The following is a 70,961-nucleotide window of genomic DNA, read 5'->3' on the forward strand; positions in this document are numbered from 1 at the left end:
TGGGCTATCCCTGCTGCAGCCTTCCTGCCAGGGGAGAGCCTGGTTTGCAGCTCGAGCAGACACAGGGAGTCAGAGCAGATCGATGATGGCAGCGGGGACAGCCCACCAGAGGTGGGGGCAGCCACACAGCACCCACACTGTGCCTGCAGTGGGGAGGCTTTGGCTGCTGGGGGGTGGTGCAGTCCCACCCTGGCATCCACAGGACATGTTCCAGACTCCTCACTCCATCCACGGCTTGCAGAGGCTCCTTTGTCACCTCTCGGGGTTCTGCTCCCAGTCCCACCTCCCTGCTGGGCACAGCACCAGGCAGGATTCATCTCTCGCATTGGTGAGATGGGGATTGCAATTATTCCTGGCCCTTGCTTGTGCCATCTGTCTGTTCCCTGAACATCCCTGCAGGATCTGTGTCTTAGCAGGTTAATTTAATAAGAGCCTGCTTTATTGTTGCTGGCTGCAGGCACAGCATAGAGCAGCTGAGTCCATCAACAGCACAGAGCTGCTCTGGCAGCAATCGAATCCTGCCCGGATGCTCATTTGGGAAGGTTGTTTTGCTGAGAAAGGGCAAACCCTCCTGGGGCAGCACGGAGGGCTGGGCCCTGCTCCTTTCTCCTTGGCAGGAGCTGTGGAGAAAGTGGCAGCAGAGATTAAATCAGGCCTTTGACCCGGGATGTGCCACACCTCAGGGGAGGGGATGGTGATAGCGTGGGAGTGGCAGAGGTGGTGTTGGCAGGAGGTGCCCTGCATGGCTGGCTCAGGGCTTGGCCATTTATGGCAGAAGCAGCTCTTCCCATCCAGACTTTCAAAACCTTTGACATCACCAGCTATTTTTGTGGCTCGGGATATGTGGTAGGGCACAAGGTGGTGAAAGAGCTGTGCAAACTGTTTAATGAAGGCAATGACTCGTCTTAAGGATAACAAACAACCTGGTGCACTTTGAGATTGGCCCTTTTTTCAGCTATAGGCATATATGCCCAGGTATAAAGTCCTGTGATTTGGGAAATAAATCTTGGCAATCCAAATCAATACTGGAGGAGGGAAAAAAATCCATTTTCCCAATCCTGTGTCCACCTGCTTGGACTTCCCCTCAGCCCAAGAGCGAGACATTGCTGGTTAAAGTCAATTGCACAAAAATATATTTGCCTTTTCTCCCACTGTGCTCTTTGCCCCTTCCTCTCCCGCAGCCATTCCTCCACCCATCACACACATAATGGACCAGCAGTGCCACAAAGACGTGCACATAATGAACCTAAGTGACCGTGTAATCTTATTATTGTCACCCTCATCCTCCCTTGCCCCTTTTCTCCCTCCCCCCATTTGTCACTGTCACCGATTGTGTCACGGTTAAAATTAGATGGGAAGCTCCTCTGGGAGCAACTGCGGCTTTCCTTTATCCCGAGCACCCTGAGTGCATTAAGGTACTTTGCAACAACTCGTGATTTCTAATGGGGTTAAAGTAGGAGGCAGCCTGTTTTAATGCTCACCTTTTTACATTTTCGAGCTGATTCACCAGCCACATGAAAATCTTCCATCCAGGCACGTCTGCCTCCTGCCAGCAATTCACTTGACAACACAATTCTGGAGGCAACAGTGAAGGAAGGAGAGGGCTTTTTACTTACATGTAATAAAGAAGAGTGAATCAAATTTGGTGTAACTTAAGTAAGATTTGTTCTGGAGGATAAAAGTCCTCATTGACCTTTTCCCATAATGGACATGTTCTCTTTATGGAAAGAAAGTGAATAAAATAAAGCTGTTTGTGAAAACAGCCACAAGCAGAGTCACCTCCTCAGTACCTTTGGATGGTTTTAGGCTTGGCCAGGAACTTTTCTATGGCTGCTGGATGCCCAGGAGAAACAAAACGCGGCAGCTGTGTCTGCCCTGGACTTCAATCAAACAGGTGATGCAAAGGGGAAAGGGACAAATCGAGCACTTCACACTGCCTGCTGAAATTCTGCAATAGGCAGGGAACAGCAGAAACAAATGTGTTTATATTGGAGGGGACCTTCTCCTACGGGTGAGAATCATCGAGTCGGGCCTGAAGCTACTGGGGGATTTTATTTTAGAGAGAAAACAGACGCTGATTCTTTTCAGTTGCTTGCTCTTAACAAGGGGGAGTTTCAGTGGCGGGGAAGCGGGGACGTCTCTGGTGCCGTGCTGACACCTGCTGTCAGCACTGCCGCGGGACTGCCGAGCCCGGCCCAGCTCCCCGAGCCCGGCCCGGCCCGCCCGGCCCGGCCCGGCCGGGAATCTCCGGCCGCTTCTGGGGGGATTTTCACGGAACGGGGAAAAGCGCGGGGCAGTGAGGTTTGGGCAGCTGTGGGAGTGTAAAGGCACGGGACGAATCTTGCAGGTGGAGGTAACACCTTTCACAGAATCCCGGAGTGGTTCGGGTTGGGAAGGACCTTAAAGGCGATCTGGTTTCAGCCCTGCCATGGATGGCCTCGGACGCTCCAGGGACTGGGGCAGCTTCTCTGCACAGCTTGTGCTGGGGGCTCACCACCCTGACAGTAAAGATTTTCTTCCTAATATCGAATCTAAACCTGCACTCTCAGTCAGCCCATTCATTCCCCCTTTCCTGTCACTACATGTATTTGGAAACAGCCCCTCGCTGTCTTTCCTGTAAAATCCCTTCAGGCACTGGAAGGGGCAATTAAGTCACACAGAAGCTTTCTCATCTCCAGGCTGAACAATCCCAATTCTCCCAGCCTTTCCTTATATTAGAGGTGCCCCATCCCTGTGATGAACTTGGTGACCCTCCTTGTCCCCTGCCCAGCGGGCTGCCAGGGATAAGAGCCGCGGTGCCGGTGTCCCACTCTCGACACCCGCCGGTGTCATATCCTGGGTCCCCTCTCCCGCGGTTCTCTTCCCGCAGGGGGTTGAGAGGAGTTTGTTATGGAGTTTGTTCAAGTTTGTTCAAGTTATCGAGTGCCGAGCGGGAGCTCGTGGAGGGACAACGCGGCGCTCACAGAGCCGCCCTCTGAGGGGCTGCGGCCGCCATGTCAGGCCGGCCATGTTGGGGGGCCGGGCAGGGACAGTGCCTCGGTGCCTCACCCAAATCTGTCCCCCGTCACAGCGCGGGTGCCTCGGTGCAACACTCAAACCTGTCCCCCATCACAGCGCGGGTGCCTCGGTGCCACACTCAAACCTGCCCCCCCGGGCGCAGTTCGGGCGCGCCGTGACGCAGCACGCCGGAAGTGAGCGGTGACGACGGGCGGGGCCGCCTCCGGTGCCTCAGCAAAACCCTTCCGGGTGGGGGTGGCCCTGGCGGGCGGGTCCCGCGGCCGAGGCGGCGATGGCGGGAGCGCGGCGGTGAAGGAGCGCAGCGGGGCCGGGGCCGCGCCGGGCGCTGACGGGGGTCTCGCTCCCCCCAGGACGGCGCGGGAGCAGTGGGGCCTCGCCCTTCACCTGAGGCGGGCCGGGGCTATGCGAGGGCCGCGGTGCCGCCTGCCCTAGGCCCGGGCCCGGCGGGGAACGGCGAGCGGGGCCCGATGCGGGAGTACAAGGTGGTGGTGCTGGGCAGCGGGGGGGTGGGGAAGTCCGCCCTGACGGTGCAGTTCGTCACCGGGACCTTCATCGAGAAGTACGACCCCACCATTGAGGACTTCTACCGCAAGGAGATCGAGGTGGACTCGTCCCCCTCGGTGCTGGAGATCCTGGACACGGCGGGCACCGAGCAGTTCGCCTCCATGCGCGACCTCTACATCAAGAACGGGCAGGGATTCATCCTCGTCTACAGCCTGGTCAACCAGCAGTCCTTCCAGGTAACCTCGCCCGGGGTCCCGTCCTCGGCTGGGGCCGGCCCTGCCCCGGGGAAGGCGCTGGGCCGAGGAGGAAGTTTTAGGGGTAGCCACGTGTGCGTGGAAAGCGCTTTATCTCCGAAGGGCCAAAAGTGTAAATGCCCAACTTGAAAGCGCGTTTACCAGCCCTGCTTCCTGATGGAAAACTGCTTGCTTTGCAGGTACTTATCAGGGTGCCACCATTGTTAAATCCCACGCAGTGCTGGAGAACAATGACTAGCTCCCACTTCCCCAACAGAAATCTCTTGGCAATCCCCCTTTGTGAAGAAATCACTCGATATTAAACCCGAGACTTCCCCTTCCAACCCCCTCTCCTTCCTAAAAGGCATGTTTCTGCAGTTGCTCTTGAAGAGAGTCTCATTGTTCTGCAGTTGTGACTTGTTAAGTGAGCTGCTATTTTCCGCTCCCTGCCCCCAAAATATATTCCTGTCCAGCACGAGCTCCGTGCTCTCACAGCGTAGGTGGAGTGCTGGAGAGGAGAGCTAGCTATACACGATCGTTTGTGGATCTGGATTTGATTTCTACTATTAAAACGCTTCCAAAAAAAAGGAAATGTCTCAGCTAGTAGTTGCTCTGAGCTGCCTGTAGAAGCGGGGCTTTGTTTTTGGGCAATAGGTGAGTTTAGCAGCACTCCGTGCAGCGCGGGGATTTGCAGCTCCTGCCTTGGCTGGGCTGCTGAGCTGGGTGTGTTCGAGCTGCTTGGCAAGACCGTGCACACCCCCACTGTTTGCTTCTGCTGAAGGCTAAACCTTATCTTAGCAGAGGCCCTGAAACAACCCTGTGCAAGCTGAAGACACGCTTATCTTTGGAAAACAACAGCAGTGACATTGGGATGCTTTTGCTCTCATTTTCACTGATTTTTGGGTTCCAGTGAGCCCTCATTATTCGAGGAATGGATGTGCAGTAATCCACCTTGTTAATATTTAATTATTCCCGTCTGTCTGTAGTGTTTGCTCTGAAGGCTGTAGGTGTAAACCTCTCTGCAGTTCTTTACACAGTGGTAACTTCAAACGCTGGGATTGCTTTGTCTCAGAACTATGCAAGAATTTGTAGTACTGATAGCAACTTAAAACACTCAGGGGGCAGAGCAGGCTGACTCAGACTTTCAAGTGTAAACGCCCCGTGTCGGCTCAGGCTTGAATAAATGCATCTCTAGGTAATAAAATCTCTTTACAACATCTAATTTGGTTACTTACATGTGATTAAATGTCTTCACAATGAATTATTCTAAGCATTCCAGGACTGAGAAGGCTTTATTTAAATTGATGGCTTTCTCAAACTGTAAACTAAGCACAAACTTCCTAAATGGTTGTGTAATGGCATGCCCCTGCTAGGGTTACAGGTCCTTAGACTTGAGACAGCTTCTTCAGAAAGCTGAAACCAGCCTTCAGAGCAGCAATGCCGTGTCCTCCTCTGGCTGAGACTGTCTGAGAGCACAGCAGTCACTTTCTGTTTGTGAAGGCACATAAAATTCTCTAAAGTGTGCATGCTTTTATAGAAAAGAAGAAGTAACTTAGTGGCAGGTAGTAAATTTTCTCTGAATTCTAGATTTGCGTGACTATGAGTTTAAAAAGCCTTCTGATGTGTTTTTAATGTTCAGCTGCATGTGAGGGTTATTAAAGTGTGTTTCTGCAGTGGTTGTGTGGAAGTTCCATGTGATCCCTTGCATGTACTAACCAGCTGGATTGTCTGACCAGGACATCAAGCCCATGAGGGACCAGATTGTCCGGGTGAAGAGATACGAGAAGGTTCCTCTGATCCTGGTGGGGAATAAAGTGGATCTGGAGTCGGAGAGGGAAGTCCCGTCTGCAGAAGGCAGAGCCCTGGCTCAGGAGTGGGGCTGTCCCTTCATGGAGACGTCAGCCAAGAGCAAAACAATGGTGGATGAACTGTTTGCTGAGATCGTCAGGCAAATGAACTATGCCTCCCTGCCTGAAAAACAAGATCAATGTTGTACAACTTGCATCGTCCAGTGAGAGAGATTAAGAAAAACCTCAACCATGGCCATACAGAGCAGGTTGGTGGAACAGTCATAACTAACTGAGGTGCCTAAACGTGGTGTTTCAGTAAAAGATAAAGGGATAAGGAGTCTGAAATGAGGCAGCCTTCCTCCAAAAGAGAAGGGAGCTTGTGCACATGGTTGAGTCAAATGGACTTCTCGTGTTACCTCAGCAGGGTTAGTCAGGGAATGCTGCATTTGCTTGCAGTAATTTTACAATGACACAAATTGAATGATCTCATCTGCACCTATTTTGACTGTTAGTGCTGTATTTGATGCTGTGTTATTCTGCATAAGTGCTTTGTGATGTTGCAGTGAGTTTATTCTTGTAGCTGGTATCTGAATTATTTTCCAGTAATGGGAGTTACCTTGGAGTTCAATGGGATTATTGTGACCAAGTTTCCCGGTAGTTTTATTGAGAAGACTTTGAGCTTGTTTGAAAGAAATAAAGTTCTGTAGTACAGAAACTGACAGTGCCCTTCTGCCTTATCAGTGGAATAAGTTTCTCTTGCAAAAGAACCACCCTGAGTGATGAGAAGTGGCTCAAAGCCCACATGTAATAGTCAAGGGCGTGCACAAAGTGCTCTTCATCTCAAATCTCCAGAGCAGAGAACACACTGTAAAATGGCTTCCCAATGCACAACTCTCCCAGTGGCTCACAAGAGGTGTGATGAGAGTTCAGTGTTCAGAGGGCCCTCTGTAAAGCTTCCCCTGTGTCAGGTGTTGCTTTAATTTTCATTTTTTTCCCTCCAGGACAGCTGCCTTTGGCCTTTCACATGTTTGGTCTTTTTCATCACCTTTTTCCTCCTGACTGTGAACGGGTCTGTCCCTCCCCAGTGTGCATTCCCATGAGGTGGTTCTGAGCCCCCACCACTCCTGTTTCCCCTGTAGCTGTTGCAGGTCTTGTTTCACCTCTGGCTCAGATCCATGTGCCTGCAAAGCACCCTTGGTGTGCTCTGTGTGCAGCCAGCTGGGCCCTCAGACCTCCAGTTGTCTGTTGGACCTTCACAAACAACTCGTGATCTCCGAGAGCAAGTGCAGGAATGAGGGAGGATGTAGAAACTCAGGGGAAGGAACTGCCCCTCCTGACAGCTGCACTGCTTGAGGCTCAGACTCCACTGCCATGGTAGTAACTTGCTTAACTCAAAGGAGCTTTTTGTGTCTGAGTGACAAGAGGGGAAAATAGGTTATTACTGGAAGCTTTGGACCATGTATCCTCTTTAATCTTGAGTGCAAGGTCAGAGTGAAGTCTCAGAGCTTCTCTTTGAGATTGTTATCAAGTGCTTTGTAAATATCAAATTTCAGGTACTCATGGCCCTAGCACTGTCATGCTACAGATAATACATGATGTTTTTATCTCCAGTTCTGTGAAATTAGGAAGGGCTGCTGTCACTGTGTAAGAGGTGTAAGTTTGAGATTTGCTTGTTGAAAGGTGAGCTTGTTGTTTTGGAGCAGAGGAAAATAAAAATCAAGTCTTTCATTGTACATTAATCACACCTGCAGAATCCATGGAGTTCTAGGAAGAAATGAATCTTAAGAAATTACTGCCTTTTTTTAAATTGAGTGCTGCAGGGGTAATATCCTGTATTGTGTATAGTAATGCAATGTTGCAGCTATTTCTAAGGCGGCTTCACTAACAAGATTATGTGGACTAGAAGTATCATGCCAAAGGATATGGCAATCCCCTGGGTTACTAATGGTTTGTCTTGTGCAGATTACTGTATTGAACTCTGACAAAATCGGGGCTTTCATCCTTGAAATTTAGAGTTCTGAAATTGATTCTTCTAAGGGAGGCTTTGAAACCTGCCTGCTTCTGGATTTAGCACTAAGTAGCACATTTAGTCTTACAGGTGAAATGGAAGAAGGGGCAGGGCCACGTTATTCCTTTGAATGATAACTTTTACCTCGATTTGGTGACTTCCTCAACATGTTCTTGCTTCAGAAGAAACATCTGTATTCTTATGTCTTTGTGAGGTCTTGAGACAGGGGATCTAAGCTTTTGTGATAGAGATTTCCTCTCCTTCCTTCTCCCTGGCTTAGACAATCACCCCAAGCCGTTAGCAGCAAACTGCTTCCTTGCTTCTGGGCAGTGCTGCCTCTGCCTAGTGTAGTCTCATCACCTGTGCCAAACAAGTCTTTCCTTCCTGATCCATTTCCTCTTCAGTCCAGTTCTCACCACGTCTGGAACTTTTTATTACTCATTCTGGCTTTTCACAGACTTCATGCTCTGTATATTTCATTTCAGGCTAACACTTTTGGGGTGCTTTCCTCTTCCTGGCTCCCACTCTATCCTTGTTCTTTGATTGAGTAGATGTAGGATCTCATTAACTTTATCATAAGCCTTTGCTGCTTGATAATTTCTGTCTGATGTGCTCTGGTAGGAGAGGTGCTGATGGTGTCTGGTGATAGCTCTAATCAGCTTTGTAATCCTGCTTATCTGTGATCCAGGAAACAATTGCTGCTTGTCAGACCTCTGCTTTAGGAGTGACCCCTCCTAGGTAAATTGAAACTGAGGAGGTAGAACCACCTCTCTGAAAACCTGTGGGCTTGAACTACAGCTGTGTCCTGGGATCATCATCATCTCTGAGTTCTGTCACCTGGCTGTGTCCAGGAAGAGTCTTGGGTGTGTCAGTTCACAGAGCAGTACATACGACAGTTTGTGCTCCTGCAGCTCTGGTGCCAGGAGGGCACCAGAGGGGTGGGGCTGGGTTTCTTTTCTGAGCCTAGCTTTGCCTGAGGCTGTTCCAATGTCAGTTTTAACGCTCAGGTACCACTTAACCTGAGCTCTTTTTGGTGCTGATACTTCTGCCTGTCTGTCAGCTATGATGTGTAGGTTCTTTCATGACACTTTTGAGAAGCATTTGCTAAACTGTTGTTCCAGTCAGCTGCCTTGGCTGAGATGGAGGATGGAACATAACTGCATAGTCAGGATAACCCTTAGTTCCTTTTAAAAATGTGTGTTGTTCTCACATCCTGTTTCCCACCTCCTCTTTTGTGTTTCTGCAGTGGTCTTCTGTAGTTTTGCCTTGTATTCAGAGATGGGAGAGTTCCAGGACTTGCTTTGTGTTCCTTGCTCCTTGAGTTTTCAGTATGACACTGTTTTGTGTTTTGAATTTTCTTTAAAGTGTGGTACTTGGTACAGTGGTTGTGCACTAAAGTCTTTCTGATACTAATAGGATTGGTAACACCTTAAAGGTTGGGATGAAAGACTGATTCTGGTTTCTGTCCCCTGTGTTCATGAGTAATTGATATTGGCAAGGGTGAAAGAAGAGGAATACTCTAGGAATAAAAACTGAAAGTGTTCTCTGTTCTGGTCTGTGTGGCTGTGCAACACAGACTCATTTATTATACTATATTGTCTAACTTCCCCTTCTCTCCTGCCTGCTCACAGAAGAGAGCAGAGAATGGTATAAAATATCACAGGCAAATGAAGCCAGGTGAGGTATCCTGTAGTGTTAATTTTAGTAACTAAACACAAATGGAAAGATGACAAATCTGAACTGGGAGGTCCCTAACCTGCAAATCCAAGGATGCTGAAGGGCCTGTGGAGGAAAATACCATTCATGCATTTTTCTGTTCTTACTATTCCCAGCAATTCTTTGCTGGCCACATTATGGAATGCTGGGTTTAGATGAAGTTTTTGGGGTGGATCTAATTCTGATAGGATGAGGAGCTACACTGTAAATGGTTTCCTCTTCTATGCTCTAAGCAAAGATAAAACATCTATTAAGCAGGTCTAATCCATCCCCGTTAGAAACTAAATGTTGGTTTGCTGCTTCTGACAGTACAGGGACTCTCTCTGTCTAAAACTTGTGGACCAGCAACAGTGTGTGGAGTGGGAGTGATCTTACCAGATTGAGAGAGAGTTGCTGTTAGTTGGAAAACACACAAACCAGCAAGAAAAACCTGGCTGTTGGTTCCTGTCAGGGCAGCAGTGCTGCTCCTGCTGCCAGCTAGGCAAGAGGGGGAACCCTGGCCATGTCAGAGCCCTCTGTGGTGACAGACTGTTAGCTGAGAGCAAATCAACAGCTGGAAAGAAATGGTGCAGTAGGAAACATAAGGTCCTGACTCATTTGGAGAAATTGAAGAATTGAGAAGGCTCCTCAAAATCCCTGAAAAGTCATGGATCAAGCTAGAGTGAAGTACGTGCACATACATATGACAGGTTTCTACAGACTTTGAGCTTCACCTGAGACTTTTAGGATATCTCTGTAGATAAATCCTGGGAGCTGCAAGCAAGTTATCTAAAAAGCAAAGATGGTTTGGTCACATATGTTGGTGTGTTTGATTGAGGATGGTGGTGTACAGCTCTGTCCCTGCTGAGGCTGTCTGAATGCTAAGGGGCTTTTTTTGGAGTCAGTTAGAGGGTCTGATTGCTGAGAGCACAGGTGTCAAAACTGAGTGAGGTGGTTCATCTGCCTGTTCTCAGAACTTGTGCTCAAGGCCCTCGCTGTGTGTTACTGGATATTACACATACACTAGGTCCTGCATTGGTGCATCTGTACAAGAGAACTTAAATTTCCCAGCTTTTTCAGATTTTTAGGTGCAATTTCCTATCCCACAGTAGCAGCTGTTACAAAGTGAATAGCAATAGGTTGTTACCTGCTTGCCTCCTGTATTATCAGAGTTAGTGGAGCATTTGGGAATGCTGCTGTGGAAAACAGTGCTTTGGAGCTCATGATGGAAAACTGGCCATTCCAGGCAGGGGAGGAGCCCTGTTCACTTTGGATATGTATTGAATCTGGCTTTCATTAGGTTTTTGTTTGTTTGTTTGTTTAAATTGCAGATAAAACTCAGAGGAAACTTGCACAGATGCTGCTTTGGAGAACTTTCAGCCCAGGTTGCAGAGCTGAGCCTTGGTAAACCTGTCTCTATTACAGCACATTGCCATACATCTAAGTGCATAAGGTTGGTGGCCTCCAGGATCCACACACCTTAATCAGAATGCTTAGCATGTTTACCATAAGTTTTAAAATCTGTTCTTTATCTATCAGTCCTTTTATAGCTTTCTAAGTTCATATAATGGCTAATATGCAAGAGTTCATTTTTAATATTTTAATTGATTTCTTTAATCAATTCTGAATTTGTATTTATTAAATACTTAAACTCAGTATTACCTACTCAATGCCTTTTAAAAGAAGAGAGTTTTAATGGAGAATAAGTTGAGCCTTAAACAAATGGTTACTTCTGTATATTACCTCGCATCAGTGCTTATTTCTATTTGCAAGGTTTTCTCCTACAATGTAGTTGGTCATTCTTTGAGACTTTTTGTTTACGTGTGACAGTGTCATGGAAAGATACTGAAGGCACTCTGTTGTATGGATGTAGTATCCCTTTTCTTGGCAAATGCAGCTGTGACAATGTGTTTGTAACTGGTCTGATTTGACAGTAGGGATTACTTGGAATGGCATAGAAAGTCTCCAGCTGATGTTTCTGGCAATCTCGGGTTTCTTAATTGAAAATGACAATTGTAGCATTGAAAAACAGCAGCACACTTTTCCTTCTACTGAGTTTCTAAACTTGTTTGTTTACAAATTGCTTCTCTATGCCTTTGAAAAGGGATAATGTATCCTTCAAAATGGGCTCTATGCCTACTCTGTCAGCTCAGCTTTGCCTGGCACAGTAAGAGACATCTAGTAGACCTCTGCATATGTAAATCTAATGCAAATAAGATCACTTTACATTTTATAGTTTCTAATATTTGTCTTTCTGAATAATATTTTAAAGCAATATTTGTTAAAATTTTTCTTGCACTGTCACAAATTGCTTTTTAGTTTGGTTTTTTTTCCCCAATAAACAAGTTTAATATTAGAGACAAGTTGGTGTAACAAGGGGAAAAGCACCAGGTTTCAGTGATACTAACTGCAAGCGTGCTTTAAACAGCCATTGCCTTCCTTATTGTTTACCTGATCAACATTTTCTCTGAATACTTGAAAATTTTAACAATAACACAGGTATAAAGAGCAGAATGAAAATGTACAAAGAACAGATGAAATCTTTTTGTTCACCTCTATTAACATGTTGCATACATGAGAGCTTTTTCTAGCAGTGGTTTAAAATGTGTAATTTTTTTTGCAGAAATTTAATAACTGCAGTTCACCTACTGCACCAAAGTTCTAGGTTTTTAGGAGCCCAGCTTTAGTCATTTGAACATGCTTCTAGAAATGTACATTCTTTCCCTGTAATAGTTAAATATCTATGAGAAAAGCTCCAGTAAAAGCAGTGATGGATATATGAGGTTAAGCAATTGAAAACTCACAAATTGTATTGTGGATGATGGCATTTAAAACAATAAAAGATCACCGGTACAGTATCTCAATATTAATGTGTTTTATTGGTAATAATGCAGGCTGACTACAATATTAGCAGAAATAAAGATGTGTCTACATTCAGTGTTGAATTTGAATCCTGAAAAGAAGAGGACAGGATTTCTGCCTGGTTATTAAAACACCTGATTCTTTTTCTGTGGGGTTACTTGAAATTTTTTTTCCTGTTTGTACAAACTTTATAAACAGGCTGAGGCTAATACTTAGGTTTGCACTTTAATATCAGAATTAAACCAAACCTTGTATTCAAACTAGACTTTTTTTTTAAGTGATGGTTGTTGATCATTTTGGTAGGTTGTAAGGAAGTAATAGGACATGAAAGTATTTCATAAAAATCCTAGTTTTCCTTTGTCTAAGAAGGAAAAAGTTGGTTGCTATTGATCAGTGGTTCATTCCTATGGGTAGTTTTCAAAGCAGTGTTCATTTTCATTGACCTCAGCAAAAAAAGAAAAAAAAAAAAAACCACAAAAAACAAACAAATGAAAAAAAAACCTTAAACTTGAACTAGCTTAGAGTGACAGGACTGGGAAAATGAGATGGTTTCTGCAGCACACTTCGGGGGGAAAAAGGGACCAAAAGTTTATTTAGGCTTCCTCAATAGTTTGCATGTGAAGTTGCTTATTAGAGTAAGAGGCTAATAATAAATGCAATATGTATTGTCTTTACTATGGCATCTGTTTAGGAGTTGTTCAAATCACTGCAGTAGGGCTCTACAAATAAAAATGTAACCTAACATCTTGTATCTAATGTACTGTATCTTTATCAGTGATAGGTGAAATCTGGAATAACAAGTGCAAAAATGGAACAATTACCTATAATGCTTTGTAAAAAGTTTTTTCCAGTAGAATTCATTCTTGTCATTTTGTAAGACAACCCTACAGTCCACCTGTTTGTAACTTTTTTAATAAAATAGATACCTGTATTACCAAACTGGGGTGAGTAGTCTGTGTTCAGTTTCTTCAAGAGTGGGCTGAACTGACAAGTTGCTGCTGCTTTTTATTTTGTGGGTCGTTTTTGAGGTCCTGGTTTTATTCTAAATGCAGTAACCACATCTGAATTGTCTTGAGTGAGTCCTGGTGTGGGGGAGCAGGGTGTACAGCTGTGCCCCAGCTGGGTGTAACAGTGTCGGGTGCTCTGAGGAGAGAGAAGGGGAGCAAGGGCTGTGCACCATCTTCCTGTGCAAGGCAGGCACTCCCTGAGCTGGGGGCCAGTTCAGAGCAGGCCCCTCACAGGCCAGTGTGATGGAGCTTTGGTCAAAAGAAATCTGTGTTTGTCTTGTGTGAGTCTGTAACACTCTTGTTTCCATGCAGGCTTTCTGTTTGTGAAGATGGCCACAAGTCCTGACATCACCTTGCAGTGTCTGTAGCTGCCCTCCAGCCAGAGCTGACATCTTCCCACCACCCTGGCAGAGTGAGTGCTCCTGGAGCTCTGCCACTGGAGAGGCACAAGATTTTTCCAGAAAAAAGTGCCTAAAGCTATTTGATAACAATTATCTTAAATGCTCAGTAAGAGCCCTGAATTTGCCAAGTCAATGATTGTCATCTGGGCCCTGTAACAAAAAGTGCATCTTCCTGAGAACATACAGTCTTGGCACTGACCTTTGGTACTGCATTTATAACTAAAGCTGTGCATTAATGGAAAATGTGATTTCAAGTTGAGAAAAAGTTGATACCGTGGTACCTTCAGTCCTCAGCAGTGTGTCAGCAGGCAAAACCACATAGCCTGCTCATCACCCCTCCTCTAGCTGAAGCAGCATTAGCCTTATCTTGTAGGTAGGTTTCTGTGCTGTTTCTTGTTCCTGCTCACACTTCCTCTGCTGCAACAGAGAAGTAGTTTCCATCTCGAGAGGAAAATGATAAAGAAGAGTAGGGTGTGCTTCTAGGTGATTTTAGGTGAGATGTCTGCTTCCCTAAGCTAGCTGAGATGTGTGATGCCCTGTTCTCATTAGTGTCACTGGGGGTGGGAGCTGACACTTTAGGATCTGTCTGCTTTGAGGTGTTACTGTTGGGTTCATTGCTGTGTGAGTCTGACTTCTTGTGTTGTTTAAAAGAAGTCAAAAGGCAGCAACACTACTCCCAATTCCTTATGGCAGTCAGTGTGACTGACTAAGGAAGCTGCTTCCTCTTTCCACTTGTAGGTTGGGAAGTGATGTCAGTTAAACCCCTGTGATTTACACCACTAGTTTGTTTCCAGGTGACAGTGTAATACAGGCTGGGTTGGGGATTTTAAGGAAGGACATAAGATTGTTATTTAAGCTATTATCTTTCAAAAGTCTTTGGTGCTGAGAATGAACTTGATTGTTGCTGCACAGACTTGTGTAGCATCCTTTGTTAAATAGATGTGGCAATGTCATGTTGCTCTGTTTGGTTTTGGGGCTGTTTATGTAGTGTTTCATGGCAGCTTTCTCTTTGGTCTACCAGGTCTTGCTCTACAGGTGCCTGCAGTGTCCTGTGCAGCCAGAGGACAGGGATGTCCCGCCAGAGCCATCAGAGAGCAGGAGCCAGCTGCAGCACTGGCCTGTCCCCACCCTGCTCCCCCAGCCAGCACGGGTGACACGTAACTGTGCCACTGCCCAGGGCAGGGCTGGGCCCTGCAGCCCGGCTGGGTGTGCAGGGGTGCACCCCACAGCCACACACACCCCACAGCCACACAAACCCCACAGCCACACAAACCCCACACTGGGCACAGAGACCCTGCCGGGGCGGAGGGTGAGCGCCGGCCACACCTCGTGTGGAGCTGCACGCTGGCATCTGCCCCGGGAGGCTGGGCTGTAATTACAGTGTGGAACTAGGTGGAAGTGTCTAGCCTTAATTAAAATGAGATCTGGGTTCCAGAGCAGTACATAGTGACCTGTGAGTTATCTGTGCTGGAAGGCAGCATCCTGGGCTGTGCTGGGGCTGGTGACTCACAGCTCACTCTGAGGAAATGCGAGCGGCTCCCGGCGCTGCGGGCGCTCTGTCAGGAGATGACGTGGCCCGATGTTCTGTGCTCTGAAAGTGAAATAATGTGGGTTTGGGGTGTTTTACATAGCCACTTTTATCTCTGCCTGGTCCATGCAGCTGCGAGGAGCACAGAAGGAGGACTCTGAGCTCGGTGCAGAGTTGATGTCCCGCTGGCAGCAGTGTGCTGGTGCTGCTGAGGGCTGTGCTGAGCTGGGCTGGCAGTGACCCTGCTGATTGCAGGATTGTAGGGGATGAAACTTGTTCTCTGTGCAAACAATGTATTTACTATGGAATCAGCTTTCTTGTCACTGGTGCTCTCCTTCAAAACCGTTTCTTCAAGTCCCTCCAAAGGCTCCGGAGCAATAACTGCAATAATTGATGGGAAAGAGTCTCTCATGTTGTAGGAACCTGTGAAATATTCACTAACAGGGGAGGCTTTACTGCTTGTTTGGTTTGTGGCATGTCTGTGCTCCTCCTGTCCAGCCCTTTTCTGCTGGTTCAGTCTGAGTGTGCTGTGAGCTCTCTTAGCAGTGCCTTACTTCCTACTAAGCACATTTCCAGTGATTAGGCTTGCATGGGATTTGAGACTCAGCGACACTGCCAGTCATGGGGTGACCTCAGTTGTTCTTTCCTGGGAAGAAAAATCATAACTGTGGCACTTCCCTCTTGGGGGCATGTGGGCAAGGGTGTGTTAGAGATGTGGAGGTGCTTGGACTTGCTTGGAATCAGATGCACCAGCATTGTAGAATAATTTTGAAATTGGACTTCTTGCATGTAAATAAATAGTGGACTAGAACTTAAATAACAAAGTTGAAAAATTCTTAGACTTATGAAAAGGATTAGTATTTCATACATTTGTGAGACTACAGTGTAACTTGTTCTCTCTTAAGGCTCATGCTTCTGCTAAAAGGTTTAATTGATTTATAACTGCAACTCAGTAAAGCAAACAATCAGCTTTCTGGGAAATTTCTGTTTTTTCCAGAAATTATTTTTCTCCTGCCGCGAGGCTGACTAATTCATACACTTTTATGTCCTTAGAAGATCTACATTGACATAATGTTTAAATTATTTGGTCAGCCCAGAAAAGAGAAAATACACTTGCTGTGTGTGACATTCCTGAAGGGCTACTTGTCTTTTTGGGAACTGGCAAGATAGGATGGTCAGTCATTGGCTTGAGATTCATCCTACTGGCCCCTTTTCTTCAAATTAATAATGATTTTGTAATCTCTAACAGCCTGGCTTCTGTGGGAAAACAAGAAGAATTTAACTGAATTTTCAGAAAGCTGATCTATGTTGGAAAAGAGAGAAAGCTGCTCACAGAGCACACGTAAGTTGCAGCTCTGTGGGGTGGTGAGGGATTTTCTGAGATGATTTTGGAATATATATCCTCACTGCTGGAGGAAGGAGTGTGTGAGGTGAGTGCAGCTCCTGCCTCTGGTGTTGGGCTGTCATGGGGCTCTCTGAAGTCCCTTGCAGGGACCACAGTCACATTACTGATGTCATTATTTTCCATTTGTTGTTCCAGGAATTAGCACAGCCTTGCCAAATGCTCTGGGTCTAATCTCAGTAATGCAGATGTTTTAATAGGTTAGAAGAAAGATTTTAGCTGCAGGGCCTGCCCATTATCAGGCTGTGGTTAGAAGTGCTTGGGTGTCCAGCTGCATTCCTTTCCTTTCAGCTGTCTCTGAAGTAGTTGTCAGCACAGGAGCATCCAAATGGCTCCCTCTTGGGGCCCACTTTAATAATCTGGAAAGGTTTTGTGAATGTACCCCTGAGATCTCGGGACAGTCACAATGTAGGAATGTTTCCTGGTTTTGGAAATATGTCTGTCTTGTAGCTGCCACCACCTGCCAGAAGGCCCTGGCAGAGAAGCCATGAAGTGGGGATCACCTCTGATCACTACAAAAGTACCAAGGTCCCAGATTCAGGTGCATACTGCTCTGTTCTCCTCCCCTGCCTGCTGTGAAGTGTGGCTTTGTCACACCTCTCCCTCTGCTGTGAGCTGTGAGTATTCCTGGAATCTGGTGTGCCCTGGTAGGACTGAAGTGTGATAAAGGTCTTTTGGGAAAGAAAAAAAGAGAAAAAAGGAGTGGGGGTAGAGGGGCTGCCTGGGAGGGAGGTGTTAATAAAACTCAGGATGAAGATCCATATGGTGGAATGGGTCTGATCCATTGGCCAGGAGGTACCTGGAGAACATGTGCTTTCTTTGTCTAGGTGTAATCAAGGCTTACTCAACCAGAGTCATTTGTCTTGAGCCAAAAAGGAAACCACATCTGTCATGGAAATAAGCAGCATAGTTCCTTAGAACTCTATCCTTCCCACTAGGATTCACCTGGCACTGCAGACTCCATTTGGCAGCTTCCTCACATGAAGCCATTGGCTGTAGGCTCCTTCCGGATGCTCAGCAAGTGGCCCAGCAATGTGTGAAAAAATAAAGGGCAGCAAAAAATAAAGGTACCAGCCCAGTGCTGTGCACTGCTCACAGGTGTGGTGAGGTGCTTCTCCCCAGGTGGAAATCACTGAATGCTGTGCAATGCCCAAGTCCTGGGAGGCATCAGTGCCCCTTTGATTCAATACATTTAAGAGGCTTTCTCTTGCTGCATAAATTGCTTTCTCATGTCTTTGAAGTGACCTGTTTGAATTAAACATCACAAAGTGCTTTTTATATAGCTGTGCCAACAACACAGTGCAACTGGCATATCAAAAATGAGATAAAGTGCTCTGGATATCACCAGAGTCAGGGCAGCATTTAGTTTCTTGCACAGTTTGTGCTGTCATTTGTATTTCCTCACAGCAAGCTGCCTCCTGCAATCCTGGTAATAGTTTTTACATAACGTGAAATCTGAAAAAGGAGGAAAGGTCAGCAATGCCCATGGGTGCATACTGGAAAGTGATTGCAGGAGTGACCTGCTCATCCCTGCACACCGAGTCCTCTCTGTGTCTGTTGCGGGGCACCACCGACACCACGAGAGGGAGCGTGGAGGCAGCGAGTGGCTCCTCCTGGATGGTCCGGCTCAGAGCAGGGCGGTGCTCCGGCCCTGGCGGCCAAACACAGCCTGAAAACAGAACAGAAATGGAAATAAATTCAGGTTTCGGGGCTTTGGGACTCCAAAGAATGTGTTGCACCTAGGATTAAGTTGTCTCAGGTGTCTGGAGTTGCAGTTGTGCTTGGTGTCTTTAGTGCATAATCGAGGTTATTTGGGATTTCCTGCTCTGTTATTGCTGGTAGATAAAAAGAGCCACTTACCTTAGCGGCTGAAGCTGAAATAAAAGTATAATCACAAGAATAAGATTTGCTTTAATTCTATGATTCCATGAGCATGAGAATAGGCACTAATTTTGCCTTGGGTGGGACTGGGGCAAAATGCTGCTGCATAATGTCACCTTCTGATATCAAAATGCTGCTCAGAGAAGTCTTATCCTGCAGTTGGAAGGTTATGGGTGAACCCCACCTAAATACAAAATAAAAAATGCAATTATTTCCATTTTCCCAGCAATTATTAATGAGTAATGAGTTTCAGCACACTGATGTCAGATTATTTATCTGATGGTTGGTAAGCAAAATTTGATGAAAATGGAAATGTATCATTGTTTATCATATTCAATAAATAGAACAGTTTTGAGGCAGAAGTTTTTAGAAGGGCAGGACATGGCAAGTTAGGTCTAACTGTTGAGATATGTTCAAGATATAATGTGGAGAAAATGTAAAACAATGATCACTGTTAAAAGGTTTAAAGGAAGGACCATGTACCTGGACTGTTCCCTACAGGTGTGTCTAAATCAACTCTAGTTTTTCCAGCCTGCTCCAGTGTTTTTTCTGCCTCACAATTTAAGGGTCTTTCCTAGGACCTCACTCAGATCTTCTCTGTAGTTTCTAGCAAACTCTTTATTTTCTCTTTATCTTGGGAATACAGCTGATCTGTTCTGGAGTGGCTCTGCATCAATCAGGTGATTGTTGTTCCTTTCTTCTCTTTTTAAGCTAAACAAACTCCATTTTTTCAGGCTTTGTGGGTTTTTTTCAAAATGCTTTTTAGGGGGTATATTTTATAAAAACTTTAAAGCAACTGTGTATAAGCTGGGAGCCCAGCTGAGAGTGAAGCCATTCCTCCTGGAAGGGCAGCAGGAATGTGGTAGGTACCCTATTCTGGATAGAAATGTCCCTGTTCACAGTGCTGGTGCCATGCCTTGGGTTCATTACCCAGCTGGGATAGCCTGGGTTGTGGGTCTGGAGCTGTTCAGAAGGATTTTGGCTGTGCCAGAGCTGCTGTCAGTAGTGCAGCCAAAAGCTGCATTGCTCTCTGGCCCTGCAGCTGGGGGAACTCTGGCTGGGTGGGGAGGGAGCGTGGATGTTCTCCTTGCAGCTCCAGCTGAGGAAGGAGAGATGAAATGTGAGTGTATGAAAGGTCACAGCTGACCAAAGTCCAGCTGGGTGAGTCCTGCCTGGCATTTCAAGTGTGCATTTCTGTCTGCTCAGCAACGAGCTGGGTGTGGGTTCTTGCCTCTTGGACTGTGGTGTTTGAAATCCCCTGGCTGGTCTCTATTCAATGACTTTATCTATACATCTCAATTTCCTTCCTCTGAACCATATTTGAAGATAAACATGACAAAGTCTAAGGGACAGCAATGCACAGTGATGCTGGGGCACCATGTCATGTCCCTTCTCTGCTGCAGTTTGTTCTCTCACAGCCTGCTCCTCTCTCAGGAGGCAGTGGGGACGGTTTGGGACATTTCCTTGCCCATCCCCAGCCCCAAACCAGGACAGCAGCTCTGCCCTGGCTGGCTCAGTGCCCAGTGACAGTGCTCACCCTTCCAGGAGGCTCTGCAGGGTGTAGCTGCAGTGCTCAGCTCTCTGCCCTGGCTCTGCCCTCGCTCCAGCACCGACAGGGAACAAAGGAGAAACACCCAAACATTTCTCCTTGGGAAAAGCGGCAACGGGGTTTGGGAGGAAGGAAACTTCTTGGTTCTTGCTCAGATGCACTCAGTGGAAGAAAATCCTTCCTGGGAGAACTGGTGCAACACAGGATGGTGCTAGCAGGGTCCAGAGTATTTAAAACCAAGGGCTGAGCAAGGAGCCCTGAAGCAGAACTCACTCCACCATGCTGCTGCTCAGGCCCCTCTGTGCTCTGGTGCTGCCGCTCGGGGTCCCCTCCCCACCTGCCACTATGGCTGTGCTTGCCCTTCATGGCTTCTGTGCTTTCCTGCTCCATTCTCACATTTTCCCTGCCCCTGCAGATAAGGAGGACATACATACCAGGCTGGACTGTGGCATTGGCTCAGGCCAGGAGCCAGAATTACTCCTGGTGCTCCCCTTGTGTGCTGCTCCAGCTGTCCCCCAAGTCACCTCCAGAAGAAGGAGACAGGTGGGGATGAAACAGGTTTCTCATCTGCTCAGACAGCAACAATCTCCAGGCCCAAGCAATCCTTGCTTGTCCCACATCTCTTCTTGCTGTCCTTTAGTATCCTATTCCAAAAAGCTCTTGTTAATGTAGTTTGATCCTGTTTGCTGTCTCCATGCTGTGTCCATGGATAGCTTTATAGGGTGGTCAGAGGTCCTGTCTGACCCAACACAGCCTTATTCCTTCATAGCAAGGTAGTGAAATAAACCCTTTTCTTCTGCCCACAGCCTGACTGGAAGGTGCCCAGCTTCCAACAGCATCTGTGGAGTCCAGGGATCAGTGCCCTGGCATGCCAGGAGAGCCTGTAGCAGGGAGACTTGGCTTCTTCTGGGCTTTGGGGCTCCTCTACTGCACCCCATACATCTCTCCTGCCAGCCCAGTGTCCCCACCGTGCTCCCAGTGCGGAGCTGTGCCTGTGATGTGAGAGCCACTCACAGGAGAGCTGCTCCTCTCCTTGTGCCCGTCAATATTTGACAGCACAAACATTTTAAGCTGCAGAGGGAGAGTGCACTCAGCCCCCCCAGATGGTTTGTACGTGGTGCTGCCCTTCTCCTGTGACACAAAGAGCTCAGAGCCCAGGGCCACGAGCAGAGCTGGGTTTGGTCCTTGATGTGGGGCTGGCACAGGGGCACAGCCATCCCCTCCTGGAGCACAATGGACTCAGCTGATTTGTGGAGCAGCTTCATGGGGAAAGGCAGGTTGGCTTTGATTTTGGTCTTGGTTAGCAGAAGACTTACACATTTTTCTGTGGATAAAGAGCTCTATTGTCTTTCTCTCTGCACCAGAGATGACAAGGTATCATGTTGCCCTGATGGCCTCTGTCTTGATATCATCAGGAATATTTGGGAAGTTTAAGAGAGGTCATGGCAAATGGTCTGGAGTGACTTACAGTGCAAGTTTCAGTAAGGGAGCACCAAGCAAAATCTCTGCAGCACTAAATGCGGTTTTTTTTTTGGTTTGCTGAGCCATGTTTCTATCACTCTGGGTCCCACAGGATCGTGTGTGGTTGTGACTTTTTCCAGCAGCAATAATGATCTCCTATGCCAGTCCAGTGCCTGCCTTTGGCACTGCTCAGTGCATTTATTTCTGAAAGGCGGGGCTCCTGCCCAAAGGTGCTTTCACCCAAAAGCTCAGTGAGATGGTCTCTGATGGGTGAGAGGAACCAGAGGGGTCAGAGAGCTCCTCATGCTCCTGCCCACCTGGGGCAGAGGAGCAGCACAGGCATCCCCAGGCACCCAGCACAGAGCAGCCTGGGCTGAGCTGGGCTCTGAGGGCGGCTCTGGCACTTCAGGAGGAGCTGATGAGTGGGGACGTGGGCTGTTCAGGTTTGAACTGGGAACCAGGGTGTCTCAAAGGCTTGTGAGACTTCACTAAGCTACTCAGCCAGGGTGTGAGCTGGGAATTAGGAGCAGGTTCTCCTCTGCCTCTCCAGGAAGGATTCACAACTGGTTTCAAGTCCAGTTGGAAACATTTTCCAGTCTCTGGTGAAGTACATCAGCCCATCCACACATCACTCAGTGGACAGGACATGATCTGCCCACCCCATGGAGCCAGCACAGCTGCCAGCAGCTGCTCTGCCAGTGCACCTTGACCAGAGCAGGGCAAGGGTGGCACTCACTGCTGGGTGACTTTGGCAGGGGAGATGCTCAGCTCTTCTCCCCTGGCCCATGGCACCAAGCGTGCGCTTGCTTTGCCCTCTCACTGCTCACCACCAGCTGTAAGAGCTGAGCTTTTATCTCAGCCCCATTACTGCCAATCTCCCCCCTATTAATACACCCATAATTCACAGGCAGAAAACATCTTTTATTGCAGTGGTGACATTTAAATCAAGGGAGGTATTGGTTTGTCAGGTTTTTTTTTTTAATTAGTTTTTAGTCAGTCAGCTCATTTGCTCCAGTCTCTGCTCCACATCTGTGAGTGCAGCCTTCTCCATCCAGCTGAGAGGGAATTATGTGTGCAAGAGGAGTCAGGGCTCCCTTCCCAGCTCCCAGCTCACACTGCTAGCACTGCCGTGCCTGCTGCACACCCAGCTGCCTGCCCGAGGATGCTGCACCTCAAAGTCCAGTTCCTGGATGATTCCCAGAAGATCTTTGTAGTTGATGTAAGTGGGTACCATATTCTTACTGATTTTTTTGGTGTTAATTATTAAATCGTTGCTGCTCTGAAGGATTGCATGGTCTCTGATAGATTCTTGTTTTCAGCTTTAAAAAAAAACCAGCAAACAAACCAGAAAACCAATCTCAAATACAAAATGAACCTTTCTAGAACTAATTAGTAAGTGGTTTTTGGTATCAATGTATTCCTGTGCTCCCCTGTTATTGGCATTATTTATGAAGAAGGAGGAATGGCTTTTACTTACCTGATGTGATCTTTAGTAAATCAGTTAAGTGATGGTGTTGAGTTCCCTCATTTGTCTGGCTGCCAGTGTAAACATTCAGCAAGGAAGAAAAGTCTGGGAACAGAATAAAAATAGCATATTTATCCAAGTTATCCCTGTTGAGAAACATCTGCACACATCTGCTCCTGGGCATTCAGCTGTAAAAGAAAACTATGTGGTTTTGTTAATAGCTGAGTAAAAAAACTCTGTCATATTTTCTGCATGGCAGTGTCCCACAACACATTGTGATTAATAATTCACATTTAACAAATGCTAGCTCTGAACTAGGTATAAAATATTAAGTATTAATATCTATGGTGTTAGATTTATGCATATGTGTATAGATAACTGAAAGCAGGTATGTCTTGTCTGTGTGTTAGAAGCATCTTTTTACAAGTGTGATTGCACATTTACTGTTGGTTAGTGTTTAATAATGACAGTAGCTAATTGAATTAGCTAATTCAAGTGGATTTGTTCTGGTACTTACCTGCATCTCCTCTGGGAGCAGAGTGTTTAATATAAAGTGGGGTTTTTTTCAAGTTCTGTTGCTTTTCTTCTGCTGCTCTCTTCTGTGGTTTATAGCACAGCCTGAGAACTGCTCTCTCAGATGCACAGCTCCATTTCTTTGTGACAGTATTTTGCACAAAAGAGGATTATAAAGCAATTCCATGCCTTGACACAGTATGGAAGTTGTTTGATTTAGTTTAATTAATCTATCCTAGTCCAGGAGTCAGCTTAAAAATGAGACTGGTCATTTTAAAATGCCTCCTTCTCCTCCCCCCATTGATTAGATCAGGTCATAGTGAGACACAATTCAAAAGATGCTTCTCCTACAATGTTGCTGAATTTTTTTCCACCTCTGTTTTCTTATTTGCTCAAAAGGCAGCACTATAGCTCTGCACGACATGTTATTGCAGCAAATAGCTTCCATTAGAGGAACTCCTGGTCATTTCCTTTTTTAGCATGGAATGGCATTGGAAACCCCTTTTAGGCATTTCATGCATTTGCTGCTGCTGTGTGGGTACAATAAATGAGTAGCTGAATTAGTGACTTCTCCAGTACAAAAGGAGTGCTTTGGGCTAAGTTTTGAGCAGATATTTTAAGCAACTCTTCCTAAACCCCTCCTGACTTTGGGAAGCTCTTTTGAATGAGGAGTACTTCAGTATAATGGGGGAGGGAAAGGACAAAAGAGGGAAAACACAGAGGGCTGACTGCCCCTGCACCTCACACAGTGTAAACATCTCTACCTGCCTCACGTGGGTGTCACAGCTGCTGGCATGTGCAGCAGGGTCTCCTTTCCAGGCTGCTTGCATGAGAACAAGTTCCTTTCCAGGTGCTGGATGCTGACCCAGGGAGCCTTCTGCCTCCGTCTGCATCGGCTGGGACCACTGAGTTCCCAGGATGTCCTTCAGCTGAGCTCTGGTTCCTGGGATAACGGGTCTGAGCCCTCGGGGCAGGGCAGAGAGGGGCTTGGCACATCTCTGAATGTCCCCACTGAATGTGCCCTCCCTGCTGAACACCCCATGGCTGGGCCTGGGGTGCTGTGGGCAAACCAAACAAGCCCAGAAAAACTCTCTGCTGAGGCTGAGTGAAGGACAGGGTCTCCTGTGCTCATCTGTTCCCTGTAAAGCTGGGAATCCCTTGCAGGAGGTGTGGGCCTGGTGGCAGAGAGGCAAGGGCACAGGGAGGCTGGTGGCTTTAGGTGCAGGACACTGTGCTGATAGGGCAGGCATCTCCCAAGGTGGTGGGAAAAAATCACACCAAATCCCACGAGGGATTTGCTCACCCCTAACCATTGGACTGGCTGTAGCAGCCTGTCCTATGGGAATGCTGCAGAAATGGGCTTTGCCTTTGGGCTGCAGGTGCTGCCAGAGTCCCTGTGGGGACATGGGGGTGTCTGTGTGTCCCCCGTGTGCTGCATGTGTTGCTGTCTGCCCCTGGAAGTGCCTCTGGCTCTCTGATTCTGCTCACAGTCCCAGATGCTTTCACTGAGGAGTGAAGGGCAAGTGCAGCCTCCCCTTTTCACCCTCTGCTCTGGGGTTTCTGCCTGTGGGTGCTCACCTGGCCCTGCCTCGTTCCCAGAGGAACCTGTGGGCTGGGACATGGCACAAACAGCCCCACATGCCATGGTTGTACCTTGCACAGTGCTCCCCCAGCACAGACCCCACTCCCCTCACTTGGTACAGGGCAGGGCTGATGCTGCTGAGCACCTCTGCACCCCAGGGCTTGAGGAAGCACTGGCCTCAGCATCCCAAAATCCAGGACAGGACACCTGCAAGCAGCACTCTACACGAGCAAGGCTCTGCTCCTCAAGCAGCCCCTGCAGCAGCAGGGCTGTGTCTCCCAGCAGGTTTTCCTGGGTTTGGGGCTGCTCCTGCCCCGTGGTGCCTGCCCTGGGCGCTGCTGGCCTTGGAGCAGAGTGGGTTGCTCCCAGCAGACATGTGGTAAGTAATAACCCAGTCAGAAATGCTTGTCTTTCCTGGCTGCCTGACAAAGGCCAAGGCCTTTCATGCTAGAAAATTCTAGCTTGGAAAAAAAACATTTATAATTTTTTTAATTACCCTTGTGATCCAGTAATTTTGAGGAGAGCTGGGAGTGCTGCAGAGCGAATGCTGTTATTATGCTATCACTTTTCTGCAGCCTTTCAGCACAGAGCCAGCAATTTCATCCCAGGAGAAGCCCTGAAAGGTGGTTATTAGTGTGCCTCACCAGCAGCAGCCAGGTCCCTCCCATCCCTGCTGGGGACAGCCACTGCCACAGGGAGCTGCAGCCTGTCTTCCCCTCCATCACCCAACATGTGATAATTTAGCAGCTGTCTAACCTGGCCTCTCTGCTCCAGCCTGCTTTTGCAATAACCATTACTTCTTTTTCCTCTGTTTTTCACAAGCTGATGAAGGCCTATCAGGGTTTTGTTGGGGTGGGTTGCTGCCATTTTAATTTTTGGTACTTTCTTGAGCATTTTCCAGAGTCAGGGGCCTCCTGGTTTGTTCTCCAGCCAGGTCATACAGCATGGCAACAAGTCAAGAAAACACCCCCCAAGTGTTTCTGTTTACTGGGAATAACTACAGCCTGGCCTCCCTTATCAGCATGTAGCACCACTTAATTCCTATTGCCAAAGCCCAGGGATGACTCAGAGCCCACGGCACAGGATCTCTGGCCCTGTTGCTGTTAATTACCATGACCCATAATAGCAGCTCAGCCCCAGCTGTTGGGACACAGACTCACTGCACAGGTTTGAGGGCTGCTCCCGTTTGCTCTGAATGAAGCACGTTGGCCATGGCTGTCCCTGGGTCAGGCAGGTGTTCATCCTGGGGTCACTCACTGGTTTGCCAGGGACAGAACTGCCCACACAGTGATAGTTGTGAACAGTGAGTCAAAACATGGTTTATTCTCTCTTGCTCTCCTTTCTGGTTTATGTTCCTTAATAAAGGAGAAGTGATGGGAAGGAATCTGATTTCCAAAAGAAGGGAGCACAGCATGCAGTTGTCCTGTTGTACATGCTGGAGCCAAGAGCATTTATTGAGTAAGATTCTGCTGCTGTGTGGTCAGGAAAGGGGTGCAGCAAGGGAGCTGAAACTTCTCCCCAACTCTCTGAAATCCCATCACTGCTGCTGTCAGCATTGCCTAACCTGCTGCTTCTGTGCTGTGTTTGTTTGCTAGCAAAAATCCTGTGGGAAAGGGCTCTTCAGCCTCACCTGCAGCCACCTGAACCTCGTGGAGAAGGAGTATTTTGGGCTGGAGTTTCACAGCCAGGCTGGGAACCAGGTGAGTGCAGCTGGCACTGCCTGCATGGCTGGGGATTGTCAGCACCTCTCTGAAATTCCAAATGGAAAATTAAATAGAAAGTTTTGCCATGATGGCAGGAAAACCCTGAGAATGGGAGTTAGGAGGGGAGCCACAAACCCCAGTGATATGTGCAGCTCATGGTCTGTCCATGGCCATCTGTGTGACACTTGTTGGATGCTGGCCAGCATCTTCATGCTGCATCCTTCCATGCTGCTGCTGCTGCTTTTATTCCCCTCTCTTGTGCCTTTTATTTACCCAGCTCTTCTTTGCCTTATTTCAGGTCTGGTTGGAACCACTAAAACCCATAACAAAGCAAGTGAAAAGTAAGTATTTCAATAATAGAATTCTTATAAATCATTACCAATGACAGTCTAGCACAGACACGTTCATGCAGCGTTGTTTCTGGGGGACAGGATCTCTGGCTTCCAGCACTTATCCAGGCTCATTTTAGAGGGTGAGGCTGGGCAGCCTTGTTTGCAAGGACACCTCAGTCCCTACAAAATCCCACAGAAATGCCACTGCCTTTGCAATCTGCTATCTGCACCGTTTTAGGCTGGAGCTGTTAATAATCTGACAGCTTGGCAGAGGAGCAGGGGTGGCTGAGTGCCTGTGTGGCCGTGCTGGCAGTGTGACAGGCACTGCTCCTGCTTGTCCTCCTTTTCCCTCTGCAGCTCAGGGTGGCCCAGGCACCTGCCTGAGGCAGGATCCCCCCTCTGCCCTCAGCTCCTCCCCAGCCCCACGGAGATGCTGCAGAGCCTGACCTGAGTCCAGGCCCAGCCTCCTGTGCCGTGGCCAGGACCAGGGTTCATTCAGTGCTGCTTTCAGGCCTCTTTCCAACCCCATGTTTTCCCCAAGCTGGGAGGTGACTGAGATCTTGGGGCCATGACCCCAGCCTTTGCCAAGGGGAGGCTGCAGAGCAGGGTTTGCATGAATCTCCCTGAAAGGGGAAAGTCTGATAAGGAGCATTCCCTTCCTGGGTGCACCACAAATGGAATTGTTACAGGCACCTATTTCCTTTACCTTCTGGCCTGTCCCTCTGAGCCATCCCAGGGTGTTCTGACAGTCAGTGCTTACATAATTGCCTCCCTCCCTTCACACATTTGGCCTTGGGCTTGGCTGCTTGTTGTCCCTCATCCCACAAAAAAACCCCTTTGCCCAGGCAGCCTCCTATGGAGCTGTGGCATCCCAAGTGCTTGGAGGGCTGAGTTTAACACACAGCCCCAGTGATGGCAATTACACCAAGGCTCTGGCCAGGCTCCCTGGCACCATTTCATGGAAACCCCCTCCAACAGGGATTTTTGCAATTTAAAGAATTGCTGGGACATTTTTCTCTTTAGTATTCTTTAGATATCCAAATCTCTGTTTGCATTCACTGGTGATACTGGGGGCCGGGGCACGCTGGTTTTGGGGGAGCAAGCTGTAGTCCCTGATTTGTAAGGGTCCAGATAATTTACTCTGTAGGGAGGCAGCATGTGTGAAGAGAGTTGTAAATGTTCTCAATAGACATGTAAAAGAAAACTTATGAAGATGTTGTGTTTTAAGATCCTAAGGAGGTTCTTTTCAAATTTATGGTGAAATTTTTCCCAGTGGACCCCGGCCACCTGAGAGAAGAACTGACCAGGTACAGTGCTCGTTTTATTCCTTTCTTACCACACAGTTCTGTGTTTTTGCAGTGTGTTAATTCTTTATCTTCATCCACCCCAGCTTGTCTGTGTGCAGTGGTTATCCTAAGTATTACTCTTTACAGAACAAAACCAGAGAATATCTTTTCTTGATCCTCTGTTTTTAAACACAATCCACTTGAAGGATCAGCTGTCTTATGAGGCTGCAATTTGTTTACTGCCAAATACTTTAACAGTTGGGCACAGAGTCTGACTGCTCAGTCTAGCTCCTGCCTCAAGCAGTGTTCTGAGAGAACAACTTTAGTTTTATTTTTAAAAATGACATTGTTAGCTTCTACAATTTTAGAGAAAGCATTGCAAACAGGGACTAAGTATAAAATAAAGACAGTGCTTATGCAGAACCTCAGCCCCAAGAGAGGCAAATGCCCTCCAAAACAGAAAGGAATGTTAATTTTGAAATCTACTAATGAGCATTTCACTGACAGGGATGTGCTGGTGCTACTGGTGCCCAGCTGCGTCCTTCTGCAGGGGCTGCATGCTCATCCTGTGACCCTGTGGATGTGCATCCCATGAGATACGGGAACAGGCATGGCCCTCACGGCTCAGCCCAGCACCCAGTTCGCCCAGGGATGCTCCTGTCCCCCTCCACAGGTACCTCTTCACCCTCCAGATCAAGAAGGACCTGGCCCAGGGGCGGCTGCCCTGCAGCGACAAGAGCGCCGCGCTGCTCGTCTCCCACCTGCTGCAGTGTAAGGGCAAGAGAGGCTGCAGGGCCAGGGGCCCTTCCCTGGGGATGGGCTTTGGCCGTGCAGCCAGGCCTCCCCTCTGCACCGACCCCTCACAGCCTAATCCCTGCTCTCCCTGTCCCCAAAGCCGAGCTGGGCGACTTCCACGAGGAGACAGACCAGCAGCACCTGGCCACACACAGGTACCTGCCCAACCAGGAGTACCTGGACAACAAGATCATGCACTACCACCGGAGACACAGGTAAGGGCTGCTCCACAACCCCCTATGGACCTCTGCTGACACGGCGCTCCCCTCAGCAGGCAGGGCTGGCAGTGGGATGGGTGTGATGCCAGCCTGTGCACCTACAAAACGTCTTTTTTCAGCCCATTTCAGCATCTCCCTTCTCACTCCTGTCCTTCCTCTGCCTTGTGTCTCCAGAGGGAAGACGCCGGCCGAGTCGGACGCTCAGCTGCTGGACGTGGCCAGGAAGCTGGAGATGTACGGGATCCGCCCCCACCCCGCCAGCGACGGCGAGGGGACACAGATCAACCTGGCCGTGACACACATGGGGGTGCTGGTGCTGAGGGTGAGCACAGATCAGATCAACCTGGCCATGACACACATGGGGGTGCTGGTGCTGAGGGTGAGCACAGATCAGATCAACCTGGCAGTGACACACATGGGGGTGCTGAGGGTGAGCACAGATCAGATCAACCTGGCAGTGACACACATGGGGGTGCTGGTGCTGAGGGTGAGCACAGATCAACCTGGCCATGACACACATGGGGATGCTGGTGCTGAGGGTGAGGGGACACAGATCAGCCTGGCAGTGACACACATGGGGGTGCTGGTGCTGAGGGTGAGGGGACACAGATCAGCCTGGCTGTGACACACATGGGGGTGCTGAGGGTGAGCACAGATCAACCTGGCCGTGACACACATGGGGGTGCTGGTGCTGAGGGTCAGCCCGGGGCTCAGGGGTGGCCTCTCCAGCTGGAGGTGCCCCTTCTCCCCTTTGAGCACCCCAAACTCTCCCAAACTCTCTCTTCCACAGGCCATGGGGGTGAAGGGGATGCTGTAGGACTCAGCCCCACCAGCCCTGCATGCCCCTGAACGTGCCCCAGCCCTGCTGGCCCTTGTCCCACGAGCGTGGTGGCCGTGTGAGCAGCACAGGTTCCACGGCTCTGTCACATGCGCTCGCTGTGTAATCTTCCAGTGAAAATAGCCCCCCACGTCTGTGCAATTACATAAGGCTGTAATCACGGCCCAGCTCTGCAGTAAATACAGACTTCCTCTCCGCTCCCACACCAGCTGATTTCAACCTGGGAACATCTTGTCACAGCAAAAAAACAAAAAAACAAAAAAACAAACCAACAAACCCAAACATAAAACCTAGCTGTGGGTCTGCTGTTGGTAATTAGTGCTGCCAGACCTGGTTATTTATTCAGAGCCATAAACACCCCTCATGCATGATTAGAGCATCTGTGAGCCCATTAAAATCTGGGCTCTTGCAGAAAGCTGAGAGGGTCCTGGTGCCACAGAGTGGAGTAATGTGAGTTTTCCTGGTTCTGCCATGTGGCTGCATCTAACCTTGTGCAAAATGATAACAGAGTAATTAATGTGTGCTTGCAGCCTGCTTAAGCCAGGTTTGAAGGTGTGGGGGTGAGCTGAGCACTGCTACACTTCCCAGCAAAGGAGGGGAGAATATTATTTATTTGGGGCACTGATTCTGCCTTAACTCATGTGATATTTGAGCTGGCACAGATAGGACTCCCTGCCTTAACATCTCTGAGTATTTTCTGTGGGTCCTGGACTTTTGCAAAGAGCTCCAGCAGGCAGAGTTAAGCCCTGAACCTCAATTTCTACTTGTAGAACCAGCTGATGGAGAGTCAAACACCAAACCCCAGCAGCTCCAGGAGCTGCATTGGAGTCTGATGCAGTGTCCTGTGAGCTCAGGCCTTGGCCCACTGCATTTCTGTATTTACAGGTTGCCCCATCCAGCTGTAATTGCTGTGTTTGTCCTTGCAGGGCAATACAAAGATCAACACCTTCAACTGGTCCAAAATTCGCAAACTGAGTTTCAAGAGGAAGCACTTTCTCATCAAGCTCCATGCGAACATCTCTGTAAGTACCACGCCACAGGCACTGCTGGGCTCGGGGGCAGACAGCTGTGGATGGAAGGTCAGCCACACAAAGTCCCCAGTTTTGAGTAAAATCCATTCCTGCTGCTCATGATGGTGCTCCTTCTTGAGGGCTACTCCTGTGTCCCCAGCCAGGTGACAGTGCAGTGCCTGGAGCCACTGGCAGCCCATACAACCCCTGGGGGATCAGGAGGGGCACATGGCAGAGCTTGTGCCGTGCTCCTGACCCCATCTCTGGCACACAGGCACTGTGCAAGGACACGCTGGAGTTCACCATGGCCAGCCGGGACACCTGCAAGGCCTTCTGGAAGACGTGTGTGGAGTACCACGCCTTCTTCAGGCTCTCTGAGGAGCCCAAGTCAAAGCCCAAAGCCCTTCTGTGCAGCAAAGGTTCCAGCTTCCGCTACAGGTAAATTCCCAGGGGAAACCCAACCTGCTGGGGCTGGGAAGGGCCTGGGGATGGCTCTGAGCCTTCCTTTTATGGCAGCCCTGTCTGAATCCGAGGGGGTGATAACAGCTACTTCTCCTGGAGAGCCCCCTGCCTCGGTCCTGCTGCATCCCCTCACAGGGGCACAAGGGCAGGGGCTGATGGTGCTGCTCATGTTTCTCCCTCCATGCTGCAGTGGCAGGACTCAGCGGCAGCTGCTGGAGCACGGGAGGAAGGCTAAGATGAAGAGCCTGCCCTTTGAGAGGTACCAGGGCATGGAGGGGGAGAGGTGCCTGAGGGGACTGGGGAGAGGGGAAGGACCCTCCTGGCCATCACCTACCCTTGTTCTTCTCCTGCAGGAAACACTACACATCCCGCTATGATGAGAGGCAGTGCCGCTCCTCCCCGGACCTCCTGACGGATGTATCAAAGCAGGTGAGCCCCCATGGCATCAGCAACAGCTCTGTGCCAGGGCCTTGGCATTGCTGCCCCAGCTGGGGCCAGACCCTCAGCTCTGGGTGCTCCCTTCCACCCTGCTCTGGGCATTCACCCCTCTCTGTGCCCTGCCCAGGTGGAGGAGCTGCGCCTGGCCTACGGCAGCCGAGGCTCCTACCACGCCAACGGCGTGCACGGCTCCGAGCCCACCCTGGACAGCCGGCGCCGCAGCTCCACCATGGAGGTGACCTTTGCTGCTGAGCTGGAGCGCTCCAAGCCCGAAGCATCCCCCACCTTCCTGCCCCACTCCAAGAGCTCGTCTGCCTTCCCCCTGCTCTACGCCGAGCTGGAGATGGAGCGGGCGTGGGAGCCCATTGACCTCTTTGGAGCCAGAAATCCCTTGACATCCTTCCGACCCCACCACCAGTTCGCTGGGAACAGCAAGAGCACCTCTGTGGGCAACATGCGGGAGGTGAGCGCCCGGCAGCTGGTGTACATGGATGTGCCCTGTCCCCTGCCTGTGGTGGCCCCGGCGCCCCCTGTGCTCTTCTATCTGGACAGGGCCCTGCAGCCCCCATGCCCTGCACTGGCCCCTGGTGAGGACACAGCAGGACCGGCCGGTGCAAGCGGCCCCACGGCAGCAAAACCCCCCCGGCAGAGCCCGAGCGGGGCCCAGGCTGGGCAGCTCCATGATGAGGCTGCAGGCACAGCCGTTGGCACGAGCATGGCGGGGGACAGCAGGTCCCTGGCTCGCCCCTTCGCTTATGGCCTTCAGGACCAGCCTCCCAAGCGCTCCTGGAGCCAGTCAGACATGAAAACCATCCGCTTCCCCTATGGCTCGGAGTTCAGGCCCCTGGGGCCGTGCCCTGCTCTCAGCAGTCGCAAAGGGGGTGTTTTCTGGCACGTCCCAGCCCAGCAAGGGCTGGCTCCGGGGCTGCGGCGCTGCCCCGAACGCTACCTGGGCAGCAGCACCGAGTCCAGCGACTCGGACCCGGAGCTGCTGGGCGCCGAGCACTGCTCCCGGTACGGCCGCGTGCTGCGCTCGCCCATGGCCCGCGTGCGGCTCTCCTCGGGCAGCCTCCAGCTGGATGAGGAGGATGAGGAGGTGTCCTTTGCCACCAGTGCTGCTGAGGAGAGGATTTCCAGAGGGGCCTCCAAGTATTTTACCTAGGTGCCTGACACCGGCCAGAGGAAGCGGAGGTGGCCGGTGCTGACCCAGGGTCAAAGAATGGTGACACTCTGTGTGCAGGTCTGCTTACAGCTTATGAAACATTGATGGGATCATTGTGTGAGTGCTCTTAGCTCTAGAGGATGTGTTAATGGACATCAGGGTGTGTTCAGAAGCATTCAGCCCCAGCACCACACTTTGAAGCTGGTTTGCCTCTGCCACACATCTTCAGAGGGAGGTCTTGCTTCAGCCAGAGATCTCCTAAAGCCCTGCTAAGGGAGAAAAACAGACTTCTCACAGAATAGCTTCAGCTGCTGCTTTTCCCAGCTGCAGGGAGGCACACTGGAGGGAAGGGTGTTTCAGGCCCTTTTGGAAAGCAGCAAGATCATGGGAGCCTGCTCCTGGAGCTGATGCCATGTGGACAGGACAAAACCCCAGCACAGAGCTCATCTCCTCCACCTGCCTCACCTCCTCCAGTGCTGCAGGGAGCAGCTGGCACTCAAAGGCAAGGCTCTGTGTGGCTGTCGCCTCCCTGGCCAGTTTAGAGGATTATCCTTCTCCAGAAATATCTCAGGAGTGCTTGTCAAGCTTTAGAAGCACCCCATGGTGAGCACTGGGAAGTGGGTTCACACACTCTAACTGTGCTTTGCTTAGGCACATCAGCCATCGCCTCCTGGCAGCACCGTGACAGCCCCAGTACCTCAGTGCTCTGCTTAAATCTGAGGGAGAGAGAGGGTAAGGGGGTTCTTTGGGGTCCTTTGCTTCTTCCCCCAATCTGTCCTCAGTTAAGCAGCATGGGAAAAAATATTTCAGGAGCAGGTAGGAATGGAACAAGCAGCTTCTTGGAAGTACTTTTATTTTAAAAACTTACTGTTACCCTAAACATACATGAAATCTACTCCGAAATCTTGAGAATGATGACACCTCTGTAAGATTTTATGGGGAGATCTTGGTAATTTTCTTTAAGAACAACCCTGTAAGTCTTTGTAGGACATGACTGTAAGCAGGGAGACAGCCCAGAAAATCCACGGTGGAAAAACAACTGCAGCCTGCTAGAAGGATTTCAGAAACACGGAAGCTGGGACAAAAAAGATAGATTAAAATGTAGAAAGAACCGGGCTTATGGGTCCTGCTCACTCTGCATGTTGCTGTCCTTTGTTTTAGAAGGTGGACAATAAAAAAGAGTTGTTCACACTGGAGTTTTGAGTTCCTCCTTCTGCCCTGTGAAATCTGCACCCCCAGTCCTGCAGGCACATCCTCAGCACACCTTGCCCTGTGCTTCCCAGCTCAGGAGCTTCCTCAGTCCTCCCAGGAGCTGGTTTCCCTCTCCTGCTCTGCAGCCTGGCCTCCTCTGTGCCTTTGCTGTCCCAGCAACTGGGGAGACTTGTGGAGATCCCTGAAGGCTGCTGAAAACAGCCACATTCTTGGTTGCTTGCCCAAAGAAATGCATTAGCCCAACAAGTGAGTACATTGTAAGGTTTGCTTCTGCTCTGAGTTACCCTGTGCTGAAGCTGGGAGCTGCAGTGATCCCTCACGCTGCTCTGGGACAATTTTCTACTGAAAAAAGGGATAATCTTTCTGCCTAGAGGGTTGTTTCTTCTCCATTCCCAAAGCTCTGCACCTTGGAAAGAGGAAGAATCACCACTCAGTACAACATTTAAGAATGGCAGTCTGTGGGCACAGTTTGGTAGAGGGTTAAAAAAAGCCAGTGTTTCAAACACAGGCTGCACACACAGCCCTGGGATACTCCACAATCACTGTTAGCTCCTCAAAGCATGTGGAGACACACCTTGAGCATGTCCCACCATGAGAGATCATTGTACAAACACCCTGCCCAAATCTTCAGGAACTGCCAGGGCTGGTCTTCAAGACTATGCTGGGAAAACAGCCTTGAGAGGGAGAAACAAGGGCTTGGGAACTATTTTTGGATTTTTCCATGGACTAGGGAGAACTGGGGCACAGTGTGGGCACTGTGCCTCAGCACATCCTACACATGGTCAACAATAGCAGAGGAACAAAGCAGCTCGTCAGCAAGTGACACAAATCAACATCTCTGAGCTAAATTCATTGCTAAAACCACTTTACTGACTAAAATTAAGGAATAATCCCAGTAAGCAGTGGCTGACTTGTCAAGGAATAACTGAAACAATCTTTGCCTAAGTCCTTCCCCTCACTCCCTGCTCAGCCCTATTCACCCTGGAGATAAGGACAACTATTTAAGTGATTTTGTTTCCCTAGGGAAGAAAACAAGGATGGAGAGAGGACGTGGAAAGATTTAGTTTGCTGGTGGTGAAAGACAAACAGCAGAACCTGGAAAATGTAAACTGTTCTAGTCCTTACACAAAGGATTATTGAAGGTCGGAAGGCACTGCAGCATCACAGTGGGAAAACATTAAGCTACTCAGGGCATTCAGATAGAAGTAACTGGTTTATATAAAACAGATAAAGGTTTAGACAAAATAGATAAAGCTGTGAAATAAGCCGACATACACACCTCTAAAACTTTGCCAAGAGGAAAAGAATCTTATTCCAGTGTTAAGTCATAAAACAGTGCAATAAAAATCAGACTTTTAACAATCACTAAACTCTGAGCAAATACATTAAAACCTACACTCTCCTATTCAGCTGTTGAAATTGCAAGGCAAGAGCAGGTGTGATGACACTAGAGCGCACAGAAATTAACAGAGGGGTCAAAGACCAAGGGCTTAAAGAATGGTTACATTGATAAAGGACTCATCTAGAACAAATACATTTCTCTATTCTGCAATTCTGACTACTTTGATAAGATTATTTCAGCAATTCTTCTCACCTACAGCAGGAAGCCTGGCAAACCAAAAGAGACAGAAGATGGTTCCTGCATGAATATTTGGATCTATCTTTCCGTTAGCTACCTGCCAGCAACAGAATACTGCTGATTAAGTTACACAGTTCATCAATAACTAAAACGTGGGAAAAAGACAGCTCATTTCTGGAATCAGCAATACAGATGCCCCTTCTTAGGAGCTACTTATATTCTTACTATGCACAGAGACTTCAGGCATATGCAGCACAACAAAAAAACCTTCTTGAATGGACTGTAATACAAGAGAATGAATCTGATTTGTACACATGTGGGGGAGATTTTTCCATGCTGTCCCATGAGGTAGGTATACATCCCACCCATTCCACAGAAAAAGAAGAGGCACTTATAGTTCAGCAACTTACTACCGTTTTATCTCAAATACGTCAGGTTCCAATTTCCCATGCCATTTGCTAACCCCACCTACCAAGAACTGTCTGTAAAGTTACACAGATTAAAGATCCTGTGTCAACAGGGTAGAGCCACCAGTTACAAAACTCAGGAGGAATTCCCATGAGCGCTCCCCTCAGACTGCCACAGGAAAAGAACACCTTAAGGGAAGTGACACGGAAGTAAAAACATGTTTTTAATTCTGAAAAATGTATATGGAGCTCCTTAAAATTAGATTTGTGTTGAGGCTGCTGAGGTGAAAGTTGAGAGAGCTGTGGCACAGCTGTGACACAGCTGCACTGCCAGCCAGGTCTGAGCTCACACATCCGAGTCTCCTCCCTAGGAAAGGAAGCAAAGTGGACCCTGGGACTGCTCCATCCATTCCCTGGGGCACAGCAGCTGGGACGTGTCCCCTGGCCAAGGACAGTGTGGGGTACCCAGGGCTTTGCAAAGCACCCAGGCAGGGAACACCTTTTTCCCAACTCGAGTCTGTGCCTGACATGTCCACACCTCTGCACAGCTGCTGAAATTCAGAATAAAATGATACACAACAGAACAAGCTCATGAAAGTTTACAGAACTTAAATATTTATTTTTAAACCATTTTAAACCCCCCAAAACATTGAAATAAGCTTCATCTATAAACAGATTTACAAGACTAACAACTACAGAAGCTAGAGGAGCACTACAATTTGTTTCTGTGATGCAGTTATTTTGTAAAGCTTCAGATCAACTGTATTTACAACTTTTGCTGCTTTTACATTTATAAAAATATTTATTTAATCCATAACATTATTGTTTTCAAAAACTATTTCCAGACTTTTTTCTCAGATATAAATTCTAATTGAATTTCAGTTATATAGCAGATGAAAGTTTTAAACAGAAACTTTTTTTTAAAATTAAAACAAGGAGTTAAAAGTAATTTTTTTTACAGTGTAGGCACCATTGAAAATAATTGTCCTTGGCATATCTAACCACCATCTCTCACAAGTGTCCTTTATATAAAAACGATGTAATGGCAACATTTGACGAAAAATGCAGTATTTACTTGCACACCATTACTTTTTCAATATTTGGCAGATATATTTCAGATTCTTTAAAATGACTTTTGTGCAAAAACAAAATGTGCAGGTCTGAACCATAAAATAAACACACCCAGCCTTTATCAAAAATAAATTTACACCAACAGTTCCACAGCTAAGTACTGAAAAACAACCCCAGTTCAAAACTTCAGCATAATATACATACTGGGTTGAAAAAGGGAAAAAACCAAATCAAAACAAAACAACAGAAGAGATTACCCATCTAGCAGTACCATAAATATATAACTGAAAGCAACTTTATAGTCTTACCTACTTTTTATGAAAAAAATCACTCCGTACTGCACAGTACTACCTTTTTGTGAAAGAATATCTATAACTCAGTTATTTGCATATTAACTGGTAAATACATATTTAAAATACACTTTCAGAAAATTATAAACAAATGATGTTGATGTACTGTATTTAATGTATTTCAGAACAAAAATGTGTATAAATATCTTACAGGAGAAACAACACCACCACACAGAACGCTGGTGTTACACCGATACCTGCGGGTGAGGTATGTAACATGCGACGCTCGGCTTCTCTGGCTCCCTTCCACCCAGGCATGTAGACTCAGAGGAAAAAAAATTAAATTAAGTTAAATTGGACTTCAGGTTTTGTCCATTATTGCCGAAAGCCCCACCCCCTCAACTGTATTGCTCTAAATTTTCCTACCATGATGATATAAGATTGAGTTACTACTTCAAAACCTGTTCTAAAAGGTAATACACAGACTGTACATCAGGATAGACCTGTTGCTACATATCACCTGCAAACTATTGCCATATTGCTCTCAAATATATTTAATCATAGAGCTGCCTAAAATACTGTACCAATTTAGAATTAAAATAGATACTGTTGCAGGTTTGTTTTTCAGGGCACGATAACTATATGCTGGTTGAAGCAGGTGCTACAGCAATACCCTTGCCACTACATTACATGTCTTGAATATGCTTGTGAAAAAGCTATTTTTCTCTGAAGCTCGTTAGTGATTTACAAAAGTCTAACTCATGAATATAAAAGACCTGTACAACTCCATGTACAGGAACAAAATAGCATCAAAACATACTGTACTTGCACATTCTATTAACTAAAGTAATGGTTATTTCTAAAAGCAAAACTGCACCTCAACATTTATCAGATTAAACAGGTGAAACTACAATATTAAAAGTTGTTCTTTACAAAATAATTTCCTGAAAATATAAAACCATGTGCACTGCCACAAAATAGTTGAGTAGGTTCTTCAAATCCTCAATCACCATCAATATGTTGCAAAGATCCAAAAGGCACAAGGAGCTCATGAGCTAAGCACTGCCAAGCTTGAAGTAGTTTTGGTGGGTTTCACTGGGTCCATACGAAACAGCAGTCAATTGTGTGAAGTTTCTTAGGATGAGTCATTAACAGAAAATCTACAGATAAAAAATGCAAGTTAAAAATGTGTTAATTATATTGTTTCAGCTAGGCAAAAGGCACATAAATGTTTCAGCATCACTAAAGGAGTACATGCCTTCATCTCAATGGTTTATAGTACAAAACCCACCAGAAGTGACATTTTTAAGAAAACATTCCTAGAAGAGGTAAGAAAAAGATTCTCTGTCTCCCCCATTGCCTGTAAATATGCTTAAAACAAACCTGCAGTCTAAATTAAAGAAGCAAGATGTAGCAACTACAGTAAAGCTGTAGCACTTCAAGATCAGATACAGTAATTGTTAGTATTAGTTTTGGTCTCAAACAGAAGTGTTCCCTGTTAACTACAAAGCTAAAGCACTGGACATAGCAGATCTCTCTCTTATCACTAAACGACTTACTTCTGAAATTTCTCCATAAGTTTCTTCACCATCTTATCTGTGATCCCTGGACATGTTGCTTCTGCCACATTGATGCTTTTCTCAAGTTCTTCAATTGCTTTCTTTCTGTTAGCATTATTTGTGTCCTGCTGCTTGAGCTGAGGAGCAAACCAAAGAAGTTAAAACTCAGAAAAGTTATTAGACACACTTGGCTAATACTTTCAAAGAAGATTTTTAAGCCAACACTTACCTCAGCAAACACAGGGGTGATTATCATAGTTAAACAACTCAGGGTTTTAACAAGATCCTGATCCTAGAAGTTAACAAATATGGATTACATCAGCATATTACAACATACATCAGCATATATACAACATACACACTGCCTCTTAACACAGCACATGTGATTTTGGAAGTTGAGCTAAATTTAACAAAGTGTTTAAAATACATTACAAAATCCACAAAGACACAGTACATCAACAAATGTTATGGGATGTTGAAACAGATGCCTGATGACACATCTCAAATAGTGTCATTCAGCATCAGAAAAACAGTTCAGTTTTTCCTCACTAGTAAGAGACTTTAAAATTCCCATCTCTATGAAAGGATACTGATCTACAGTACATCTGCAGAATGTTTTGCATTTGAGGCTGACAGGGCATAGGAAATATCACTAACATGCATTATCTCTTGAACTGCAAAAAAACCAGTCAGTTCTTATGAAAAGTGAAGTTACTAAGTATTATCATTATCTTCCTTAAAGTGGCTTCAGAAGCAGCAGTTAGAAAGAAGAACTCCTCTGTCTGTACGCACCGTCCCGTTCTGGAGCTTCTTTGCATCCGGCTTCTTCCGAACTGTAGTGAAGCTCCACTCAGGGTGAGAATTATTCTCTTTGTTGCTAGACTCCCTGAAACAAAAAAGGGCATGATGTACATAATACCAGCCACAACAGAACACCAAGCAAACACAGGTAACCTAAATACATCACAGGTCTTATCAGGATTAGTTCCGTACTCCTTAAAATAGGAAGAGAAACATGTATTGAAACATTAACTGAACTTGAGGCTGAATAAATTGAAATGTGATCAAAAGCAAACAGAAGATGGTATCTACCTACAAGGCTTACCTTCTCCCATGGCATCCCATTTAAGAGTTATGTGATAGCCAGAAAAACAAGACACTTACAGAAAGCATGTTATTCCCCAGGCACTATGCAAACTTCTTCATGCACCTCAGCTTTGCTCTGCAGTATCTGTAATTGTGACTCAGTGGTTTTGGTACAACCACTGGCCTCAGACTAGGAAATAGACAGCACTTAAACAAAACTGAAATTGGGTTTAAAGAAAGAAAATTTAAAGAGGCAACAAGCACACGGATTGACTTATGTGTTACTCTTTAGGGCCATACAGGGAATTTTCCTGGAAGAAGACAATTAAAAAAACAGGACCAGAGACACGTGTACAGAAATGGTGTTATTACACAGAAAAACTGCAGCAAACCCACTTTAAGAACATTACTGAAACCAAAAAATCACACCCAAAAAAAGACTACAAAATAAACTTACGAATCTGAACCATCTGAATCACTTTCATCACTACTGTGTCCCTCTGCTTTCCATCTCTTAAACCTATCAATCAGTTCTGTCAGATAGGAAGTCTTCTTGGCATTTTTCATAATGAATTTGTGCTTCAGAAGTTCTTTTGCAGTGGGGCGCTGTAAGAAACACATTAAATATTTAATGTCATGCTAACATTTCATGATTTTAAATGCTAATAGGGGAGACTTAGTAAGACAACAGACTTCTAGAGCTAACTTGTATAATATCAGGAAATCAGTGAAACAGGAAGTCAGAAAAGCCAGTAATTCACATTTACGAGCACGCTAAAAATATGATCAAGTCACCCGTAGACTATAGAGCTTATCCTTCTACGTTAGAAGGTCACACCCAGGAAAATGACTAATGAAAACTCTCCAGTGCAACATTTCCTTGTAAGCTGAATTCAAACAGCAAAAGTTGTGCTGAAGAAAAGGATTTCAGATGATTCTCTCCTCTGTTAAAGGTTCTCTTCTGATATTATTCTAGTTTAGAGTGCATTTTAGCAATCTGCCTCTGCCACTGTAATTTCCTTCAGCACTCTCCCTCCTCCTTTTGATTATTTTAAACACAGCAAACCATGATAGAGACAGAGATATTAAAAAACACCATTAAAATTCACAGTGCAAAGTATAGTCCCTAAAATGATTCAAATCACTGAAGATGCACAATGCCAGCAAAATACTTCACAAGCACAGGAGATCAGAAAACAAAACTGAAACATCTTCACACACACGCACACACATTTATCTACTCACAAATGTTGGGTCCTTATTCAGACATGCATCAATGAATTCTTTAAAAGGTTTACTGAAGTCTCCTAATAAAGTGGGAGGATTGTTTTTCGGAATGAGGAACAGAACTCTCATTGGATGCATATCCGAGTTGGGAGGCTCCCCCTTGGCCAGTTCAATTGCAGTGATGCCCAGTGACCAAATGTCAGCCTGAGAGAGGGAAAAGGGACTGTTAATACAAAATTATGGGCTGTCATGACTAAGTATTCAATAACTGACATCTTCACAGATAATGCATCTATGTAATAAAATTAATGGTGGCCTAAGTAGGTAATACAAACATTCCCTTCTAACACTTCAGGAGCACTAGACACACAAAGACCTGACTGACTCAATCAGCGTTTAATGACAAACATCACGGATCATCATTTTTGTTGCAGTTGGTGTTCTAACACTGCCAGCAAGTTAAATGGACACCTAAATTTACACACTTTTGGGAAAGCTTCAGAGATATTGATCTTCCTTTGATATTTTCCGTATGTTAATGACAAATTGCCACAAATTTCCTATGTCTAATTCAGAGTTTGTTTAGGTATCCAACCTTGTTTGACAGCTCACTCTAAATGAACAAGGCAGAAAGCTGAACCGAATCCAACAGGGGATCACTTAATTTCTTTCCTAACAGACTGCTTGATGAATTTAGCTGAAGAATTATTGACAACTAGTTAGACTTGAAACACCAAGTTCACAGTGTAAGTCACAGCAGAATAATTAAGTACTATTTATTTTAGCTAAAAGCATGATTGTAAACAAATTCTGCCTTTGTATCAAAACACAGTATGATATTTGGATATCATATATAAAATACTAGTATTCTAAAATTCTTTCCTGATTTTGATTTCTTTCCCCAAGTGAAATATATAATTACTTGCATCTTTTCAGATGAGCTACAATAGCTACTTAGATCACGAAAGGTGTTTCTCATTAAAAGAGTGTTTGGCAGTAGTCAACTACACTTGGCCCAGAATCATAAACCAAAACTACCCATAGAGTAAACAAGGATTACAATTTACATCTCTCCAATATTCGTTTTTGCTCACAAGACCTAAAATAGCTGTACCTTATAGCAAATAATTAAACTAACTCACTGTTTTTTATTACTGAAATACCATAACCAACAACTGTGTATCGGAGCAAAATTATTTTAAAGAAGAGATGGGGCTTACAAATCTCTGGCACTACTAAAATGTATGAATTTCTAGTTTACTTTCCAGCCTTTTGGAATAGAGAGAGAAGAAAGATTGAAATTCAGTCCAGATACCAAAATAGTCATCAGTATTAGTCTAGGAACTGAAATGTATCCTGTCCAAATCGTTCATCTCTCCTACCAAAGGCTTGTATCTTTGCTCTCCCACCAGCCTACTGGCACGGAAAAAAAGAGGGAAGACATTGGTCTTGCAACACACTGAGGAGATATGGAAGGCAAAAGATTAGGTCGCTGGGGAAATGGACATGAAGGGGTGCTAAAGCTGATCTATACACAGGGCAAGCAGAAGAACAATTATTCCCAACCTGACTGGCCAACACACAATTTTAAAGCAGGGTAGAGAGCTTTTCCAAAATGTCCTAGGGAACACATTACAATGGGACCACGGAAACCCTAAAGAGGAGAATTCCAACTTTTTTATCAGCAAGAACCCTTGTGACAAGTACACAAATTCCTTCAAGTTTCCCTGATCCTGGGAAAGTCTCCTGGAGTGTGAATGCTTTCAGGACACTCCAGATATCCACCAGATTTTTTAAAAAATATATGCACATCATGTAAGTATAGTTTCATGTCTACTATTTGAGAAAAACCAGTAAGAAAGTATTACTTTACACATACCCAGGTTTTTATTCTCTTGATGCTATTTTAAGGTTTTGCCTACAGAGTGTGGGAAGTCCAATGCCAGACTGAAACACACTGCTGTTTCACCAACCACATGCTCTAGGACATCCTGTGGTTTTACACACAGAAGAGGGGACTGTTCCCTCCTTACTGTCATTTCTAGCACCAGCTTCAGCTCTCAGAAAAACATGGAAGAACTCTGCTTTTCTACTGCTAGTTCATATAGGGAAACTCTCCTTTGCAATTAGTCATCCATCAAGAGCTCTCATGACACAGAAAGGCACAAGGTACCACAATGCTACTAAGCCACAGCCACCAAGTTACTTTTTACATTCTGAAGACCTGTGCTAAAATTTTCAGCATTACACGGATCCTCAGAAATACCATTTGAGAACTTATACCCAGAGCTACATGTATAGAAATGTGAGAAGAAATTAACACTTTGGTCACCATCTTGGCTTTAAATGAAGTGCCATGTTCTGGTGGCATTTTACCTTGTGAGTACTTTATCACTGCTAGAATTAAATGCAAAACATTGAACTGAAACCAAATCAACCAACCACCTCACATTCAGGGAGTCGCTCTGAAAGACACATGACATCACCATTTTACTTGGTGACTTTGTACCTGAGTACAATGACAGGTAACTACTGCATAAAACCAATTAAATCCTACTTTTAATTTTATTATTTGAAACCCTGTAATTTCAAATCTATTTTTTTCCTCCCCATACTGACAGAGCTAAAAGCAAAAAATCAAAACAAATGCTGCTGGATAACCAGATTAAAAAAAAATGTTTTACTTACTTTTGAATCATATGCTGATTGCTGAATAACTTCAGGGGCCATCCAAAACGGGGTTCCAACAAAGGTATTTCTCTTAATTTGTGTGTCTGTTAGCTGCCCAGCAACTCCAAAATCAGCAAGCTTAACATCACCTTGTTCTGATAACAAGACATTGGCAGCTGCCAAGGGGAAATAACATAATAACTAATTAGAATACTGTTTTATGGTTTTTAAAGGCATTAACAAAGTAACATTTGAAATGATGCACACCTTTTATATCCCTGTGAATTTTCTTCTCTGAGTGTAGGTAGTCAAGACCTTTCAAGATTTCCTTTAGCATAGTAGCAATCTGGAACTCGTCAAACGGGCCAGCACGCAGCTTCAGAAAAAAGACACATTAAAATAATTTAAGTCTTGTATCTAATTTTTGCCTTGCTCTGATTAAATTAAATCTTAAACCTGAAACATTCTTCAAAATTAGAGAACTAACAAAATTAATGCAATATTCAATGCACTATGTCAGTATTCTAATTGAAATAGGTGCCACTGGAATGATCACCTTCACATCTCTACTGCCAATACACTGAAAATGCTCTTACTCCTCAAACACACTGTCTGTGCTCCCCTCAGCATGCAAAGCACAAGAAAAGCAACAACTAACTTTCCACAAAGTTGTATTTCCCTACAAGCAGCAAACACAGCAAACTGAATTTTGCAATTTGATTAAGTAAATTAAGAAAATTTAAAAATAGGTTTATCTGTTGACTGTGGGTTTTAAATTTAATGATGCAGTTTTCACTTGTCCCAGTATTTTTGATTCCATGCTTGCTTTCGTATCAAGAACCTAACATGCTACTATAAAGCTGCTAATGGATTAAGTGTAAACATTGCACAATAGAAAGCTATGCAAATAAACCAAAAGAAATTAAAGTAAGCAATCAAAAAAATACCAACACCACAGCACCAAAACAGTGAACACAATGAAATTATGGTAAGGTAAAGCGAGGCAAAACTGAAATTTTATTCTTCTAAAATTTTATTCCTCTACAGGTTCAGTGATTTAAATTGGCACTAGGAATAGCTATTTCCCTGTTTCAGACACTCCACAGAATACAATCAATTACTCAAAAGTTCTAGATTATCTCACAGACCCTGCCTCAAAAGGGCCAAGTTCTAAAGCTACAAACTACCACAAGCTATACCTAATTACTATGCTTCTGATGAGTTGATGTGATGTAATTTGATAAAGAAGTTTAAATAGATTTGTGAAGTCAAGCACATACTTCAACTCTCACAGACAGGACTCCTGTTAGTGAAAACATAATTATTACCATTCTGTAATAGTGAAGACATGGTATTTTCCCTTCAGAACACACAAAGACTGAGCTATATTATCTTACAGGAAAGGGTGGGTCTGTAGCATTGCAGCTGAGGCAGAGCTGCCCTGAAACCATGAGGAAACCACACTGACACTCAGCAGACTGTGCTTGTGCACTCTCCAGGCTACACCCTCCATGAATGCCACACTATCTGAAGTAAAAGGCACTTTCATGCTTAACTGAAAATACCTGAACATGGAAAACCCAACATCTTTTAACCAGTTCAAATTAACTGTCTGTGGACACACTCCTCATTCATTCCCAAACTTAAACGAAACATTTTTTACTGAACTGTAATGAATTCTACTTGGAGGAGGTGGGAAGTGATGGACAGAGGACCCCAAACCTCCAACATACAGCAAGAAAAGGACTTCTCAAACTAAAAAAACCCCTGAGAACTGAAAACAAAGGGATGCTTCCTAATGCTTACAGCCAAAGAGCAATTCAGAAAAATTAACACAATTCAATGTGACAGGACTACCATTCCAATTCACAATTTTTAGACCATTACCACATAGCAGTGATGAAATATCAGCTGCCTCCAGGTACTTATTTTTATAAAGTGATATAAAACCACAATGAAATACAGTTCACTGATATTTATAATGAAAAAAAAAATCATATACTTACAAGATCCAAAGCTGACCCTCCACCCAAGTATTCCATTATTATCCATAGTTTTGTGCCCTGTAAAGGAAGGCATGAGTTGTCAAAAGTCCAAGGCTGCCATAAAAAATTTATATATATATTTCAATAGACTACCAGCACACTCTTAGGAAAAGGCAAATAGAGAGTTATTAATCACCTAATTGTATGCAATTACTTCTTGTAGAATGATCACATACCTCCCGTGAAGTCTAATATATTCATTAATAAGTTTGACTTATGTATTTAAAAAAGCAATGAAAAAACACCATCACTACTAACCAATTTCTGCTAAATGATGTCTAAAATTAGTTCACTTAAAGGAACAGAACTTAGAGGGGAAAAAGTGATTAGGCAGTAGTTTAAGTTTTAATTAAATACAAATAATTGTTTAAAACGGACCTTGAGAATATGTGAGTTTCTGCACTTCCTCTGTGGAGATGTCTCAATCTCTAGAACTTGAAAATTATTCTAACACTGATTTCTAGGTACTGACTTTGTCCTTGGCTTGTCACGGCAAAAGGTGGCTGGTTCACAGAAACAAAACTGGAAACACTTAGCAAATCTACAGACTACTTCTTGCTAGAGTCCCCTCAAAAGACAAAACTCAAATATGAATCTATGTGGTACTAGTTGAGAAAATTTCGTGAATAAATATATTTATTTAAAATAAAACCCAGTTATTAAAAATACTCAACTGAACCACAGCTGGTGAAATACACACACTGTGTAAGTTTCCAGCAAATATTTACCAGTGCTAGTTTCTCATTACAGAGCACAAGCTTAGGGCAGGAGTACTCTTTAAAGCCTCTTGCATTCTCCATTGTATACTTTCCCACCCTATGGCCTGCCCAGGGATGGAAATCTAAAGAAAACTCAGCAAGCAAATAAAGGTGCAGTTTCTGAAAGCACCACATCCAATCATCCTAACAAAGTGTGCTCTATTAGATTTATACTAAATTTAAAAAACACACCATTTATGAGAGTCTATTCCAATATTATGATCTCAGCAGGGAAGGGCTGGCTAATTTTAGCAGTTTTTATAAAGCCCAACTTTGTCAGCTCAGAAGACCTGCAAGGAACTCCTGTTCAAGGCAAACATTGTGGTTACCAGACATGTTTGGAGAATTTGACTATTACTTGAAAACAGTACAGGGTGAAAATGAGTAAGTACTGTTTCTCAAACAATGTCTCAAAGAAATTGCTACTATCCACTGTACTCGGGTGTGGGTATTTTCTAGCCAGGCATGAACAACCTTTTTCCTGGCTATTTTCTGTCAGCCAAGTATAAACAGACAGGGCAGAACAACCAGTATCTTTAGATTGTCTCAAAGCTTTGCTGCACAATTCTGGTGGAAGTCTCTGGATGTCACTGTAGGATTTCTCCATATTTAAATCTGAAAAGCTGAGAATAACTTCAGGTTTGTTTTAATTGCAAAAGAAAAGAGCAAGCTCAGGTGGCTGTAATAGTTAAAAGGCTAGATACTGAAAACCTTGGTCTAAATGGCACAAATAAGGAAAACAGTCTTGGAAATCCAGTCATCAAGAGATTTATCTCTATGGTAGTGTTGGAAAGTCCAGCTGAAGCACTTCATCAAGTGCACTTTCCAAATTTGTGTAACCAGAACATGCCAGAACTACGGTAACTTTTAATACTTCTAATCTATTTCTTGCCTGAACTGGTAGGGGAGTAATGCATTTTGACAAGCCATTAAGCTGGAGGAAAATACTCATTTCAGCTATCTAACCTAACTTATCAAGGGGACCCTCCACACCCAATGGTTTATTAATTGAGATGTTAATTGCAATCCAAGTGCAACAGGGGATGAGGAGACAAACACCTCCAACAGGACTTAAATTATCTTACAACCACAAAAGCTGCAATACAGCTGAAGCCCATATGATTCTACCCACATTAGTGAAAGCCATGATACAAAGGTAGAACATTTTATTATTGTACACAAATGTGTTTATTAAGGTGCATTCTCTGACTGTATATATGCTTGCATATCACCTACCAGTATGTTTAGAAAACGCTATTGATCTTGCCAGACACGCAAGGAAATTTAGGAAATAATTACTAATACCTAAGCTTTAAGATTAATTCAGTGGGAAACTCCCATTTGAACTTTAAGATATCTCACATTACCATGATATGGGGCTTTTGTACCTTTTGGTGTCACAATAACTGGCATTAAATTCAACCTCAAGGAAGCTGACCTTGCCATCTTGTACCAATGATAAGGTTTCTCAAGACTAAAATACCTGGTAACAGACAAGTAACACTGCACTGCCAGGAAAACTATTAAAGGACTGTCCATACTTTTAAAATCACATTTACAGGTTGGATATATAAGCTGTAGCTAGTGAACAGCTAGGCTGCAGAATGTCACAAGTTAGTAAGTCAAGTAATTGAAATAAAGACACCCTTCCTTTCTGCCTTTCAGCAGCAGGGGCACCTGGGAGAGCCTGCATGCAGCTGGGAAGCCCCAGGCTCCCTGGGACTGGGCCACTCCAGCTCCATCAGCCACAAGGCTGCCTCTGCATCCTGAAGTGCAAAGAAACTGTCAAGATAGAGAATATGTAGAACAGACCTTATCATTGGTACAAAAGAAAAAAAAAATCTCCCATCTGAAATGTTTGCAATTAGAACCCCCTCACAATTACATTTCTTCTTCCATGTTTTAGTTGTAACAACTTTTAGCTATCAACTATCTTGCTGGAGGGAAAACTCAAAAACTACAAAATTATGACAAGAACAATCTGCATACTCTAAGCTTAGTTAGAATTGGTTAAAAAAGAGTAAGTTAAAACAGAAGACGTTCCACTACAGTTCAACTTGATGAACTGCGGCTTACATGATAAACCTGAAGTCAACACATGGTCTCAGTGGTGATTTCTTTGAAGTAGAAACTATAGAACTTAAAGATTTAAGACAGATCTAGATTACTGAACTAGAGAAATATCAGTTAAGTAGGCAATATCAGTAAGCTGTAGGCAACCTGAATGCCTTTGCACTGAGGGTTTGCTTTGGTATTTAGTCAGGAAAATCCTAAGACTCTTAGAACAGTGTAAAACTACAAACATTTCTAATGGCATTTCTACAGCTTCAGAAAGAGCTACATGTATGATTTAGTAAACTATTTCTAGTTTACTAGAACACTTTAGTAAACTACTTCTAGTTCATAATGCATGATCAGAAACATAGCACACTGGCTCAACTGCTTTGTTTGCCTGTAAATAAAGACACAAAAGAAAAAAAAAGCTATATTCAATTTTGAAATACTTTCTATTTACCTTATGTTCTTTTTAACCATTATCTTAAAAAAGTATTTCTAGGAATTTTTCTGTGATCTATATATATAAATTGAAGTATCCAGGAATAAACATATGGGATCATTATGAATGTGAGCTTCACACTACTTATATCCATGACAAACTGTGTCTGATCTCTGCAGCCTAGGACTTGGCTTTGTAACAGATAAGACATCTTATTTTTCAGAATTTAACCTCAATATTCTTTAACTTTACACAGTCATTTCGTACACAACTGTACCCATTTCATTGTTTTAAAGAGATACTTACAATGTACAGAAAAATTAAATCCTGAATTAAGTACTACACAGCTTAACAATGAGGATGACAGCCACTCTCAAAGAAATAGCTAACAGAAAGTTCCCAGCTAGATCAATTAAGTAAAACAAACAAACAAAAAGTAGACAGACGCAACTCTCAAAATACCTGCTATTACTAAAATGAAAAGGCAGAATAAAAGATTCTTTGCACGCTGAACAAAGCCAATACCCTCTTTCCCCTGAGGAGTCTCAAGCTGAAAGATCTTGAACTAGCAACCAGGGATTAATTTAGTCTAAGAGCAATTTAGATAGAAGATACTACTTAAGAAGTTGCTTTATTTATTTTTAATTACAGAATTAAAGGTATTAATTTATTTGTGGACATTTTATTCATTTTACTTGGGGAATAGCAAGCAGCAGAACTACCTATCATGCTACTCTGGGATGCAAAGCATTCCTGCGAACAATTTTTTACTTTTTGCTGTTGTTGTTTTGTTGGTTTTTATTTTCCAAGAGGAAAGTTCTTAAATGATTGTGAAAGTAACCAAAATTCCACAAACACCTCTCCAAACTCCATGCATAGAAATCTTCCTTCCCCCAAAACTTTCCAAGTGTGAAAAGTAAACAAGAGATCAGCATTAATCTTTCACAATGTATCCATTTAGAACAGAAATGGAAAGAACTCACAGAGTGGTGAGGAGAGTACTGCTGCATTAACATGATCCTACATTTGCCAAGAATTTTTTTAAATTTAAAAAAAAAAAAAAACTAAGAATTTAATAGCTGCATAGCACTGATAGAATAGCTAGACTTTACTTTCCACATCTATATTGCTGTAAATAATGATAAGACTATTTTCTTTCCCTATCCAATCTGTAACTTATAAAGCTTTTTCCACCCCCCACCTCTGAGAAAACAAAGAACAAACAAAATAAATCCCCACCCAATCAAAGTTTAATTCCTCCATTCATAGCTGCTGAAATCACTGTTCAGTTCTGAGATTTCACAAAACACTCTTCCAAGCAAAAACACTGACAAGTAAGAACAACTTTCCATGACTTACTCTGACCTGTTTGTACTTCAGGCAAACAACTGGGCTTTTACAGCACAAAGCTGAAATGATGGATATGCGGGAGAACAGAATTTAGGACTTAGCTCATCACAGAAAATAAAGGACTGTAAAAAAGACTGATCATGTCTGGATCTGCAGCACCATTTGTGCACTGCTCCAGGGGAACCTTACTTGAGTTGAACTCAAAGTTATCTTGAGATGAACCTGCTTGTTCTAATACGCTGTGATGGTGAAAGTAAATCCCACTTCTCAGACATTTATTACTTATTCACAAACACAACAAAAATCCCACTGATTGAGCCCAATAAAGAGAAGCAAAAATGGGTTATATCAATGGCAATTTGTATGTGCAGTCAGGTGTGAAGAACTCACAGTAAACAGCAAAGCCACTACAGCTGTCTTACATTAGCCAAAATGAGAAGTTAGCATTTGGACTATACTAAATATACTGGAAATATTGGAAAAATAACTTGCCCATTTAGCATTAAAATATAAAAGACTGAATACTTTTGCAATTTAAATGGAAAAAAGCAAAATCTACAAAGAATATTACTTAAATTCTTCAAATACAAGTGTGAGACAGAGAATGCTTATCAGAAATCTGTCTCTAAAATGTACAAAACCCCACTACACCTTAAGAAAGCAGAAATGCTGAGAGGGAGACCAAGCACCAAAAAACAGAACCAACCAGAAAAACTTCCCAAAGTGAAGCAAACAAACCAACACCAACAAAAAATCCAAACACAAGCAAATAACCCCTCCCAGATACTTAATATACTTTGAACTATCACTAAAACTTTAGCTTTCATTAAATGTTTTCAGGGATTTTTTAAAAGTCACTTAAAATATGTCAGCAGGGCAAAACATTTAAGCAGTACTTAAGGTGAAAAGTTTTACTCAACATTTTGGTTTTCTGTAGGTTTTAATTTTTCTTTGTTTGTTAAATTATGCCTTAGATAATATTTCACACAGTGGTTACATAATTCTGCTGATGTCAGTGTTACTTTGTCTCAGGCCTACTAAGCTGCATAACTGCCAACACATTTTACATGATGCAGGGTTTCTTTCCTCACCAGAACAGCTTTTGCTTTTGTAACTATGAAGGTGTATTTCTTTTGCTCAGAAAGGCCACAAAATTGTGCTAGGGATTGTGGAGGGAGGAGAGAAAACCAAGGCCCAAAAGCAATTGCAGAAAGAATAATTTATCAACTCTGCTCATTCTTTAGCCATTTTGTGCAAACCCCAGGCCCGAAGAGCAAACAGCAAAAAGAAAAATGAAGTGAAAAACTCTGTTCAAAGAAAAAAAAAACACCTACTAAAAATGCCAAGTTGGCATGATAAATCTTCCTTAATTTTAGAATGATTTTCGTAGCAACATTCTTTGCGCAATATTATACATTACCTTTAAATATGATCCATAGTATTTTGTTACATAAGGACTATCACACTGACTTAAAACAGTTATCTCTTGCTGTATATCTTCTATTTCATCTTCTGCTTCCTCAAGGTCTATGATTTTTATGGCAACCACTTGCTGTGTCCGATTATCAATTCCTTTGAAAACCTCACCAAAGGAGCCCTTCCCAATGCGTTCCAATTTTGTGAAGAGTTCTTCTGGGTCTGCTCTGTGGTTCTAAGAAAAAGAAAAACAAAGGGAAAAAAGACACATGAGTTGCCTAATTTACTTCCAAGTTATTAGCCCTCATTACTCCCCAAGAAGCACACCATCCAGATTTATCATCACCAGAAGGGTTGCATCAGGTAAATTTATTTCCTACACACTAACTTCCAATTCAGCTATTAGTTACAGAACATACATTATGCAATTCTGTCAAAGGTAAGTGAGCCTTACCAGGGAGGGAGTCAGGTACAAACCTCATTTCACTTCCTCACATAACCACCCTTTAGAGAACAGAGCTGTTCTTAACATTAATCCTGTCTGTGCAGGAATTCAGAAGACTGAGGAATGCAATTACTGGCACAGGACCACCACCAACATCACCCAGGCAGAAAAGGTTGGGCTTCCCACCTGGCCAAGAGCTTGGGGCAGGCACAGCCCCCTGTCATGGAACACAGTGAGCGGTGCCCAGGAGAGGATGGCACGACTGCCAGAGTCTGAGATCAGCTGAGACCAGGTGTCTTTGGGGCAGTTAAAAGGGCTGACAGAAAGATGAGCCAAAGGGACAGAGGTGTTCAGCAAGGAATGAGAAGCTGTCATGGAGTGCTGGACCCGTGGCACTGCTCAGAACTGGCTGGTATCACCACACGTGCCTTACAGAGGGGAGCAGAGCACTGCTGAGGACACTGCTGGTTTGGAATCTCTGCTGAATAACTACTCTTAAAATCACCAGACTGGTTATTATAAAGATATTTTACATTTCTTAGTCATCAAGTAGATTTTTTAGTAGACAAGTAAGTCAATTTCTTAGTGGACAAGTAGTCGGGAGGGCAACAAAAAGGAAGCAAATTCTCATTTTCCCTCCAAGATAAAGCATGCCATGTAGCTTAGAGAACCTTGCATTTCCCAACATCAGAGCACTGGCTTTTGAAGGACATGGATGACACACTCCACAGTTTAACAACACAGAACTTGAGATCAGAGTACAAAAGTTTACAGAGAAATGTTTTGAAGAGGTCAGACAGACACACCAAAAGAACAGAACAGCCCATGCTTTGCAGAGCAATAGAATTAAACACTTACTGCTATCAGAACTGGGCAACTGAGTGCACAAATCAGTGTTGAATAAAGAAACATCCCTGCCTGAAAAATCCCTCTAATTCAGTAAGGAGTTTTGAAAATATGGAAAAAATGCTTTGCTCTGCATCTCTCTCACATTCCAAAAGTCAGAACCAGCAAAAGAAGCGGCAGGTTTGGCAAAAGCAGACATTTAACCTAAAGTACAGATTACCCTACATAACCAAATACTCAAGTATCAACATGAAACTCCAGAAAATAACTTTACATTGGTGTTCTTGCAAATTCCTGAGAAAATCTTTACTGGGAAAAAAAAAGCATAAGCTAGTCCAAAAGGAACAGTCCCATTTTCTTACATCTGGACCCTTACTGCTGCTTCTTCCCTTTGACCAGAACCAGAATTTATTCCACAATATGGTGAAATTAATCTGGAAACAGATTTAGCTAAGAGTTAACCATATGATTTTCCAGGTTTATTTTCAGCTGAATCAGTCCACTGCTCATATATACCAAGCTGTTATTTCTGTTATCACAAGAGGAGGGAACATGAATTAGGACAGCAGATTCATACTGATCCGGGGAGGTAAGATTTCTTGATTTTGCAAAAAGACAAGACACACTGCTGCTCCTGAGCAGCACATTACAACTGGGAATGAGGAATTTCACTTTTGTCTATAATGAGCTCATTGGTACTCTACTCCATTAAAAACAATTCTTAGAAATAGTTAAACAAAAAAATTGTATTTTCTTCTGTTGATAGAGACAGTGAAAGACCTAAAACATGAACAAATACACAATCAAAGCAAATGAAAAGGAAAAAAAAAAAGAAGAACCTATTTGGTTTGAAACCTGGAAGAAATAATTTTGTTATACTGGGAAAGAAAATGACTGAAGCCTTCAGGTGTTCATAAAGCTTTTAGTTAAAATGATCACAGAACACCAGTAAATCTTGAGACTGTCCGAAGACAGACACATTGCTGTGCACTGCTGCACCAGTCCCTGCCAGCATTTCATCGCTAAGAGTAAAAAAAATTTAAAAAAATCTCAATTTAAAATCTATTTTCAGGAGTGCTCCAAAAAATTATTGTAGGGACAGGTGTGGCAAAAGCAGCAGTGACTGCCACCCAGCCTTTCCCTGCTGCCAGGTAAGATGCCAAACTGTCCTCTAGACAGGAATAATTTCTCAATTGCATTAATTACAATAAAGAATAAATAACTGATAGTTCTAAATTTACAATAAACAAAGACACACACGTCCAAGAAACAAGAGAGATGTCTGGAAAAACTTTTTATTGATGCTTAAATACTTATCTTCACAAAACCTAGCTTCAATTTAAGACATACTTGGAATCTGGGGTTTCAGGAGTCATTCATACTAATTTGAAATTAAACCTGCTAAGCACTTCCAGTCAGATAAAAGAAAGGCAATTTAATAACACACATGCTCAGCTAATCCAGCCCTTCATAAATGTCTGACCACCTCAAAGGGCAACACTTGGATTTTGCTGGGGGAGAAATCTTAAGTAGAAAACTCCTCTGGGCTCCTCAGTAGAAAAGCACATCACTCCATCCTATACACCTACTTAACCACGATCAACAGAACAAACCAGGCCTACAAATTCCCTCCCCCAAGCTACTTCAGGTGAATCAGAGCTTTAAAGGCTATTTTATCTTCCAACAATTCCTGATGCCATTATGTGAGTGCTGGAGTACAGGGAGATCAGTCATGGCTGGACTTCCCAGTGCTGCAGAACTCCATGTACAAATCCCTGGGAGGAGGAGGTGGAACAGAGGGGCATCAGAGGAGAACAAACTGTGCAGGACTACTTGAGGAAACAGTCACATCTTTCTATTCTCAGAAAATCCTCTCACAGCAAGCAAAGTCAGCTTTACAGCTTCTGTTACTCACTGAGGCTGACAAGGGACTGTAGGACACTCCAGGATAAGGACAAATATTTCCGACCAACTACAGCTAATATTGAGATAATGTCCTTTGGAAAGACTTCAAACTTGTAACACTACATAACTTAAAACATGGCCTGAGAACAAAGACTGCATTTTGAAACAGATTTGCCTTTACCATTCTTAATTTCCTTGTCTTTAAGCCTACTGTTCCTACAGGAATGTTTTTCTGTAACTAACGAAAACAAAACAAAACTTTAAAAGACTGCTCCATAAACAAATGTATAGAAAAGGATGGAGATATATTTTATATAAATAGAAGTGTATAAGGGTGTATACATATCTTCAATACGTAACAGTAAATTTCTGCAACACAGCTGCCAGCTAAACTTCTAATATGGTAGAAATTAAAAATTTTAACACTATTAACACTCCTGAGCAAAACCACCCATTTTTATTCCTTGTTGTTCCACAGATTTTTCACTGAAATGGAAAAAAGCTTTGCAAGATGCCTGCATGAATAACCAGTATTCTTTTTTTAAATATATATTGGTTTCCATGGGAAGCCAGGTCTGCTGGGCAGCAGATGGTAACAACACAATAGACACTACATGGACTCTATCATCACCTCTCCAAAGATAATACCTATAAGTGGACAAATCAGGCAGGGAATGTTTTGCTCTTTCCCTCCCTAAGCCCCGTTCCAGACAAAACCAGCAGCAAGTCTGACAAGCACAAGCACATCCACAGGCCAGCTCCAGTCCCGCTGGTGTGACTAAGAGCAGCAGAGCAGCAGCACGAGCGTGACAACACAAGCCCTCTCTGCACCCTCTGCACCCTTTCCAAGTGCACTATTCCACCAGCCCAGCTCAGCACACAGCCTGGGGCCCTCAGGAAATCTCTCCTCCTCTCTTATTCAACCTTATGCCATCACTGTACGGGTTTATACACATCTGTATGTGCACACAAAGCCACACAATCTGGCTCCAAAAGGACCTCAGGACGCCATCCAGCCTAACCAACTGCTCGGAAGCCCCAAATAAAAAACACTATAGCATCATTTTTGCCAGCATACTTTTTTTAAACATAATTTTTGCCAGTTGTTGTGTCAAGCATTCTGCCAATCTGGCTTATATAACCTCTTTCCTTTGATTCCAATAAACACATGTTTCTGAAGCAATGTCCTGGCTGTGTTCTGCTACAAGACTGACTTGCTGACTCACCTTTTCACCTCTGACCCTGTCATGTACCTGTTCTTCAAATTCTGAATTTTTCCTTTAAAACCAACTTAAAACATACTGAATATGAAACTTCCAAGATTATACAGAAACCTAATGACACAGACCAAATTAGAAGAAACAGTATGTCAGGTTGTGTCCAGATCTGTTGGTACGGGACAGCTCTTTTACAGAAACAGGTCTTCTGAAAATGCTCATTGATGAATTTCATTCAAAGGTACTGAACACAATTGAATGAAAAAACAAAACAAAAGAATCTCAGACAGAGACTGAACTAACGCCTTGACTCTAACAAAATCAAGCACCCAACATCCTCTAGGATTCCTAAAGCAACAATTTTAACAGTCCTGTGAGATTTCTTCTAAGTAGTCTGTCAGTGTGAGAACATATATCCTCTTGTCTCAACAGTATTTCTAAAACCTGACTGAGAAATGTTGATACACTATGAGGACTTTCAAGCATCTCCCAGGCTTTATCTGGAACAGAAGTTCCCTTAGAATTGAAACACTGCTACAGAGCAGCTCGCCTACACTTACACCTACATGTATGCATTACCCAAATATGCATTAAATAAAGATATAATAATTAGTTCAAAGGATTTTATAAAAGGTTGGTAAGAGAAGCCCATAGAGTGTTTATTCATGATTTTTCAAGCACCCACTACTATGGCAGCCTAACAGGTCCTGGTATCTTTGGAAGGCATCAGAATTACCTGTGTTTAAAAGACTGTAATTTCAAGCAACTCCACTTGCAGGCATTTACCTATTCTCAGATAATAAAGTACCTCTTAAATTTTTATTTTGTTCAGACCCCCCCAAAAATAAAATTAAGAGGGAGTAAGATTGACAAACCTGATAGGCTACAGTACTTCTTAAGAGTAATGTCTTAATCAACATATAGTCTTCTTTATCTCTTGCCATACACTATCTGCATGTAATTTCAGATATTTTATATCTATACACACACACACACAAATTATACCCCATGCATATTAAAACATGTAACAATATTTATTCACATAAATTATATATTTTTTCATATTTTACTTGCATAAGGAAGTTACTCACAGAAACTGTGCCATAGGCGTGTGTGTGTGTGTGTATACATAAAAATTTAAATAGTTTGAAGTTAATGAAGGCACAGGTGCAGATCCATTATTACTTAAAAAGAATAAGAAAAAATGAACCTGCTGACATTCAAGACAAGGGTAGAACCTTGAGACATCTCTTTTTCTTCATCTTGAACACATACACACTTTCTTTTCAGCTATTTCAGCATATAAATAAACTGTGATGTTGCCTTGCAGTCCTGTTCAAGACTAAGATATCAGAATTTGATTACATTTACTGGATCTGTATTATACATATGCATAGAATATTACTTTAACAACAAAACAATTTAATTTTATCAAATTTTTACATTATCTACAAGTTTTTCTAGTCAGTGAGTAATAAAAACTAGATCTGGGTTTTGCTGTCCTTAAATGGGACCTGACCTGAGTTACACCCTTTATGAAACATCTCTCTTATCTGACAAGGCCAAGACTCATTGCTATTTTTAGTGAGAACCTAGGGAACTTCATATAAAAGCAAAAACAGCAAGCAAAAACACGTTTGTGGCTTTATTTTCATCAAGTTAGCCATAAGGTGAGCTGCTTGAGAATTTCTATGACTATCAAAACTCTAAAATCAGCATTCAAATCCACCTATTGTCAGATTTTGAAGGAAAGAATTACCTTCATATTCAAACCACCTCTGACCCGTGGCAGATGCGAGCTGTCAATTGTACGTTATGCTGGAAATGGAAACCACTGAACTCACTTCCTCTATTCTTAGCTTTTCTTTCACACACCACAAAGCAGCTTAGGAAAAAGCATAAATAAGCACAAAAAAAGACTAATACCATATGCTGCAAAGATTAGCTCTTTGACACAAGGCAATTTAAAAAATTTACACCAATTACTTATAAAGAGCACTCTGCATGGAGGAAAGGAAACAAAGAACAATTTCCCATGAAAGTGAGTTTCTCTATAACCGATATCCTACACATCCTACAGTTCAAATGGAGTCCCGCTTGGCTTCTATTCTATGTATCAATACCTTTTAACTACCTAGTATATTTTTTAAATGTCCTCAAACCACTGCATACAGCTGCATAATCTCCAATCTGTTCACATCTCTGAGGAGCACAGCCTATTAAAAAAATCAGAGAAATTAAGGCGGGGGGAGACACACAAATTACATGATTGAGTCTTTACTACAATTTGAAAAAGATGTGAGTGGCTGAATGTTTTTTAGCTAGAAGCTAAAATGGAGACAGAAATCAGTTCAAGACATCAACAGGTTCTGATGTCCCAGTGTATCAACTAACTGTTCTGCATTTATTAAAAGTTCAACAAACTGATCTTTCACAAGTTTCATCTTCTCTGTTGAACAGTGCAGGACAAGTGACTGCTGAATGAGTAACTTACCCACCTCAATGAACTAACCTGAATCAGAAGTCAGAACATAAAGGACTACTGCAATTTCTCCTTGCTTAAGAACACTTGTAACCTCTCCATTCTAAGAACTGCTTTGAAAAACGTACTCTGCAGAGAGACTTCAAAGGCCACATCTAACAGGAATATGGAAAAATAGCCATTTATGGGCTGCAGCCTACTTTTAGCAGTGTGCCTTTCCTTTCAGCACCAGCCTGCTTATCAGTACACAAACAATTTTTTTTGCCACACCCATTTAAAGGAATAACCGTCTCAGAACTCTGCCAGCAATAACCTATATATCACTACAGCATTTCAACCATTTTCCTAACATTTAAATACAGCCAAGTGGCAACTGTTACATAAATTTGACAGGCCTTCTCACTCTAGAAGCCATTTCAGTGTTTCCTGTGTAAGTAAGGACTTGATTGAAGTAAGGACACAGACCTTCCTCCGGTAAATAAGATTAGAATTATACTACAAGCCAGCTAGAACACAAATAACAACAAAATCCAGGTTTTTAACTTGCCAATTCATAAACTAAAAAGTAGTAGAAAGACCTCAAGTATGACACACATTAGTACTTTTGCTAGATCTCTCCACTGAAGAAGCCATTACTTATTTTCAGGCCAAACAAAATTAAAGTGAGGCACAAACATGCTAGCTGAAAAAGGATGGCTCCAAACCGCAGTGTGGGTGGGTTAAAGAGCAGGCCACAAGTTTAGTTACCACAGATAAGGCTCCAGGCACAGTGACTGCCTGCAATGCACCCTAAGTGGGACCCCATACTTAGAGGGTATCACTATTCCTCTAATGTGGGAAGGGACCATTTGGAGAAAGGAAGGCAAACACCATTCTACCAGAATCCTACAGCTTCTGTCCTCTACCCTAAGGCTAGAGGACCACAAGCTTGGAAGCTGTACTTTCTTCTTGAACATTGGCCCTTGATCATATCAATGATACTGGACCTGAAGCTACAAAAAGCACACAAGGAAAAACCAGAAATACAACTCCAAAACGAGCTGCAAAGAAAAAAACCTCTGCTGCCAGAACCAACCTGCCCGTTTCAGGAAACTCCTTTTTCAATTACTTTACAGCTCATTCATAGCATGGCAAAGCATCTCATTACATAAAAAGGCAAGGGGAACGGGGAGGGGAGGAAAAGAAACACCCTGGAGAAAAAAAAATCAGATTCTTCTTGCCAACTAGGCTAGAATAAAGCTGTGCAGGAATGTAAAAATGTTCTTGCTATGACCAGCTGCCCGATGACACCTTCCTAGGTGAGAGATCAACAGCAAGAACATTTTGCTCCCCTCATAATTCTCTATGTTTTTAATTGATCTAGATCAGTAGAAATTCAATCTTTTTACTCAGTGTTTTACATTTAGGCATGCTACAACACTCATGGTTGCTTCAAGCTGTACACTGTTTTTATTATTCTGCATTCAGCCCTTAACACAGAAGCCTCCACTGAAACACAACTCAACATCTAGCAAAGCATAGACACCCTCTGCTCCTCCCCCAGTCAACATTATTCACATATTCAGAACATATAACAGTACCCAGTTGAGAGGAAAGCCTGCAAAAGACTGGGGAGCAGGAGGAAACAGGAAAAAACCTTCCATTCTCCACGACTGAACACATGGTTCTTGAATTCTGGTTCATGTAAACAGTGAAGCCACTCTGGGCTCTCAGATTCTCCCTTCCAAGGCTGAAGTGTGAAACCTGCAGACTTCTGCACATTTCTCATTCCTTTTTTTCCTTCCCTGATGCACAGAGAATTTATGCAGAACCATGACAGACCTTGTCGAAAAGCTTTTTCAGATATGCTGCCTCAATCAAGACCATTCAAATCCAGATTTCAGCAACACAAACTTGGATACACACTTCCAAAAACTGCAGATTTTTGCAATTCTTCAAAGTTTTCCTTATGAAGAAGGAACTGAGTTGGAGCCATGCTCTCTCCTGAGCTATGGACCTAATCAATATAGCCCATCTCTGCAAAAACACATGCACAAAATATGATGAAGAATGAGACCAGCAAGCTACTGTTACCTAGTCAGTACCTGTATTAATAGTTTCTCTGATTCAGTTATTTTTGCCATATCTCTTTGGCTAACAATCCTGTGGCAGAGGAGATTTCAGTGAATATCACCAGGTGGGCACCCTTCCCAGGAGATTTAAGCTTCTCCTTGAGAGCTAAGGAGTGTGCTCAGTGATCCTCAGCTAATCAGCAGAACAGACATGTTCCAGAAGAACTGCAAGAAGTTTAAATTTAAAGAACAAATGACAGTTCTTTAAATGAATGCTGGCGAGGCAGTATTAGGAAGGAATTTTCTTTCCAATTGTGGTAAGAAAGAAATAGCAGGATTTGGAACAGTGACTCCTGACGCAATAGATACCTCACCAACAATTTCTTTGAAGACACCAGGCAAGCAGACACTACAGCATGACAAAAAATATTTATCGCAGAAGCATTTCAAAACCAACTTTGTACCATTCATCTCCAACCTCAACTTTCCAAAACCCATTTCTGAACGCTTTTGTCAATTATTAAATTCAGTCCCTAAGAATAAATGAAAGGCAAAAAAAAAAAAAAAGTGTCTTATAATTTTCCAAATTTCACGACTTCTAAACGTGAAGACAGTCACAAAAGAGAAAACAAGTGGTACTTTTACTACTGGTTTTAAAATTCAGCCTTTCACTTTTATAGATGACTGAAAGCTGAGGCACTCTTGTCTATCTCCACCAATACATTTCACAGGTATCATGGGACAAATGCTGCTGCAGAGGCACACTCAGTCACATATACACCTCCTGGTGTACCACTGAGCTTCTATATAGAAAGAAACATTCCTCCTCTCAAAATAGGTACCTAAATAAAAAATTGCAATATATTACTGAACTATTGCTTGCTATACATTCTTCTTTTGGAGAAAAAGGAGAAAAGCAAGACAAAGCTTTCATAAGGACTTGTAAAGCTGAGACACTGGACTTCAAAAACAGCCAGTGTAAATATATTCAATGTTAAAATCAGAATAAAATAACAATTATATCCTTTTAAAAGTTAGAATTCTATTTTCAGATGAAATGTTTTTACTTTTGGGGGAATATTATTCTCTGCCCAAAACTGACAGTGTATGATGGTACAGAACAGCACAGAGATTAAGGTGAGCTGGTTTATGTGCTCTCTGCAGCTTCAGCTGATTTGCCTCTGAATTCCAAGTCAAAGCACTCAATGTGTCTATAAAACTGTAAAATATGCACAGAAAATACTACTACAGGACTGGACTTTTTCTTTTAACCCTGACAAAAGCATCTGCTGAATTCCAGGTGATCACAGCTGCACAGGTCCCATGTACTGAATACTTTCCAGAGCTCTGTCTACTCTTCTCCTTTGACACCAGTAAGACATTACAAGGATAACTGAGCCGTACTTTTCTTGCCACCAGAACAACTTAGCACAAGGCATAAGAGGGAAGAACCAAATTCAGCTAATACAGCCTGAGCTGATTCAGGAATCTACTATTGGATAAAATAGAGCTTGTAGGCCCTGCACAACCAGGAAAGGAACAACAGCAGCGCTGAATTCCACAAATATTTCGAGCTTCAAGCAGAAAAGAGGCTTGTTCTCCATAAGGCTTAAAATACTGTCTTCTGCAGTTTACCTGCACCACAGCTCAAAGCAGCAATCAAGGAACTGAAACTGGAAAAAACAACACAGTCCACATCAACTTAATCATAAGACATCAGTTTTCTAGGCACTGTGGAAGTCTCCTGGTGTCCAACAAGTGCTAGACTTTCCAGTTTCCCTTAAGACACGTTTCTAAATAGTAAAAGTTTACAGCCTTTTCAAATTTGCTGTAGAAGCATCTGGATACAGCTCAGTTCCTAGGAGGAATAAATTAAAAGAACTTTGAATGCATCTTTCTTTGAAGGTTTAAGTTTCTCCAACATGCACTTTGTAAACATTTAAGTATTTTGCAATAACAGACTGGTTACTCTTAACAGAAGCCATATTCTTTTAACTTCAGTGCATAAGGTTTACTAGAAATCTGACATGCTTCCAGACTCGCTTTAGGTACCACACATTTCTAGATGTGCACTAAGTTAAGAGAAAATGTGGGTTTTTTTCTAGGGCTATGAAAAAGGCCACTTACAAAATTAAACACTACCTCTCATCTTTCTCTACTCACCCAACCAGGCATTAAGTGATCTGGCCCTGAGCAGCCTGCAGGGAGGGGCTCTCCAGCTGCTCTCAGGCCGTTCAGTGAGCAGCTCTGTTAACTGGCAGCACAGAGAGCAAAGCTCACCTTGACATCCAAGATTTCATTTAATCAAGCAATCCTTCAATTGTGAATCAGAGTACACTGCCTGACAGGTCACATGCTCCTGCCTGCTACACTTTTAGAGGAAGTTAGGTTCTTTATTGCAAGATAGCCTGAATGCCAACAAAAACAGATGGAGAGCAGCTCTAAACAACCTTTCTGGCTGTGCTCAAAACTACTGTCATACAGCATCAGGAGATATCAACAAATCACTGAGAAAGGAAACAGTGTTTAGATGAAGAGGATAGCAGAGATAATGGGACATAAAGCCCCAAACCAGGTTCCAAAGACACAGATACTAACGAAAAATATAAATGAGAATAATCAATATTTCCACCAGTTAATAAATTAATATTTCACAGACTTAGTTTTGCAGGACAAATTAGAATAGAAAAAGGGTAAGTTTATACATTAAAACTCCACCAGCTAAAAAAGACATTTATTACTGGAGTGATGCTCCAGCAAATTTACAGACTACAGAAAATTTAAATGCTGACATATTGAAAAGTAGCCTCCTTGTTCACCTTAGAAAGGTTGTTACTCACCAGCAAGTGAACAGTTTTCAGCCTCTTTTATTTGTAAAGGGTTTTGGAGCATTGTGTGAGATGCTGCTAAGTTCATCAGAAACACATCAATCTCAAATGACATCCTTGAAATGTTCCGATCACTTGAAACAAACAACAACCCTCTGAACTGTGTACTCTGTCTGCTGGGCAATACCAGAGCACTTAGGACTAATAATAAGGGATCCAACACCTTCTTCACTCCAGCTGCTTTCAGCATCTGGGCTGGCAAAGACACAGGCAACATGTCTCCTGCAAGCTGTATCCACAAATGTTCTGTAGGAGTTGAACTGGATTCCTTGAAGACAGTGCTGGTGAACAGGTTTCTCACTGTGAGATCTCAAAGCACTCCAGGCTAAGAACTAGTTTGAATATTTTTATCCCAAGGAACAAAGTTACTGTGACATTACTGAATAAAACCTCAAACCTGACAATCAAGCTCACTGCAAACTGTGCTTCCTGTAACCAGGACACCTTAACTGTGCTCACCATCCTTTCCATTTCCATCTCCTCTTGGATTCTGTGTAAAATGCCATAATTTGGATATCATGTTCAGCTTCAGACCACTCATGTTATACATACACTGAGTACTTGGATTTTACTGAATGGGCTCAGAAGTTTGGCAGCTGGCTGAGTTAACTCTGTAAAACTGCATCAAGTGGAGCCTTTCCAAAAGAGCAAGGAAACTGAATGTGTTTAGGAAGTTGTTTGCAGAGGCAAGAATTGTTAGGTATAAAATTTGGTTTTGTTAGGGACACAAGACAGGTTAAACAGAATGTAACCACTACATAAACAAATGGCTCTGTAACTACTCATAAAGGCAACAGATAATACCACCTCTGGGTCTGCCATTGCTGCCAGGGGACTAAAGTCAGACTTCAAGTCCACCAAAATAACTCTGTGTGATTTTCTGTAATTTTCCATGTTTGAGGTTTTTTTAAAGGGGACATGACTCTTCATAAGATGAAAAAATCTTAAAAGAGTCAAAAAAGCTTCTGATATACTTTGGTGATAAACTGTCTTAAGCCTTGTTTTTGGAGTATGTGAATTACATAACATGTTTATTTCTGGATTTTTCTTGATACTGTTTGTATCATCAAATGTAAGGGAAAGCATAAAACGACAATAAAGCTGAAAACTTCAGACTTGTGACATTCTCTGACAAATTCAGTTTCCAACTGTTATATTCAATAAAATCTTTCCTCAACAGGTTACAAAACAAGAGGTTTGACATTACACTTTCCCACAGTGATAGTTTTAACATAGCTATTGCATCTTGCATCACAGAGGAACCTGTTTATTCCTTCTTCAATCAATCACCACACATTCACTTTAACACTGAGCAGAAGCAGGCATGCTTTTACCACCACTTAGATGATCCTGCCTGAACAGCCCAGATAGGTTAAAAAGCCCCAAAGGAAACAACTCTTCTACCTCAGGCTGCCATGCAGTTGTTGTGTTGGTTTTAGTTTATTTTTCAAATTAAAACACTGTGTATTATGACGCTTCTAGAAGAAGGATGAGCAGATTAACATCACACCAAATTCTATTTTTTTGTATTCTGAGGGTTTCAGGACTTGTGTAATCATCTTCATAAAAAAAAAAACACCAAGGAAAAAATGTGGTTTAATTCTATGCATCTGGATTTATCTCATAGTCTAAAAAATGTTTTTAACACACTGATATATGTTAAGGGCTGTGGGTTACACTAATAACAATACTAGTGGGGATAAGGATGCTATTAGGACAAAGTTTATTGGTATAACAATGAAAAAACAGAACCTTAAATAATTTCAAGGTCCTTTTGTGTTGGCAGTGACAGTTGGAAAACAGGACAGCAATACATTAAGCAGATATAAAAATAGGAAATTGACAAACTAGAATGTTGAAACAGAAGTTTCCCAAATACAAACACACCAGAAAGCCCAGAGGCTGTAATTAAAGAAGCTCAGACTAAAGCCTTTAAATCTTTTATCACAAAATTTCTCCAGGATGTTCTAATGCAACAGTTATTCTGACACAATGGAACAAGTAGGCTGAGAAGATGTGGCTTGTGTCCTCTTATAGAAACAGAAAGTGAATTACCATAATTTAACAGATTTCAGAAAGCCTAGAAATTATTAGAAAGGGGAAAGGTACACTAAACCATAGCACTGGTAAACCATAGTAACTGGCATAAATATACAAATACTGTTTATACATCAACTCTACACTTCATAGAAGTCATAAAGTTCCCTGACCAAGAGATGTATTAACTTTTTGTTCTGAAGCCTTCTGAACTCTCTACTGTATCTCTCACATACACAGAGATGTATCATAAATGTTTCTGTATTATTTGAAGTGAAAAAACCTCTGATGTTATACAGGTATGACTATCCCAGAAGTTAAGAGAATGCTCAAAACACTGACTGGGCTGCCAGTGTCTGACAAGCAAAAATCAGCACTGAAATGAGCTGATCTTTACATTGATAAAGATCTCTGGCTAAATTTGTATCAAATTATCCAGTGGAGTAAAAGAGTCATAGGTATTCCACCTTTCTGATGAAAGTCAGTAACATACCAACTTGTTTTTCTAAGCAGGTAACACAAACATACAAAAACGACACTAGGCCTCATTCCCAAGCGAGGAGAGGTGCAGGTTTCTGACAGACTATGTTCCCTGCTGCTCTGTCCCCACCAGACCTGGCAGATACCACCTTTCCATGACTCCCAGGGTCCTCCGGGAAGCTGCACTACAGGCCCAGTGCCAGGGTGGTGGGGAAGTCCTGCAGCAGGTCCGCCTGCCAGCGCGCCTGGCATGTCATTTACAGCGCACCCACACACCCTGCGATTAACTTCACTTTGCCTTTAATCAGTTTTAGAGGCTCTTACGTGCTCCTGGATGCGGCGCGGCCACCCCTGAACAAAGGGAGGCAGGGAGGGAGGGGAATCCCTTCTCCTCCGCCGGGGTGCAGGTACGCGGCCCCCGCACCTCCCGTTACCTCGGAGCACGTTCCCTCCCTGCCTCCCTCGCTCCCCGGCTCGGCGGCCGGCCCGGCCTTCCCCCAGCCCGAACGCGGCCTCCCCGCGGCCCCGCTCCGCTTCGCCCACCCGCGGCCCCCCGCGCCCCGGCGGCGGCTCCGCCCGGTGCGGGCCGCAAGCGCCGCTTCCGGAGCCGGGGCCGGGGCCGGGCCCGTCGCCTCCATTTTGGGCCCGGTGCGGAGCTCACCTGCATGCCAGGCACTTGCACCGCCACGGGCGAGTGGGCCATGGCGGGCTGCGGCGGCCGGGCGGGCGCCGCCCGCTGCTCCCCGATCTCGGCCTCTTTCTCCTGGGCGGCGGCGGCGGGGCCTGGAAGGACAAAGCGGCGGGGAGGCGGCGGCTTCAGCGCGGGCCGCGCTCCTCCTTCCCCTCCCCCGCCCTGCCCGCCGGCCCCCGCCCGCCGCCGGCTCCTCACCTCGCGGCCGCGGGGCTGCGCTGCGCGAAGGGCGGGCGGGGGTCGCTAGCGCCGCTGTCCCCTGCCCGCCGGGCTCCCCGCAGCGGCCCTGCCCATGCCCCGCTCCCCGGACCCGGCGCGGGGGCGGCTGCTCGGGGCCCCCCGGGGTGGCGGCTCTCGGCGCGGCCGGGGCTGGCTCAGAGCGCCATGTCGGGCTCCGGCTGCAGGCGGCGGCTGCTGTGCGGCGGCTGCTTCCGTCTCGGCTCCGGGCTCGCGGGGAGGAGCCGCCGCACGGCCCTGGCGTCACGGCGCCCGCCTCCCCGGGCGGGCCGGCACTGGGGCACGACGGAGGGAGGGAGGGAAGGAGAGACCGCGGGAACCCCTCAGCGGCAGCGCCCCGGGCTGGGGATTGCGGGCGCCCGCGCTGTCACAGAGTGACCAACAAATAGGTTGGAAAAGACCTCTGAGGTCATCGAGTCCAACCGAGGGCCCAACACCACTTTGTCAGCCAGGCCATGGCACCGAGTGCCACGTTCAGTCTTTCCTTAAACACCTCTAGGAACGGTGACTCCACCACCTCCCCGGGCTGCCTGTTCCAATGTCTAATCACCCTTTCTGTGAAGAAACTCTGTCTAATGTCCAACCTAAACCTCCCCTTGCACAGCTAAGATCTGATCCCCTTGTCCTGTCGTGGATCCCCGGGAGAAGAGCCCGACCCCCGCCTGGCTACAGCCCCTGGCGGGGCGCTGTGCAGAGCAGTCAGGTCCTCCCTGGGCGTCCTTTCCTCCGGGCCAAACACCCCCAGCTCCCTCGGGAGCTCCCATCAGACTTGTGCTGCTCCAGGGGCTTCACCCACTTCTGTTGCCCTTCTCTGGACCCGGTCCAGCACCTCAATGTCCTTCCTGAGCTGAGGGGCCCAGCACTGGACACAGCACTGCAGCCTCACCAGTGGCAGAGCCGACCCCTCGGGTGCTGCCATGGGGTCCCTCCTGCACAGTCACAGCGCTGCTCCTTGGCGCCACTGTCCCCAACACCCCACCACCCTGTAACGCTGGCTCCTGCACCCCAGAGACACAGGGGAGTAACAGGGTGCAAATAACCGAGGGAATATTTGATGGGGTTTACTTGCTTTTGTGACAAAAGTGATGTCTTGTCTCAGGGATGCTCCTGGCAGCTGTGGTGGAGGTGGTGAGGGCAGGTCCAGTTGGTCTTTGGAGGTTCAGCTCCCAGTTCAGGGTGGTTGGCTCTTTCTTGGCTCACCGGGGGGGTTCCCCGTCCTTGGCCAGCTCTCCCCACCCTGCAGGGCTGTCCCAGCACATACCTCTGTCCTTCACCACCACCTGCTTTCCTGTCCCTCACCAACACCTGCTTTCCTGGTGAGGTGGGCTGCCCCAACATTCTACCAGGGCCTGGAGAGGGGAAAATAACAGTGTTTTTGAAGTGACTTTTTTCCCATTCATGCATGAGTCACACATTAGTGTGTGTGATTCACGTTCCTACACATGTAAGTTTTGCCAGTTACTGAAGCAAAGCTCAAACTGACACCTTTTATGGCACTGGTCTTCCCCAGCAGCCCTCTGAGCGAAAGTATAGGAATCACATAGATCCATCACAAATATACTCATGGGTATGTGAGGGCTTCCCTCAAATTCATAGGTTTCTAGGTCTAAAAGCCAAGAAAAAGTAAGGTAAGCTGGAGGTGTTGGATTGCTGGCTGTACCAGAGCTGTCCTGCTGAGAGGGTGGGTCCCTTCAGAAAGGATGTGACAGCAGGCGGTCCCCCTCCCTTAGGACTCAGAGGAATGTTGCACTGGGCAAGGAACACAAAACACCTCTGTTTAACGTAAGGTTGTGTTAAAACAGGCTGAAGACAAGAATTTCAAATTTAAGCAGTCTTTCCGTCCTTAACTCACTGTGGTTTGAACCAAAAAACAAACAGTAATGTTTGTTAAACATGGGCTTGTGGATCATGGTGGAATATTTTTTTCCAACTTGCCAGTTTGTTAAGCCTTTACTGTTTCTAAAATATTTACTTTCTTCTGCACCTTTTTTAAAAAAACAGCATGACTTAAAAAGGCTTCTGTGTGATAGTTATACATCTAAGATACTTATGAGCCTACCTGGCATTCATTTTAATGCATGGAATGTTTAAGGTAAGTATTTGCTGAAAGTTGATACCATATACTTAAATTAAAAAATGTTTCCCATTAATAAACCTCTGGAAAGAAATGGGGATTTCTACTGACAAAAATCTTTCTTAATTATGTACAGTGGTTCAGCAAATAAATGAATGACTATTCACTCATGATACTTCTGAATCCTGCCTGATTCATTCTGCTCAAATATTCTTAAATCACTTCTCCTGCTACCTTTTAATAATCTTTAGAACATAAGCCCTGAAAAAGTCCTGACAAATGAAATAGGATTATTTTTATTTCATGCTGCTGCTGCATTGCAGGCCTGCTGTTCCTCTTCTGGTTTTGAGGCTTTGCTTTTCTCTTTCTCTCCATATATTACCTTTTCTCTCCAGATTCCTGCTAACTGTTTATATCAGCCTTGTCTTGATGTTATACATATTTTCTCTCTGTTTACTTTATACCAGAGAATACTAATTGCCAATCCATTCTTCCTATTTTGGGGCCATATACTGAGACTTTTGGCCTTTTATGTATTTCTGACTTGCATGCAGCTTAATATAACATAAAAGGGACTGTAGCAGATATATTTAAGAGAGTTCTACTTCTGCTCTTGCAGGACAACTATGAAGCATGTGATAAGGTATTCTCCCCAGCAATTATATCTGTAGCTGTCTCCTGTGCATGGCACGTTGACCAAAGGAACTGCAAAGTGACAAAAACACAAAGAAAAACATCCTGTGAAAAGGCAGGTTAGAAAGCCCAGGAATGACATGGTGAGCAAAGCCAGGGAGGAAAACCTGCCAGGGAATCTTAAGTAATCAGCTGCTCATGCAATGACTGAATCATTGAGCCAGGCTGTGAAGTGAGGTAGACTGGCACCATAACATCTAAGAAAAGGGCTGTAATATTGTATTCCCCTCTGTAATTAGCAAATTCTAGTTTGTGCATTAAGAAAGACAGGTGGTCAGTTGCTGATATTGCTCTATGAAAGACCTTCCCTGCTCCCTCCCAGCCTGCCCTTTAAATACCTGGTGCTGCTGTTTTCCAAGACTTAAAATGTGTCTATAATTCACTTAGGACAGCTCCCAGGGCCTCACAGTAGCGATGTGACCTAAGTCAGACCTTCAACTGTTTCATGTTTTTTAACTACTATTTTTGTGTTGCTGGTGTGAAAATATAATTATTTTTACATCAGAAGACTGCAGGGAGTTATCAAAACCACAGAGCTTTTGGAGAGTGCCTGCACCATGTTAGTTGCTTTAGACCTACCACAAAATGTGGTAGAAATGTCTCTT

General features: G+C 44.3%; 3 protein-coding genes across 4 annotated transcripts; 2 read left to right on the top strand and 1 right to left on the bottom strand.

Annotated features, from left to right (window-relative positions):
* Positions 1-3,215: 3,215 nt before the first annotated feature.
* Positions 3,216-13,049, top strand: RAP2C (RAP2C, member of RAS oncogene family). Its single transcript, XM_030967522.1, has 3 exons — positions 3,216-3,758; positions 5,492-5,811; positions 10,580-13,049. Exons 1-2 carry the CDS (start codon positions 3,486-3,488, stop codon positions 5,768-5,770), a joined length of 552 nt encoding a protein of 183 aa, XP_030823382.1. The 5' UTR covers positions 3,216-3,485; the 3' UTR covers positions 5,771-5,811; positions 10,580-13,049.
* A 9,452-nt stretch (positions 13,050-22,501) lies between these two features.
* Positions 22,502-33,388, top strand: FRMD7 (FERM domain containing 7). 2 transcript variants are annotated; one of them, XM_030967742.1, is made up of 12 exons: positions 22,502-22,558; positions 26,495-26,599; positions 26,901-26,943; positions 28,163-28,241; positions 28,894-28,991; positions 29,116-29,230; positions 29,408-29,555; positions 30,998-31,093; positions 31,356-31,519; positions 31,734-31,802; positions 31,897-31,972; positions 32,109-33,388. In XM_030967742.1, the coding sequence occupies exons 1-12, from the start codon at positions 22,502-22,504 to the stop codon at positions 33,141-33,143; spliced, it is 2,085 nt and encodes a 694-aa protein (XP_030823602.1). In that variant the 3' UTR covers positions 33,144-33,388. The 2 variants fall into 2 exon arrangements, with proteins under 2 accessions (XP_030823602.1, XP_030823603.1); XM_030967743.1 differs by having other exon boundaries at positions 28,208-28,241.
* Positions 33,389-36,935: 3,547 nt separating this feature from the next.
* Positions 36,936-67,797, bottom strand: STK26 (serine/threonine kinase 26). The gene is made up of 12 exons (XM_030967370.1): positions 67,551-67,797; positions 67,323-67,444; positions 52,315-52,545; positions 46,251-46,307; positions 44,512-44,620; positions 44,263-44,420; positions 41,593-41,778; positions 40,805-40,953; positions 40,054-40,147; positions 39,491-39,553; positions 39,262-39,398; positions 36,936-38,862 (listed from the first exon to the last, which is right to left on the bottom strand). The coding sequence occupies exons 2-12, from the start codon at positions 67,362-67,364 to the stop codon at positions 38,838-38,840; spliced, it is 1,251 nt and encodes a 416-aa protein (XP_030823230.1). The 5' UTR covers positions 67,365-67,444; positions 67,551-67,797; the 3' UTR covers positions 36,936-38,837.
* Between the last annotated feature and the right edge of the window lie 3,164 nt (positions 67,798-70,961).

This window comes from Camarhynchus parvulus, chromosome 4A (assembly GCF_901933205.1).
Source record: "Camarhynchus parvulus chromosome 4A, STF_HiC, whole genome shotgun sequence".
In the NCBI taxonomy this organism is placed as follows: Eukaryota; Metazoa; Chordata; class Aves; order Passeriformes; family Thraupidae; genus Camarhynchus; species Camarhynchus parvulus.

Bases quoted from the DNA above. Each gene is read 5' to 3' on its own strand.
- RAP2C (XM_030967522.1), top strand. From the start codon at position 3,486: ATGCGGGAGTACAAGGTGGTGGTGCTGGGCAGCGGGGGGGTGGGGAAG. The intron at 3,759-5,491 runs GTAACCTCGCCC...TTGTCTGACCAG, and splicing joins TCAACCAGCAGTCCTTCCAG to GACATCAAGCCCATGAGGGA.
- FRMD7 (XM_030967742.1), top strand. From the start codon at position 22,502: ATGCTGCACCTCAAAGTCCAGTTCCTGGATGATTCCCAGAAGATCTTT. The intron at 22,559-26,494 runs GTAAGTGGGTAC...TTTGTTTGCTAG, and splicing joins AGAAGATCTTTGTAGTTGAT to CAAAAATCCTGTGGGAAAGG. The intron at 31,520-31,733 runs GTAAATTCCCAG...TCCATGCTGCAG, and splicing joins GGTTCCAGCTTCCGCTACAG to TGGCAGGACTCAGCGGCAGC.
- STK26 (XM_030967370.1), bottom strand. From the start codon at position 67,364: ATGGCCCACTCGCCCGTGGCGGTGCAAGTGCCTGGCATGCAG. The intron at 46,308-52,314 runs GTAATGTATAAT...CTTCCTTTACAG, and splicing joins ACTATGGATCATATTTAAAG to GGCACAAAACTATGGATAAT. The intron at 41,779-44,262 runs GTAAGTAAAACA...TCCCTCTCTCAG, and splicing joins AATCAGCATATGATTCAAAA to GCTGACATTTGGTCACTGGG.